Raw genomic sequence first — 72,089 nt, 5'->3', positions numbered from 1 at the left:
TAAGAATTCAAATTCATGTCAACCACCACTCACCCTCCCCTCGACTCACTCCCACGCTCAGCCCTCCACTAGGGTACCCCCCCCCCGCCCACACCGGTGGCAGAGGGCCTTGTTGGACCCAAGACACCTCTCCTTCTTTCCACAAAGCTACAAGACAATCAGAGTCTAGTCGTCCTACACATCGTCAGCAAGACGGATGAGGTGAGCTACGTCTGGCTGTGTGTGGCGCCGAGCGTGAAGATTTTCTTCTCTTCTGCAGCGTGCGTCCACGTCAACTTTCACCATCAAGCGCGCCCAGACTCCTCCACGGCTCCGCTGCCTCTCCTGCCCTCGTCCTCCTGCTTCCGCTCCGTCCGATCGCCCCCCTCTCTTCCCGCCCCTTGCCGTCTCTCTTCACACGCGCACTCCGACCTCCCTCGCCTTCCACGTCAGGAGGGACGCCCGAGATCACTCGTCCTGCCCGCACCAGCGGCTCACCCATCGTCTGACCGCGTCTCCGTTCATGCAGGTAAGGGCACCATCACGGCGTAGCGGTTAGCGGCGCTGCGCCATTCTCGCTCACGGCCAATACCAGCGACAATTAGGGGCCGTCCGTGAATGACGTCACACACCTAGAGGGGGGGGGCGGGGTCAGACATTTGTGACGATGTGTGACAAGGGGGGGGGGGGTTTGAGAAGCGTGACGTGACGTCACATCAAATTGCGCAACTTTAAATAAACAACACGTTCTACTTAATTAGACTTTGTAATGTTTTCTCCTACATCAGAGTGCAGCGCCACATTAACTACGCACTACAATGACAATAGTTTAAAGGGATTTGAAGCATGTTTTTTTTTTGGGGGGGGGAGGGGGGCAGAACTTTGTGACGTCATAATTGAGGGGGAGGGGTCTGACTTTGTGACGTCGTGTGACGATGGGGGGTCAAAAATCCTCTAAAATCGCGTGACGTCATTTAAGGTCGGCCCCTTACCTGAAGCAGTCCTGAGCGTCACTTAGGTGGACTCAGCCATAATTAAGGAGGTGGTGAGGTGGGTGGGGGTGCTAACATCAGAATTTGAGAGACGAGCGGCCAGCTGTGGTTCTGTCCACACCAGCCCCTGGTGTTGTTCCATTGCGACCCTCACCGGTGCTCGCTAACAGCGCACGCCCAGTGGGAGTCGATGAGTCCGTGGGTTTCTGTGCGAGTCCGTGGGTTCACGTGTGGGTCTGTGGATGCGTCAGTCTACATTGGGGAGCCTTTGTCTTTGCATTTTGGGGACTAGTGCAGCACTAGTGTGTAGTAGTGTATAGTGTAGTGTATAGTAGTGTATAGTGTAGTGTATAGTAGTGTATGGTGTAGTGTATAGTGTAGTGTATAGTAGTGTATAGTGTAGTGGATAGTGTAGTGTATAGTAGTGTAGTGTATAGTGTAGTGTATAGTGTAGTGTATAGTGTAGTGTATAGTGTAGTGTATAGTGTAGTGTATAGTGGTGTGTAGTGTATAGTAGTGTATGGTGTAGTGTATAGCTTAGTGTATAGTGTATAGTAGTGTAGTGTATAGTGTAGTGTATAGTGTAGTGTATAGTGTAGTGTATAGTGGTGTGTAGTGTATAGTGTAGTGTATAGTAGTGCATATTGTAGTGTATATTGTAGTGTATAAGTGTATAGTGTAGTGTATAATAGTGTATTGTAGTGTAGTGTATAATAGTGTATAGTGTAGTGTGTAAGTGTATAGTGTAGTGTATAATAGTGTATATTGTAGTGTATAGTGTAGTGTATATTGTAGTGTATAAGTGTATAGTGTAGTGTATAATAGTGTATTGTATAGTAGTGTAGTGTATAGTAGTGTATAGTGTAGTGTATAAGTGTATAGTGTAGTGTATAATAGTGTATTGTATAGTAGTATATAGTGTAGTATATAATAGTGTTTAGTATAGTGTAGTCACTGTAGTGTATAGTAGTGTAGTGTATAGTGTAGTGTATAGTTTAGTATACTAGTTATCACGTGACTAGTGTAGCTAGCCAGGTGGTGACCACACTCGTGCGTGCATCTCCACTCGTCCGTGTTTGCAAGTAAGCGCTCGTGTGCGTATGTGCACCCGCGTGTTTGTTCGTGTCTGTATGTACGCACACTGTTGCACATGGTTCGCTCGTTTGGGTGTGTAGTGGAACGCACTGCTTGTGAAAACGTTGCCTCGTTACGCGGTAAATGATGCGGCACAACAGGAGGGAACTGCAGGGATGAGGCTCTCCACTCTTGGTGCCGTGAATTAAAACAGCGCCAGTGTGGAGAATCCTGTCCCTACAGCTCGTAGCTGTGACGGAGTGAGAGTGATCAGCGGACAGCCACCATGGTTGCCAGGTAAGGGGAGACTTCACCCGGAACTCGCCTCCACACGTGTTCCCTGTGAACATTGTCGCAATAAACGTACGATCAGGAATCTTTAAAATATCCGACCTTTGTTGTTCCGCAACAATATTAACGCTCAAACTCGTATCGAACTCTTCATGAAGTCACTTGGTCAAACAGTTCAGGTACTCGGCAAAGAATTTCACCACCCGGTATGCAACAGTTAAACAATCTACTCCAAATCAACACCGAAATGTCAAATTATCATCCACCATTGACTTCCACATCGATGGAAGCCATTTGCCACGACGTCCAAGCCATTAAACACCGGAACAACGAACGTGCCATTCAAGTACATCTTGAAACCCATTATCTGAAGTAGTTGGTATTAAACAATAACTAAATAATAGAAACACGTTTACAATATTGAGCGAAGTTATAGTCACAGACTTTTTTCAACTTTAGCTCAACAGGACCACAAAAGCTCAGTAATGTGGTGCATAATGAATCAATCTGATTGAAATCATCAACTGGCCAAACACTTTTCGATTTCAACATCACCTTATAAAAGAACAACATTTTAAATATAAGCGCACAACTTTATCTATCTGTGATGAGCGCTGCACTTTCCGTTGTTTTCATGCAGGGGGCGCTGCAAACCTACGCACCCCCTGCATGGACGACGGAGGCGCAGGGACAGACGTTCGATTACGTTGGAATCGATCTGCAGACAGCGGTCTTCTCGCACGGCCAGCTCCGTGTCGCCTTATCTCGATCCCGCAATCCCAAACAGGTGAAAGTCAGCATCGAACCGAACCCCCGGCAAGGCCATCTACTTAACGTTGAGAGAAAATTCACTCGAAATGTCCTTTTCAATGAAGTCTTCCAGGTGTAAATTGATACAAGCTTTTAATGAAGAAATAAAATCATCTAATTCAAAACACAACACAATTCAAAGATGTTTCATTTTAAAACTTCAAAACGGAGAACGGGGTACTTGCGTGAAAGCGTCCTTCGTGTGCAAATGTTGTGACTTTCCTGGCCTGAAGGCCGTCAATGTGTTGGACCATTATTGGTGCACAGCGTCTCAACAACAGCAGTGTGGTTTGCTTCAACCGATAGGTACGAACATCCAGACGTCAATCAGCAAGGAGCACTTCTAGTCCCAGTTAGACAAAATCTACGTCAACACGTAACACAAAACTACAATTCGTGTTGTAGAGAATGTGCCTCCTCCTATACGTGTAACTTTCAAGTGGTATGCCTTGTAACTGATGAATGATCCGAGCGTGCTCCCTATTTCAAAGACGATGAGTTGCTTCAGAGGCAGATGCTTCGTGAAACACAAAAGTACCCTTTGACCTGTATCACAAGAACAACGGGTCTCACCTGAGTTCTCTGTACAGGTTACTTCCAATCACACACACACTTTGTCCTAACATCACTTATTCAATGTTTGACCCTCAGACAAAATGTTACATGTACGCGCACAATCAGACAAGTATTCATTCTAAATCATTGACGGCCATATTAACAACATTGAATTACTGCAGCGAAATTGACTGCATCACGTTACATCGTATTAACAAGAAGTTATTTTACAAATACGCACCGTCTGCTTAACAGTGTATGTACAACGTACTATTGTTGCGTCATTCAAAACGAGTAGGCCGTTGCATGCTGGCGTCTGGGTCAAAATGTATCAAATTCTAAACATTACGCTACAAATAGATCACGGCGTTTCAATGGCAACACAAGCAATCGTCATCAGGTGGGACAAGCACAGCAGCAACAAGAAACTGCTGGAGTAGGCGCCTACTACTTCAGCAGTTTCTCTTGCTGTGGTTGTCCCACCTGATGACGATTGCTTGTGTTGTGATCTAAATGCCGTGATCTGTTATGTTTCTACTACGTGGTGACTTTACTGAAAGAATTCAAGAGTGTGGATTCCTGCAGCCACGAAAGCTTCGAATCAAGATTGCCTACAAACTACACAACTGAGATGACGCATCAATCATCGCCCCCTACTGACAGGCTCTTGTCCACATGCAGGCCGGTGCAGGGCCACCACCTTGTGCCACACAGGGGCAGCTGCTACTTGGGGATGTTTCAGACGAGGTACGACACAAAACTCTTGAGTTGCTGAGGCGGTTAAGAAAGCACCGTGTAAATGCAATTATTATAACATAGTGAATGCTTGGGGGCTTATTGTCTCTCGCTCCTGGTTAAAGATCTACCCAACCCACAGGTCCACAAAGACGGGCCGCTCTTACCCTGCAGGTTGAACCAAGGAACTGATTGTCCAACTTCACGTTCTTGTCATTAAAGGCCTGTGACAAAGGTGCATCTATTGGAGCGACATTGTCTCAAGCTTACACATCTACCGGGTCTCCACTTGACTTTGTATTGTCTCGGAGGAAGTCCACCCACACCTCCACTTCCACAAACTGCTGGGAGTTGCCTCGCTCTGCCTCACAGTCAGAATTCTCCTCCTGCTTCACGTTGCCTCCATCGATGTGAAGGTCCCATTTTGGATTTGAATCTTCATCTTCACATTTCACCTTCACTTCTTCACTCTTCACCATCACTTCTTCACATTTCACCTTCACTTCTTCACATTTCACCATCACCTCTTCATATTTCACCTCGATACCTTTAAAAGTGTCGAAGCTGGGATTTTCCTCCGGTTCGTGTTTCATGAGGGATGGGCTCATTGCGGCACTTTGACTTTCACAAGCTGATTTCAGACTGCACTCCTTGTGGATCTTCTGATGCTTGTGCGTTCTCTGGTGTACTTGAAGATTTGATGAATTTGCAAATGCCTTCCCACACACACTGCACTTGAAGGGTTTCTCTCCCATGTGTGTTCTCTGGTGTTTTTTAAGAGCAGATGACCGTGAAAATGCCTTCCCACAAACAGTGCACTTGAAGGGTTTCTCTCCCGTGTGTGTTTTCTGGTGTCTTTGAAGATTAGATGAATCTGAAAATGCCTTCCCACAAACACTGCACTTGAAGGGTTTCTCTCCCGTGTGCATTCTCTGGTGTTTTTTAAGAGCAAATGAACCTGAAAATGTCTTCCCACACACACTGCACTTGAAGGGTTTCTCTCCCGTGTGTGTTCTCTGGTGTGTTTTAAGAGCAAATGAATCTGAAAATGCCTTCCCACACACACTGCACCTGAAGGGTTTCTCTCCCGTGTGTGTTCTCTGGTGTTTTTTAAGAGTAGATGAATCTGAAAATGTCTTCCCACACACACTGCACCTGAAGGGTTTCTCTCCTGTGTGTGTTCGCTGGTGTGTTTTAAGAGCAGATGACCGTGAAAATGCCTTCACACAGACACTGCACTTGAAGGGGTTCTCTCCCGTGTGTGTTCTCTGGTGTACTTTAAGATGTGGTGACTGTGAAAACGCCTTCCCGCACAGAGTGCACTTGAAGGGTTTCTCTCCCGTGTGTGTTCTCTCGTGTACTTGAAGATTTGATGACTGTGCAAACATCATCCCACACACACTGCACCTGAAGGGTTTCTCTCCTGTGTGAGTTCTCTGGTGGGTCTTAAGAACTGATGGCCATGCAAATGCCTTGTCACACACACTGCACTTGAAGGGTTTCTCTCCCGTGTGTGTTGTCTGGTGTCTTTGAAGATCAGATGAATCTGAAAATGCCTTCCCACACACACTGCACTTGAAGGGTTTCTCTCCCGTGTGTCTTCTCTGGTGTGTTTTAAGAGCAAATGAACCTGAAAATGTCTTCCGACACACACTGCACCTGAAGGGTTTCTCTCCCGTGTGTGTTCTCTGGTGTTTTTTAAGAGTAGATGAATCTGAAAACGTCTTCCCACACACACTGCACTTGAAGGGTTTCTCTCCCGTGTGTGTTCTCTGGTGTGTTTTAAGAGCAGATGACCATGAAAATGTCTTCCCACACACACTGCACCTGAAGGGTTTCTCTCCCGTGTGTGTTCTCTGGTGTGTTTTAAGAGTAGATGAATCTGAAAATGTCTTCCCACACACAGTGCATTTGAAGGGTTTCTTTCCCGTGTGTGTTCTCTGGTGTTTTTTAAGAGCAAATGACTGTGAAAATGCCTTTACACACACAGTGCACTTGAAGGGTTTCTCTCCTGTGTGTGTTCGCTGGTGGGTCTCAAGAACTGATGACCATGCAAATGCCTTGTCACACACAGTGCACTTGAAGGCTTTCTCTCCTGTGCGAGTTCTCTGGTGCTGTGTCAAATTTCCAGTCCGATCCGTGCTGTATGCACGCTGGTCGCATTGTTGACTTGTCGTACCGAGCTGCTGTGCTGACTGCCTTTGCTCCATCAGACCAGCGTCAGCTGCAGACAGAAAATAAGAATATCCACACCATCTACACGTCAGTATCGAGCCATGGAGGAATTAATATATACAGTCACACGTGACTTACACGTCTATATTCATTCATATATTCATGACTAGCTGTACTACCCGGCTTCGCCCGGGACTTGGATCCACCACGTCCGGCCGCCTTTGTCTCCCCAGTGGCGATGTTCACACCACCACAGCAGTTACTCGTTTGAGGCTGAGTCGACCTAGGGGAGGCCCAGAAGCGGTTCAAATAATCATCACCGGTGGTGGCCGTGAGCGGGAATCGAACTCGGGTCGCCGGGTTCATAGCGCGGCGTAGCGCTAACCGCTACACTACAATGCGTGACGCTTCCACACACACACACACACAGATACAAAGATCCCCCGTATAGCCTTAACAGACTGTAGGGACAAGTGCTGTTAGCGAGCACCTATGAAGGCCGGAACGGTACACGAGGGGGTGGGTGGCCAGCACCACGCCCGACCGCCTTTGTCTCCCTAGTGACGATGTTTACACACCACACCAGGTACTCATTTGAGGCTGAGTCGACCTAGATACACAGATACACACACACAGAAACACACACAGACACACACACACAGACAACGCTAACCGCTACACTACAATGCGTGACGCTTCCACATACGAGGGTCACGAGACAGATTTGACGTCACAGCTCACTTGCCGTGCAAAAAATCTATACATTATTGAGCTCCCCCCCCCCCAAAAAAACACAAAAGTGTATTTGTATAATGTTTGCACGGTGTACAGTCTGGAAAGTACCCACATGGCAAATTTCCAGTTTGTTGCATGTCGGGAAGTACGCTAAACATTTTGAACAGACAACACACACAATCACAACTTTGCCTTTTATATATATTTGGAGATGCAGTGAAAAACTTTCCCAAAATTCATCACGCGGTTTCAGTTTTTTGATTTTCAGTTTGATTTATTTTGGTTATAGTCCCGTGAGCCATTCGGCTCTTGAATCGGGTGCAACCACAACAAGCAACAAAACAAAACCACGACCAAGAAAAACATCTTACAGTGACTATGTGTGACTGTGCAAACAGCACTGTCATGGCACGCAATGAGAGGGCAAATGTCATAAATATTCCTGTAAGCCCTCGCATCTTCAACATTAATGTTGCCATAGAAATGTTGTTGGGTGTTTTGCTTCATTTAAAAAAAGAAAAAATATTATGTTATTTTGTTATTTAATTTTCTATCTACATGACTTTACCGAAAGAACCAAGAATATTAATTCCTGCAGTCACCAAAGTTTTAAGTCAAAACATTCACACACGTTGACAAAGCCTCACCTTGTATTGTTGTGGGCAGGTCGCTTCTGATAACAAGAGCGGTATAGCAGCTCAAGCGGGCTTGGCCTGCAAACAAAATAAAATAAAAACTGCGTGAATATTTACAATAAAACAAAGTTACAAAGTGGCGAGCCGGGTGAAGACAAATTAAACTTAAGCGAGATAATTAAAGTGAACGCAATCAGGCGAGGGCAGGAGGCAAGGCCCCGCGTGGCTAGGCCCCGCGTTGTAAAGTTCCAACCTGGACATCGATTCCCATGCTCGCTGCTACTCAACTGACATCCCTACGAGAGAGAGAGGCTCTACCTTGGTAAACAACAACAACCACCACCCCCACCACAACAACCACCACCACCACAACGATGAGAATTTCTCACCTCGGATTTCAGTGCAAGCGCGCACACGGCAGCTTCCTGTTGCCTCGCGACAGCAGGAAGTAGTATGGCGTCACTTCCCTCCCACGAGCGGCTGTGTAACTGAATAAATTATGTTAATGAGGCCGGCCCATATGTCGAGCGATGGGGGCGTGGGCGCTGAACCCGTCGCAATAAACTCGCGACGGCTTTAACAGAAACATTATGTTAATGAGCTACCAGTCACTGGGCGTAGCTTTGCCCAAATAAGGATTGCCACTAGAACGATATTGGCAGTGACACAAACGGAGGTGACGTCACGCTCAAGAGCGCGGTGGACGGGGGAGGGGTGAATACCGTGGTGACATGACGTCACTAGCAAGGTAGACCTCCCCCTGGGGTTTCACGCCGATGAAGTAATGCAGAGTGGTGACGTCACAGAGTTGGAGTTTAAGTTGATTTAGATTCATGTTCCATTGCTCCCTCCCTTGGGTGTGTGAGCTCAGCAACAACGTGGACATTATTGTGTATACACTGTGTGTGTGTACACTGTGTGTGTGTCACTATGTCACTGTGTGTGTGTCACTGTGTGTGTGTACACTGTGTGTGCACACTGTGTGTCACTGTGTGTGTGTACACTATGTGTATACACTGTGTGTGTCACTGTGTGTGTGTACAGTGTGTGTATATATACACTGTGTGTACCCTGTGTGTGTACACTGGGTGTATACACTGTATGTACACCGTGTGTACACTGTGTGTGTGTGTACACTGTGTATATCCTGTGTGTGTACACTGCGTGTGTGTACACTGTGTGTATAAACTGTGCGTGTACACTGTGTGTGTGTACACTGTGTGTGTGTGTACATTGTGTGTGTACACTATGTGTGTGTGTGTGTGTACATTGTGTGTGTGTACACTGTGTGTGTGTACACTGTGTGTGTACATTGTGTGTACACTGTGTGTGTTTACACTGTGTGTGTGTGTACATTGTGTGTGTACACTGTGTGTGTGTACACTGTGTGTGTGTGTGTGTCACTGTGTGCGTCACTGTGTCACTGTGTGTACACTGTGTGTGTACACTGTGTGTGTCACTGTGTCACTGTGTGTGTGTACACTGTGTGTGTACACACACACTGTGTGTGTACACACACACTGTGTGTGTACACTGTGTGTGTACACTGTGTGTGTACATTGTGTGTGTGTGTACATTGTGTGTACACTGCGTGTGTGTGTACATTGTGTGTGTGTACACTGTGTGTGTACACTGTGTATACACTGTGTGTGTGTACACTGTGTGTGTACACTATGTGTGTGTACATTGTGTGTGTGTACACTGTGTGTGTGTACATTGTGTGTGTGTACACTGTGTGTACATTGTGTGTGTGTACACTGTGTGTACACTGTGTGTGTGTACACTGTGTGTGTGTATCACTGTGTGCGTCACTGTGTCACTGTGTGTACACTGTGTGTGTACACTGTGTGTGTCACTGTGTCACTGTGTGTGTGTACATTGTGTGTGTGTGTGTACACTATGTGTATACACTGTGTGTGTACACTGTGTATGTGTACACTGTGTGTGTGTACACTGTGTGTGTACATTGTGTGTGTGTGTACTGTGTGTGTACATTGTGTGTACACTGCGTGTGTGTGTACATTGTGTGTGTGTGTACACTATACTCTTTGGTTCTATTGGGTAAAGTCACGTAGGTGAAAATAAAATAAAAATCACGACGTTTCGGCCACAACACAAGCGGCCTTCATCAGGTGAAGGGACGAGACTGCCTGGAGGACAGCGCTGGAGTGAGAGAAGCCACGCTTAGATCACGACCTTTAAGCTTGTGATCGTGGCATCTTTTGAGGAAGGTCAGCGTCTCGATGAGTTGCGACTTCTTGTCCCGTTGTCTGTTAATAGAATAGAACCAAAGAGTATGGATCCTAGCAGTCACGAAAGCTTTAAATCTAGAATTGTGTATACACTGTTTGTATACAGTGTGTGTGTGTACACCGTTTGTATACACTGTGTGTGTACACTGTGTGTATACACTGTGTGTCACTATGTGTCGCTGTGTGTGTCACTGTGTCACTGTGTGTGTCACTATGTGTGCGTCACTGTGTCAGTGTGTATATACTGCGTGTATATATACTGCGTGTGCACACACTGTGTGTGTACACTATGTATATACACTGTGTGTGTACACTGTGTCACTGTGTGTGTACACTGTGTGTGTGTACACTGTGTACCCTGTGTGTACACTGTGTGTACACTGTATGTGTGTACAGTGTGTACAGTGTGTGTACACTGTGTGTGTGTACACTGTGTGTGTGTGTACACTGTGTGTGTACACTGTGTATACAGTGTGTGTGTACACTGTGTGTGTACCCTGTGTGTGTACACTGTGTGCACTGTGTGTGTGTACACTGTGTGTACACTGTGTATACAGTGTGTGTACACTACGTGTTTACACTGTGTACATACACTGTGTGTGTACACTGTATGTGTTCACTGTGTGTACAGTGTATACACTGTGTGTGTAAACTGTGTGTGTACACTGTGTGTGTACACTGTGTGTGTGTACACTGTGTGTACACTATGTGTGTGTACACTGTGTGTATACACTGTGTGTGTACACTGTGTGTGTGTGTACACTGTGTGTGTGTACACTGTTTGTGTCCGCATTGAACCGAACCCCCGGCAAGGCCATCTACTTAATGATGAGAGAAAATTCACACGAAATGTCCTTTTCAATGAAGTCTTCCAGATGTAAATTGAAACAAGCTTTTAATGAAGAAATACAAATTATCTAATTCAAAACACAACACAAGTCAAAGATGTTTCATTTGAAAACTTCAAAACGGAGCATGGGGTACTTGCGTGAATGCGTCCTTCGTGTGCAAATGTTGTGACTTTCCTGGCCTGAAGGCCGTCAATGTGTTGGATCATTAAATGGTGCACAGCGTCTCAACAACAGCAGTGGGGTTTGCTTCAACCGATAGGTAACGAACATCCAGACGTTAATCAGCAAGGAGCATTTATAGTCCCAGTTAGACAAAATCTACGTCAACACGTAACACAAAACTACAATTCGTGTTGTAGAGAATGTACCTCCTCCTATACGTGTAGCCTTTAAGTGGTATACCTTGTAACTGATAAATGATCCGAGCGTACTACCTATTTCAAAGACAATGAGTTGCTCCAGATGCTTCGTGGAACACAAAAACACCGTTTGACCTGTATCACAAGAACAACGGGTCTCACCTGAGTTCTCTGTACAGGTTACTTCCAAACACACACACACACTTTGTCCTAACATCACTTATTCAATGTTTGACCCTTACAGATCAAATGTTACAAGTATGCACAAAACCAGACAAGTATACATTCTAAATTATTGACAGGCATATTAACAACATTGAATTACTTCAGTGAAATATCCTGCATCACATTACATCGTATTAACAAGCTTTTAAAAAAGAAGTTGCAGTCTGCTTCAGAGTGTATGTAAAACATACTATTGTGTCATTCAAAACGAGGCCATTGCATGCTGGCGTCTGAGTGAAAATGTAGCAAATTCTAAACATTACCTACAAACTACACAACTGAGATGACACATCAATCATCGCCTCCTACTGACAGGCTCTTGTCCACATGCAGGCCGGTGCAGGGCCACCACCTTGTGCCACACAGGGGCAGCTGCTACTTGGGGATGCTCTTCGAGTGTTTCAGACGAGGTACGACACAAAACTCCGAGTTGCTGAGGTGGTTAAGCAAGCACCATGAATGCTTGGGAGCTTATTGGCTCTTGCTCCTGGTTAGAGATCTACCCAACCCACGGGCCCACAAAGACTGGCTGCCCTTACTCTGCAGGATGAACCTAAGAAATGAGTGTTCAACTTCACGTTCTAATCATTAAAGGCCTGTGACAAAGGTGCATCTATTGTAGCGACATCGTCTTAGGCTTACACATCTACCGGGTCTCCACTTGACTTTGTATTGTCTAGGAGCAAGTCCACCCACACCTCCACTTCCACAAACTGCTGGGAGTTGCCTCGCTCTGCCTCAGTCAGAATTCTCCTCCTGCTTCACAATGTGAAGGTCCCATTTTGGAGTTGAATCTTCATCTTCACATTTTACCTTCACTTCTTCGCTCATCACTTCTTCACATTTCACCTTCACCTCTTCATATTTCAGCTTCACCTCTTCATATTTCACCTTTATACCTTAAAAGTGTCTAAGCTGGGATTTTCGTCCAGTTCTTGTTTCATGAGGGATGGGCTCATTGCGGCACTTTGACTTTCACAAGCTGATTTCAGACTCCACTCCTTGTGGATCTTCTGATGCTTCTGTGTTCTCTGGTGTACTTGAAGATTTGATGAATGTGCAAATGCCTTCACGCACACACTGCACTTGAAGGGTTTCTCTCCCGTGTGTGTTCTCTGGTGTCTTTGAAGATGTGGTGACTGTGCAAACGCTTTCCCGCACAGAGTGCACTTGAAGGGTTTCTCTCCCGTGTGTGTTCTCTCGTGTACTTGAAGATTTGATGACTGTGCAAACATCATCCCGCACAAAAAGCACCTGAAGGGTTTCTCTCCTGTGTGTGTTCTCTGGTGTCTTTTAAGAACAGTTGACTGTGAAAATGCCTTCCCACACACACTGCACTTGAATGGTTTCTCTCCTGTGTGTGTTCTCTGGTGTCTTTTAAGAACAGTTGACTGTGAAAATGCCTTCCCACACACACTGCACTTGAAGGGTTTCTCTCCCGTGTGTGTACTCTGGTGTCTTTGCAGACTTGATGAATGTGCAAACGCCTTCCCACACACACTGCACCTGAAGGGTTTCACTCCCGTGTGTGTTCTCTGGTGGGTCTGAAAAACTGATAGCCATGCAAATGCCTTCCCACACACACTGCACTTGAAGGGTTTCTCTCCCGTGTGTGTTCTCTGGTGTAATACGAGATTATATGATTGTGTAAACGCCATCCCGCACATCGTGCACCTGAAGGGTTTCTCTCCCGTGTGTGTTCTCTGGTGTTTTACAAGAGCAGATGAATGTGCAAATGCCTTCACGCACACAGTGCACTTGAAGGGTTTCTCTGCCGTGTGTGTTCTCTGGTGTGTTACAAGATGACATGAATCTGAAAACGCCTTGCCGCACAAAGTACACTTTAAGGGTTTCTCTCCTATGTGTGTTTTCTGGTGTTTTTTAAGAGAAGATGAATGTGCAAATGCCTTCCCACACACACTGCACTTGAAGGGTTTCTCTCCCGTGTGTGTTCTCTGGTGTATTACAAGATTACATGACTGTGCAAACGCCATCCCGCACATCGTGCACCTGAAGGGTTTTTCTCCTGTGTGTGTTCTCTGGTGACGTGTCAAATATCCAGTCCGGTCCGTGCTGTATGCATGCTGGTCACATTGTTGACTTGTCGCACCGAGCTGCGCTGAGTGCCTTTGCTCCATCAGACCAATTCTGCAGAGGAAGCGTCAGCTGCAGACAGAAACAAAGAATATCCACACCATCTACATGTCAGGCACAGAGGAATGCACACGAGACTTACACGTCTATACTTATTAATATATTCATGATGTAATGAAAAGTTTCTCAAATTCATCAGATTTGATGAACGTGCAAACGCCTTCACGTACAGAGTGCACCTGAAGGGTTTCTCTCCACGGGCTGTTAGGGCACACAATGAGAGGGAAAATGTCATTAATATGCCTGGAAGCCTTCATATCTTCCAAGATGAATGTTAACCCAAAACTCTAAGCACACAAATTTGGCTGTCTGACTACAAAAGGAATATTTATGAAAGCTAAATTCAGCTGACATAGCAAAGGGTGTTGAAAACAATACTATTTGTGTTAGGCAGAAATGCATAAATTAATGTTCAATCGCAACTTAGAGGTGTGAATCCAGGCTCAGATGTCCTTGAATGCTGGGATGAACAGTTCCGAATTCAGCTGCATGTGTGTGCTGTGTTCATCTCCTGTTTCCATTCTTAGTAAGAGTTCCAGAGGAATACAAAAATAAACTATTGTTTTGATATAACCTCCGTGTTCAACAGAGTTAATAGACTTTACTGCAAACACAAACTTGACACTGTCACACACTGCCATGGGTAAACAGGTGGCGGTGTGACCAGAACCATGCCTGGCCACCTTCATCTGCTCAGCATTAATTCTTCCTCACTCCACCAAGTAATGAATCGAGGATCATCAACATAGCCGAGGCTATCCGTGTCTCTGTCTCTCTCTCTCCCCGTGGTGAAGTGTTCCCCTCCACACATTCAGAGTCAACAGCGGCACGCGCTTAGCGTCTTTGACCGATAGACACATTGACACACGTATTGTTGTTTCTTTCAGTAAAGTCACATAGATAGAAAATAAAAATAACAGATTAAATTCAATAAGATAAAGACCACTTGTGTTGCGATCGAAACGTCGTGGGTTTTTTGCTTTATTTTCAATTTTTTATTTTATTGTTATTTTAATTTTATTTTCTATCTACGTGACTTTACCGAAAGAACCAAGAATATTAATTCCTGCAGTCACCAAAGTTTTAAGTCAAAACATTCACACACGTTGACAAAGCCTCACCTTGTGTTGTTGTGGGCAGGTCGCTTCTGATAACAAGAGCGGTATAGCAGCTCAAGCGGGCTTGGCCTGGTAACAAAAGAACGAAAATAAAAACTGCGTGAATATTTACAATAAAACAAAGTTACAAAGTGGCGAGCCGGGTGAAGACAAATAGCGAGATAATTAAAGTAAATGCAATCAGGCGAGGGCAGGAGGCAAGGCCCCGCGTGGCTAGGCCCCGCGTTGTAAAGTTCCAACCTGGACATCGATTCCCATGCTCGTTGCTACTCAATTGACATCCCTACGAGAGAGAGGCTCTACCTTGGTAAACAACAACAACAACCACCACCACCACGACCACCACCACAACGATGAGAATTTCTCATCTCGGATTTCAGTGCAAGCGCACAAACGGCAACTTCCTGTTACCTCGCGACAGCAGGAAGTAGTATGACGTCACTTCCCTCCCAAGAGCGAATCTACAACTGAATAAATTATGTTAATGAGGCCGGCCCATATGTGGAGGGACAGGGGCGTGGGCGCTGAACCCGTCGCAATAAACTCGCGACGGCTTTAACGGACACATTATGTTAATGAGCCGCCAGTCACTGGGCGTGATGAGTACTAGGTGCCTCGTTGAATGTATATGCTCTGACTTTAACATAGCTATTTCTGTGACCAGTTACAAGCTAATCACTCAGCTATTTCAATGCTAAATTCGATGCTAATTCCTTTATCAAGGGGTACCTCTGCGGATGTGTATACTTTAACTTAGCTATTTCAATGAGCCATTTCAATGCCAAATTATATGCTAATTCCTTTGTCAAGGCGCTTGGTCTTTTTCTTCTCACACAGCTTAAAGGTCGTGATCTAAGCGTGGCTTCTTCCACTCCAGCGCTGTCCTCCAGACAGTCTCGTCCCTTCACCTGATGAAGGCCGCTTGTGTTGTGGCCGAAACGTCGTGATTTTTTGTTAATTTTTTATTTTATTTTCACCTACGTGACTTTACCCAATAGAACCAAAGAGTATGGATCCTAGCAGTCACGAAAGCTTTAAATCTAGAATTTACCCAATAGAACCAAAGAGTACTGGGCGTAGCTTTGCCCAAATAAGGATTGCCACTGGAACGATATCGACAGTGACCCAAGCGGAGGTGACGTCACGCTCAAGAGCGCGGTGGGCGGGGTTGGGGTGAATACCTTGGTGACATGACGTCACTAGCGAGGTACACCTCCCCCTGGCGTTTCACGCCGATGAGGTAATGCAGAGTGGTGACGTGACAGGGTTGGAGTTTAAGTTGATTTAGATTCATTTTCCATTGCTCCCTCCCTTGGGTGCGTGGGCTCAGCAACGTGGACATTATTGTGTATACACTGTGTGTGTGTACACTATGTGTGTGTACACTGTGTCACTGTGTGTGTCACTGTGTGTCACTGTGTGTGTACACTGTGTGTGTACACTGTGTGTGTACAGTGTGTGTACACTGTGTGTACGTATATACATTGTGTGTGTACACTGTGTGTGTACACTGTGTGTCACTGTGTATACACTGCGTGTGTATACACTGTGTGTACACTGTGTGTGTGTACACTGTGTGTATACACTGTGTGTGTCACTGTGTGTCACTGTGTGCAGCTGTGTGTGTCACTGTCACTGTGTGTGTGTCACTGTGCCTGGCACAAGCATCGTGGTGACGTCACCACCACTTAGTGGCGAATGGCGGTTGTTACGTGACTGTGTCACTGTGTATGTCACTGTGTCACTGTGTGTACACTGTGTGTGTACACTGTGTGTCACTGTGTGTGTGTCACTGTGTGTGCACACTATGTGTGTCACTGTGTCACTGTCACTGTGTGTGTACACTGTGTGTGTACACTGTGTATACACTGTCACTGTGTGTACACTCTGTGTATACACTGTGTCACTGTGTGTCGCTGTGTGTGTCACTGTGTCACTGTGTGTGTGTCACTGTGCCTGGCACAAGCGTCGTGGTGACGTCACCGCCACTTAGTGGCGAATGGCGGTTGTTGTTGTGTCACTGTGTCAGTGTGTGTCACTGAGTGTGTACACTGTGTGTGTGTACACTGTGTCACTGTGTGTCACTGTGTGTGTACACTGTGTGTGTCACTGTGTGTGTACACTGTGTATACACTGTGTGTATACACTGTGTATGTACCCTGTTTGTGTCCACATTGAACCTAACCCCCGGCAAGGCCATTTACTTAATGACGAGAGAAAATTCACACGAAATGTACTTTTCAATGAAGTCTTCCAGATGTAAATTGATACAAGCTTTTAATGAGTAAATAAAATCATCTAATTCAAAACAACACAATTCGAAGATGTTTCATTTTAAAACTTCAAAACGGAGCATGGGGTACTTGCGTGAATGCGTCCTTCGTGTGCAAATGTTGTGACTTTCCTGGCCTGAAGGCCGTCAATGTGTTGGACCATTATTGGTGCACAGCGTCTCAACAATAGCAGTGGGGTTTGCTTCAAACGATAGGTCCGAACATCCAGACGTTAATCAGCAAAGAGCATTTCTAGTCCCAGTTAGACAAAATCTACGTCAACACGTAAGACAAAACTACAATTCGTGTTGTAGGGAATGTACCTCCTCCTATACGTGTAACTTTCAAGTGGTATGCCTTGTAACTGATGAATGATCCGAGCGTGCTCCCTATTTCAAAGACGATGAGTTGCTCGAGAGGCAGACACTTCGTGAAACACAAAAGTACCCTTTGACCTGTATCACAAGAACAATGGGTCTCACCCGAGTGATCTGTACAGGTTACTTCCAAACACACACACACACTTTGTCCTAACATCACTTAATCTAGATTTGAACACTTAATCAATGTTTGACACACATAGAAAAATGTTACATGTACACGCACAATCAGACAAGTATTCATTCTTAATTATTGACAAGCATATTAACAAAATTTAATTACTGCAGTGAAATATCCTGCATCAGGTTACATCGTATGAACAAGAAGCTATTTTTAAAAATGTGCACCGTCTGCTTAACAGTGTATGTACATATTCTTGGTTCTTTCGGTAAAGTCACGTAGAAGGGAAACAATAAAATAATCAAAATATAAAACAATAAAATTCTCACTGCAGTCGAAACGTCGTGAGAATTCTGTTGTTTTATATTTTTATTATTTTATTGTTTCCCTTCTACGTGGCTTTACCAAAAGAACGAAGAATATGAATCCCTGCAGTCACGAAAGCTTTAAATCAAAAGTGTATGTACACCGTACTATTGTTGCGTCATTCAAAATGAGTAGGCCGTTGCATGCTGGCGTCTTGGTCAAAATGTATCAAATTCTAAACATTACGCTACAAATAATAGATCACGGCACTTCGATGGCAACACAAGCAATCATCATCAGGTGGGACAAGCACAGCAGCAATAATAAGAAACTGCTGGAGTAGGCGCCTACTACTTCAGCAGTTTCTCTTGCTGTGGTTGTCCCACCTGATGACGATTGCTTGTGTTGTGATCTAAACGCCGTGATCTGTTATGTTTCTACCCACGTGGTGACTTTACCGAAAGAACTCAAGAGTGTGGATTCCTGCAGCCACGAAAGCTTCGAATCAAGATTACCTACAAACTACACAAACTGAGATGACGCATCAATCATCGCCCCCTACTGATAGGTTCTTGTCGACATGCAGGCTGGTGCAGGGCCACCACCTTGTGCCACACAGGGGCAGCTGCTACTTGGGGATGCTCGAGTGTTTCAAACGAGGTACGACACAAAACTCCGAGTTGCTGAGGCGGTTAAGGAAGCACCGTGTAAATGCAATTATTATTATAACATAGTGAATGCTTGGGAGCTTATTGTCTCTCGCTCCTGGTTACAGATCTACCCAACCCACGGGCCCACAAAGTGTCCAACTTCACGTTCTTGTCATTAAAGGCCTATGACAAAGGTGCATCTATTGGAGCGACATCATCTCAAGCTTACACATCTACCGGGTCTCCACTTGACTTTGTATTGTCTAGGAGCAAGTCCACCCACACCTCCACTTCCACAAACTGCCTCAGTCAGAATTCTCCTCATGCTTCACGTTGCCTCCATCGATGTGAAGGTCCCATTTTGGAGTGGAATCTTCATCTTCACATTTTACCTTCACTTCTTCCCTCTTCACCATCACCTCTTCATATTTCACCTCGATACCTTTAAAAGTGTCCAAGCTGGGATTTTCTTCCGGTTCGTGTTTCATGAGGGATGGGCTCATTGCGGCACTTTGACTTTCACAAACCGATTTCAGACTCCACTCCTTGTGGATCTTCTGATGCTTTTGTGTTCTCTGGTGTACTTTAAGATTTGATGAATTTGCAAATGCCTTCCCAGACACACTGCACTTGAAGGGTTTCTCTCCTGTGTGTGTTCTCTGGTGTGTTTTAAGAGCAGATGAAACTGAAAAAGTCTTCCCACACACACTGCACTTGAAGGGTTTCTCTCCCGTGTGTGTTCTCTGGTGTGTTTTAAGAGCAGATGACCATGAAAATGTCTTCCCACACACAGTGCATTTGAAGGGTTTCTCTCCCGTGTGTGTTCTCTGGTGTCTTTGAAGATGAGACGAATCTGAAAATGCCTTCCCACACACACTGCACTTGAAGGGTTTCTCTCCCGTGTGTGTTCTCTGGTGTGTTTTAAGAGCAAATGAACCTGAAAATGTCTTCCGACACACACTGCACCTGGAGGGTTTCTCTCCCGTGTGTGTTCTCTGGTGTTTTTTAAGAGTAGATGAATCTGAAAATGTCCTCCCACACACACTGCACTTGAAGGGTTTCTCTCCCGTGTGTGTTCTCTGGTGTCTTTGAAGAGTAGATGAATCTGAAAATGTCTTCCCACACACAGTGCACTTGAAGGGTTTCTCTCCCGTGTGTGTTCTCTGGTGTTTTTTAAGAGTAGATGAATCTGAAAATGTCCTCCCACACACACTGCACCTGAAGGGTTTCTCTCCCGTGTGTGTTCTCTGGTGTTTTTTAAGAGTAGATGAATCTGAAAATGTCCTCCCACACACACTGCACCTGAAGGGTTTCTCTCCCATGTGTGTTCTCTGGTGTGTTTTAAGAGTAGATGAATCTGAAAAAGTCTTCCCACACACAGGGCATTTGAAGGGTTTCTCTCCCGTGTGTGTTCTCTGGTGTTTTTTAAGAGCAAATAACTGTGAAAATGCCTTTCCACACACACTGCACTTGAAGGGTTTCTCTCCGGTGTGTGTTCTCTGGTGTGTTTTAAGAGCAAATGAATCTGAAAATGTCTTCCCACACATACTGCACTTGAAGGGTTTCTCTCCGGTGTGTGTTCTCTGGTGTGTTTTAAGAGCAGATGAATCTGAAAATGTCTTCCCACACACACTGCACTTGAAGGGTTTCTCGCCCGTGTGTGTTCTCTGGTGTCTTTGAAGATGAGATGAATCTGAAAATGCCTACCCACACACACTGCACTTGAAGGGTTTCTCTCCCGTGTGTGTTCTCTGGTGTGTTTTAAGAGCAAATGAATCTGAAAATGTCTTCCCACACACACTGCACTTGAAGGGTTTCTCGCCCGTGTGTGTTCTCTGGTGTCTCTGAAGATGAGATGAATCTGAAAATGCCTTCCCACACACACTGCACTTGAAGGGTTTCTCTCCCGTGTGTATTCTCTGGTGTCTTTGAAGAGTAGATGAATCTGAAAATGCCTTCCCACACACACTGCACTTGAAAGGTTTCTCTCCCGTGTGTGTTCTCTGGTGTACTTTAAGAGCAGATGACTGTGAAAATGCCTTCCCACACACAGTGCACCTGAAGGGTTTCTCTCCCGTGTGTGTTCTCTGGTGGGTCTCAAGAACTGATGGCCATGCAAATGCTTTGTCACACACAGTGCACTTAAAGGGTTTCTCTCCTGTGTGAGTTCTCTGGTGCTGTGTCAAATTTCCAGTCCGATCCGTGCTGTATGCACGCCGGTCGCATTGTTGACTTGTCGTACCGAGCTGCTGTGCTGAGGGCCTTTGCTCCATCAGACCAGCCTCAGCTGCAGACAGAAAATAAGAATATCCATACCATCTACACGTCAGTATCGAGCCATGGAGGAATTAATATATACAGTCACACGTGACTTACACGTCTATATTCATTCATATATTCATGACTAGCTGTACTACCCGGCTTCGCCCGGGACTTGGATCCCCACGTCCGGTCGCCTTTGTCTCCCCAGTGGCGATGTTCACACCACAACAGTTACTCGTTTGAGGCTGAGTCGACCTAGGGGAGGCCCAGAAGCGGTTCAAATAATCATCACCGGTGGTGGCCGTGAACGGGAATCAAACTCGGGTCGCCGGGTTCGTAGCGTAGCGCTAACCGATACACTACAATGCATTACGCTTCCACACACACACACACACAGACACACACACAGACACACACAGATACACACACACAGACACACACACAAACAGACACACACACAGACACAGATACACACACACAGACACACACAGACAACAACAACCGCCATTCGCCACTAAGTGGCGGTGACGTCACCACGACGCTTGTGCCAGGCTATGTGCACCCTGAGGCCACGTGAAGTGTCGAACGCCCGCTGGCAGGAGGTCACGGGGCAGACCCAGGTGCCATGGGTCGACTGACTGAGATGACTGGCTGATGCACCACCTGTGCCCCCTACTGTGCCAACCTGCTGTGCTTTCGCCACCCGGCGCTTCGCTCGTTGTTCTGAGCGTCGCTCCTCCGCCTTCCGTTGTTGTTGGAGGGCGACTGCCTCCAACTGCCCAGTAGCATCCTTCACGAGCCTCCTCCACAGAGGCCGATCTTGACACCGCTGGTACCAGTCATCGGCGAGTCCACTCAGCTCCACGTCCTCCTGTACCACATCACTCCATCTCTTCTCTAGCCCGTGCCGCGCCCGCCTAGCCCCCTCAATCCGGCCAAACAAAAGCTGTTTCGGCATGCGGTGGCTGTGCATGCGGGCTACATGACCCAGCCATCGCAGCCTTGCCTGCCGGAGGAGCTCACCGATGGGACCCTGCCCAGATCTTTCAAGGATTTGTGAGCTCCTCACACAATCCAGTCTGGTTAAACCCAGGATGGATCGTAGGCAGGCCAGCCTAAATGTTTCTAACCGGCGAAGATGTTCCATTAGGGGGGTCCACGTTTCGCAAGCGTAGAGAAGGGAGGGAATGACCGTGGCCGAGAAGACCTGAAGCTTAGTGCGGAGCGACAGACCAGGTAGCTTCCACACAGCGTTACGCAACCGATGAAAAGATATTGCCGCTCGACTGATTCGGAGTGAGACCTCTGCTGTTAAACTGGAGCCAGTCATAAGCACACTGCCCAGGTATGGGAAACTCTCCACTCTCTCCACAACTGCCCCATCACCGATTGGGAGTTGTGGGGGTGGAGTGTCCGATGGTACAAAATACCCAGGCAGGTGCTTAGTTTTGGTGGGGCTGATGGTAAGGCCCCACCTCTTAGTGGCACGCTCCAGTCTCAGCAGCAGCGTCTCCAACTCCTCCTCTGACTGAGCAGCTATTACAAAATCATCAGCATACATAACGTGGTTGAGCAACAGGGAGCCATCCCTTGACCGCACCCGGGCATCGATTAGCCTCCCATTATATCTGTACCATATGGAGATTCCCCCGGTACAGCTATTGAAGGCTTCACGAACTACGTGGTCAAAATAGATGTTAAATAATGTGGGAGCTAGAGGACATCCCTGTCGCACCCCAAGGTGTACAGGGAATGGCTCTGACTCCCGGCCACGCAGTTTTACCCGGGCCCGCTCACCATCATGAAGGTCCTTAATGATCGTGAGCAGAGGGTCAGGTACTCCAAAAGCACGAAGAACGACCCAGAGCCCAGGCCTACTGATAGTATCATAGGCCTTGACCAGGTCAATAAAGCAGAGATGTAGGTCTTGTTGGAATTCCCTACACCTCTGCTGTAGCAGACGGACAGAAAATATGGCATCTGTGCAGGACCGCCCTTTCCTGAAACCGCATTGGGGCTCCGCAAGCCTCTCCTCAGCGTGCCTGGCAAGGCGATGCTGAATAATCCTTACCAGGACCTTTCCCAGCACACTGAGGAGTGAGATGCCCCTGTAGTTGTTACAGTCTGTGCGGTCACCCTTCTTAAAAAGGGGGACCACCAGGGCATCCTTCCAATCCTGCGGAACCCGTCCAGTGGTCCAGACTGTTGTTATGCTGTCATAGAGGGCAGTCTGTGCACAAACGCCACCCTCCCTCAGCATTTTGTTTGGGAGATCATCTCTGCCCGCTGCCTTTCCTGGTCTCAGACTCCTGATCGCCTTCAATACTTCCTCAGCAGATGGCACCGCAGCCAGCCACTCACAGGGGGTGACTTCTTCCAATATTTGAGGCACCGCAGCCTCAGCAGGGTCATCCTCACTTTGTGCCACGATGTTTTCCTGGCTGAAGGATTTTCCCTCCCCCAGGACCTCACAGAAATGCTCACCAAATCTGCGAACCTGTTCCTGGGGGTCGGAGATTGGATCACCGTTTTTTCCCCTAATGATGGTAATAGGTGTGGCGCTGCAGGTTACTTTTTTGATGGAGTTAAATAGAGATTTGTGATCACGGGCCACTGAGGCAGACTCCATCTCCTCAGCAACCCGCGACCACCACCCATCCTTGCAGCGCCTCACGGCTCTCCGAAGCTCCGAGCGAAGGCTGCGGTAAGCCTCCTCATTCTCTGACGTGGGATTCTGTAGCCGATGACAGTGGGCCTGTCGCTTTTTCTCAACCATCCTAAACACCTCCTCTGTCAGCCAGGGTCTCTGGGGAGGTCTGGACCGCGTACCCAAAGCAGCCATTGCAGCTGCATGAGTCACAGTCCTAAACCTCGCCCATTTACCCTCGACATCAGGAGGAGTCGGGGACGATGCCAATCCCAGCCACAAGCGATGATTAAATTCTCGCTTGCAACTTTCATCAGATAACTGAGATCAGGCCACTTTAGGTTGGAATGGGGTCCTGGGTGTACACCCACCACCGGAGTAGAAGAATGGCAGGCGCATCTTACAGATGACTAGTCGATGGTCAGAGGGCAGAACAGCTCCACGGTAGGTCCTGGTGTCAAGGACATGGGCTCGCATCCGCTGGTCCGTCACTATGTAGTCCAGCAGATGTTCTTGCTTGGACCCGGCATGCATCCATGATGTTGTGTGAATGCGCCTATGCCGGAACAGCGTGTTGGTAATTACAAGCCCATGGGCTGCACAAAAATCTAGCAGCCTCCTACCGTTGTTATTGAGCTGATCTGGTCCATGCCCTCCAATCACTCCAGACCAGGTGCCAGCATCATGACCAACTCGGGCATTGAAGTCACCCAACATGATGACTCTATCCCGAGGGGCCACTTTAGCCAGCACCTGTGACAGGAGGTCATAGAAGGCATCTGACTCATCGGCTTTGCCTGCATCCCTCCACGGATGTTCATCTTCGGTGGGGGCATAAGTAACCACGACCACCATTCCTCGCCTCCGGTTGATGGGAAGGCGAGCCCAAAGTAGCCTGGGGCTTACAGCTTCCCACACCTCACCGCCACGCTCCCACGCCCTCTTCATTCTTTTGTTCAAAAGAAGACCCACAACCTGTTGTTTGGCAGTCTGCTGCCCCGAGTAGAGGACTGTCCACCCCTCATGGTGGCAGGAGCCAGAGCCGGTCCACCGGACCTCCTGAATGCCGCATAGATCCAGGCGGTACCGGTCCAGCTCCCGACAGAGGAGTGGCAGCCTCTCCTCTGCAGTGAGCGTTCGAACATTCCACGTGGCCACCCGTAGTGGCTTTTCGTTGTTTCTGGAGTAGCCCCGAGGGTAGGTATTCAATCTCCTGGCTCCGCCAATTGGGGTTTGGCCAGGAGACGTCATAGACGCCTGGCCCCCCGGGGCCTCCGGCACAAGCTTATTAGTTACATATTTCAGTTTAATTCGTGGTTTCGTGGTAATTAATTGAAGGTGGAGGGGTTACCAGCCCCTCGCACCCGTCCAGAGCCCCCGTTTAGCCCCTGTGGTGGACACATATGCCATGAGGGGAGGAGCCAATCAAAATTGGATCTCCCCCCACAGCACTGTCCACGACAGAGTTGCCCGTCCGGCACCGCGAGGAGGTAGGGGGTTGTTTTGCCGGACACACACACACAGACACACACACACAGACACACACACAGACAACGCTAACCGCTACACTACAATGCGTGACGCTTCCACATGCGAGGGTCACGTGACAGATTTGACGTCACAGCTCACTTGCCGTGCAAAAAATCTATAAATTATTGAGCTCCCCTCCCCCCCCCAAAAAACACAAAAGTGTATTTGTATAATGTTTGCACGGTGTACAGTCTGGAAAGTACCCACATGGTAAATTTCCAGTTTGTTGCATGTCGGGAAGTACGCTAAACATTTTGAACAGACAACACACACAATCACAACTTTGCCTTTTATATATATTTGGAGATGCAGTGAAAAACTTTCCCAAATTCATCACGCGGTTTCAGTTTTTTGATTTTCAGTTTGATTTATTTTGGTTAGAGTCCCGTGAGCCATTCGGCTCTTGAATCGGGTGCAACCACAACAAGCAAAAAAACAAAAACCCGACCAAGAAAATCATCTTACAGTGACTATGTGTGACTGTGCAAACAGCACTGTCATGGCACGCAATGAGAGGGCAAATGTCATAAATATTCCTGTAAGGCCTCGCATCTTCAACATTAATGTTGCCATAGAAACGTTGTGGGGTGTATTGCTTCATTTAAAAAAAGAAAAATTATTACCTGTTATTTTAATTTAATTTTCTATCTACGTGACTTTACCGAAAGAACCAAGAATATTAATTCCTGCAGTCACCAAAGTTTTAAGTCAAAACATTCACACACGTTGACAAAGCCTCACCTTGTGTTGTTGTGGGCAGGTCGCTTCTGATAACAAGAGCGGTATAGCAGCTCAAGCGGGCTTGGCCTGCTAACAAAAGAAAATAAAAACTGCGTGAATATTTGCAATAAAACAAAGTTACAAAGTGGCGAGCCGGGTGAAGACAAATTAAACTTAAGCGAGATAATTAAAGTGAATGCAATCAGGCGAGGGCAGGAGGCAAGGCCTCGCGTGGCTAGGCCCCGCGTTGTAAAGTTCCAACCTGGACATCGATTCCCATGCTCGCTGCTACTCAACTGACATCCCTACGAGAGAGAGCGAGGCTCTACCTTGGTAAACAACAACAACCACCACCACCACAACGACCAACACCACAACGATGAGAATTTCTCACCTCGGATTTCAGTGCAAGCGCGCACACGGCAGCTTCCTGTTACCTAGCGACAGCAGGAAGTAGTAAGACGTCACTTCCCTCCCACGAGCGGCTTTATAACTGAATAAATTATGTTAATGAGGCCTGCCCATACGTCGAGGGATGGGGGCGTGGGCGCTGAACCTGTCGCAATAAACTCGCGACGGCTTTAACGGATACATTATGTTAATGAGCCACCAGTCACTGGGCGTAGCTTTGCCCATATAAGGATTGCCACTGGAACGATATCGGCAGTGACCCAAGCGGAGGTGACGTCACGCTCAAGAGCGCGGTGGACGGGGGAAGGGTGAATACCTTGGTGACAGAGATGTCACTGGCGAGGTACACCTCCCCCTGGCGTTTCACGCCGATGCTGAGTGGTGACGTCACAGAGTTGGAGTTTAAGTTTATTTAGATTAATTTTCCATTGCTCCCTCCCTTGCGTATGTGAGCTCAGCAACAATGTGGACATACACTGTGTATACACTGTGTGCGTGTGTGTACACTGTGTGTGTACACTGTGTCACTGTGTGTCGCTGTGTCACTGAGTACCTGGTGCGGTGTGTAAATATCGCCACTAGGGAGACAAAGGCGGTCGGGCGTGGTGCTGGCCACCCACCCCCTCGTGTACCGTTCCGGCCTTCATAGGTGCTCGCTAACAGCACTTGCCCCTACAGTCTGTTAAGGCTACACGGGGGATCTTTGTCTTTGTGTGTCACTGTGCCTGGCACAAGCGTCGTGGTGACGTCACCGTCACTTAGTGGCGAATGGCGGTTGTTGTTGTGTCACTGTGTCACTGTGTGTGTGTCACTGTGTGTGTATATACACTGTGTGTGTACAATGTTTGTGTACACTGTGTGTGTACTCTGTGTGTGTGTGCACTGTGTGTGTGCACTGTGTGTGTACCCTGTGTGTGTGTACACTGTGCGTGTGTACACTGTGTATCACTGTGTGTGTGTACATTGTGTATACACTGTGTGTACAGTGTGTCTACACTCTGTGTGCACACAGAGGGTACACTGTGTGTGCACTGTGTGTACATTGTGTACACTGTGTGTGCACACTGTGTGTACACTGTGTGTACACTGTGTGTGTACACTGTGTGTGTGTACACTGTGTGTGTCCGAACCCCCGGCAAGGCCATCTACTTAATGACGAGAGAAAATTCACACGAAATGTCCTTTTCAATGAAGTCTTCCAGATGTAAATTGATACAAGCTTTTAATGAGGAAATAAAATCATCTCATTCAAAACACAACACAATTCAAAGATGTTTCCTTTTAAAACTTCAAAACGGAGCATGGGGTACTTGCGTGAATGCGTCCGTGTGCAAATGTTGTGACTTTCCTGGCCTGAAGGCCGTCACTGTGTTGGACCATTATTGGTGCACAGCGTCTCAACAACAGCAGTGGGGTTTGCTTCAACCGATGGTTACGAACATCCAGACGTGAATCAGCAAGGAGCATTTCTAGTCCCAGTTAGACAAAATCTACGTCAACACGTAAGACAAAACTACAATTCGTGTTGTAGAGAATGTACCTCCTCCTATACGTGTAACTTTCAAGTGGTATGCCTTGTAACTGATGAATGATCTAAGCGTGCTCCCTATGTCAAAGACATTGAGTTGCTCCAGATGCTTCGTGAAACACAAAAGTACCCTTTCACCTGTATCACAAAAACAACGGGTCTCACCTGAGTTCTCTGTACAGGTTACTTTCAAACACACACTTTGTCCTAACATCACTTAATCAATGTTTGACCCTTACAGATCAAATGTTACAAGTATGCACAAAACCAGACAAGTATACATTCTAAATTATTGACAGGCATATTAACAAAATTGGATTACTGCAGTGAAATATACTGCATCACGTTACATCGTATTAACAAGAAGCTTTTAAAAAAAGTTGCAGTCTGCTTCACAGTGTATGTAAAACTATTGTGTCATTCAAAACGAGTAGGCTATTGCATGCTGGCGTCTGAGTGAAAATGTAGCAAATTCTAAACATTACCTACAAACTACACAACTGAGATGACGCATCAATCATCGCCCCCTACTGACAGGCTCTTGTCCACATGCAGGCCGGTGCAGGGCCACCACCTTGTGCCACACAGGGGCAGCTGCTACTTGGGGATGCTCTTCGAGTGTTTCAGACGAGGTACGACACAAAACTCCGAGTTGCTGAGGCGATTAAGCAAGCACCATGTAAAAGCAATCATGATAACATAGTGAATGCTTGGGAGCTTATTGTCTCTTGCTCCTGGTTAGAGATCTACCCAACCCACGGGCCCACAAAGTGTTCAACTTCACATTCTTGTCATTAAAGGCCTGTGACAAAGGTGCATCTATTGGAGCGACATCGTCTCTGGCTTACACATCTACCGGGTCTCCACTTGACTTTGTATTGTCTAGGAGCAAGTCCACCCACACCTCTACTTACACAAACTGCTGGGAGTTGCCTCACTCTGCCTCAGTCAGAATTCTCCTCCTGCTTCACGATGTGAAGGTCCCATTTTGGAGTTGAATCTTCATCTTCACATTTTACCTTCACTTCTTCGCTCATCACCTCTTCACATTTCACCATCACCTCTTCATATTCCACCTTTATACCTTTAAAAGTGTCCAAGCTGAGATTTTCGTCCGATTCTTGTTTCATGAGGGATGGGCTCATTGCGGCACTTTGACTTTCACAAGCTGATTTCAGACTCCGACTCCGCTCCTTGTGATGCTTTTGTGTTCTCTGGTGTCTTCGAAGATTTGATGAATCTGCAAACGGCTTCCTGCACAGAGTACACTTGAAGGGTTTCTCTCCTGTGTGAGTTCTCTGGTGTTTTATAAGACCAGATGACCATGATAATACCTTCACACAAACACTGCACTTGAAGGGTTTCTCTCCCGTGTGTGTTCTCTGGTGTTACAAGATTACATGACTGTGTAAACGCCACCCCGCACATCGTGCACCTGAAGGGTTTCTCTCCCGTGTGTGTTCTCTGGTGTGTTTTAAGAGTCGATGAATCTGAAAATGCCTTGTCACACACACTGCACCTGAAGGGTTTCTCTCCCGTGTGTGTTCTCTGGTGTTTTTTAAGAGTCGATGAATCTGAAAATGCCTTGTCACACACACTGCACTTTAAGGGTTTCTCACCTGTGTGTGTTCTCTGGTGGGTCTCAAGAACTGATGGCCATGAAAATGCCTTGTCACACACACTGCACTTGAAGGGTTTCTCTCCTGTGCGAGTTCTCTGGTGCTGTGTCAAATTTCCCGTCTGATCTGTGCTGTATGCACGCTGGTCGCATTGTTGACTTGTCGTACCGAGCTGCTGTGCTGAGGGCCTTTGCTCCATCAGACCAAAAAGGGTAGTTTGCCATCTTTTTCGACCTCCATGGTAAATCTGATGGCTGGGTGTATGGAATTGATGTGGTCGCGGAATTGGTCTAGAGCAGGCTGGCCATGTGGCCAGATGACAAAGGTGTCATCAACGTACCTCTTCCATAAGGTCGGGCGTAGAGTGGCAGTCTGGATGGCGTCAGTTTCAAATTTTTCCATGAATACGTTGGCTACAACCGGAGATAGGGGGGAGCCCATTGGGGTGCCCTCAGTTTGTTTGTAGAAAGTTCCATTCCAGGTGAAGTATGTGTTGGTTAAGCAATGTCTCACCAGGGGGGGTACATCAGTATGCAGTCCTTGATGAACCAGGTCTTCAATGATAGCGATGGTGTCAGGTACCGGGACTTTGGTGAACAAGGACACCACATCAAAACTGACAAGCAGGTCGTCTGGGGACAGGGAAATGCCTTTGATTGTCGATACCAGGTGAGTAGAATTTAGTACCGCAGAGGTGTTTTTTCCAGTGAAAGGTCGCAGTATATCAGCAAGAAAACGTGCCAGTTTGTAGGTGGGGGAGTTGATAGTAGAGACGATGGGACGAAGGGGTGTATCTTCTTTGTGTATCTTTGGAAGGCCATATAATCTTGGTGGTCTGGCAGCAGAGGGTTTCAACGAGAACTGTTTGATCTCATCAATTAATGCTGTTGAATCAGAAATGATTTTGTTCGTTTTGGTGACCAGGCTGTTGGTGGGATCTCTTTTTATTTTTGTATAGCTGCCATCGTTGAGTAGTTCTTGAATTTTGTTGTTATATTCTGTTTTGTCCATGATGACAGTGGCATTGCCCTTGTCGGCTGAGAGGACGACAATATCATCCCTCTTTTTTAATTGAGATAATTCAAAACGTTCGTCTTTGCTGATGTTGCTGGGTGGCAACTTAGCGTTTTTGAGGGTTGCAGCGATTTCAGATCTTGCTACGTCTGCAGAGATGTGACTCAAGCCCTTGAGTGCAACGTCGACATGGGCAATGATATCATTAACCGGTAAGTGTCTCGGTGTGACAGCAAAGTTTAGACCTTTAGTAAAACGGATTTCAGACCATCAGAAATGGAACTGTTACTGCGATTAATTACGACTTTGTTGACGTCTATCTTTTCGGTGTGTGGATCCGATTTTTTGCTGGAGAGGTGATTGAATTTGGAAATCAAATTGTCCCTACATTTGGTCGACATAGTGGCAGCCGAAGAGGTAGTCATATTGTCTACATGTTCCCAATCCGATGTAGACATTGTTGCTGTCAATTTTAAGCGTGATTTGTAGAGTGTCTTGTCTAACTGATCGAGTTCGGTGCGTGTAAGTCTGATTTTTTCCCGAGATAAGAGCGAAGCTAGTTCTAGCTAGAATTCGTTTTGCATTGAGAGAAGTTGCAACAGCAGAGGTTAGTGTAAATGCGGTTAGTATTACCTTAGAGTCGCGGCATCTCTTCAGAAAGGTGAGAGACTCGATTAGTTGAGCCTTCTTATCCCGGAGTCTGTTGAATGATCTTAAGGATGTGTGGAATCCCTCCCCGTAGAGGCGGTTAAATTTCGATTTAAAGCTTTCGTGACTGCAATGATTCATCTTCTTTGGTTCTTTCGGTAAAGTCACGTAGAATGAGAATAAAATAATAAATTGATAAAATAAAATAACATAACACAATAATATTCTCACGACGTTTCGGCCACAACACAAGCGGCCTTCATCAGGTGAAGGGACGAGACTGTCTGGTAGGACAGCGCTGGAGTGAAAGAGCCACGTTGAGATCACGACCTTTAAGCTGTGTGAGAGGAAACAAAGCGCCTTGACAAAGGAATTAGCATATAATTTAGCATTGAAATGGCTGAGTGATTAGCTTGTGACTGGTCACAGAAATAGCTATGTTAAAAGTTAAAGCATACACATCCGCAGAGGCACCCCTTGATAAAGGAATTAGCATAGAATTTAGCATTGAAATAGCTGAGTGATTATCTTGTAACTGGTCACAGAAATAGCTACGTTAAAGTCAGAGCATACACATTCACCGAGGCACTTAGTACAAATCAAACAGGAGAATTTAGCATTGAAATAACTAGGCGAATTTAGCATTGAAATAACTGAGTGATTAGCTAGTGACTGGTCACAGAAATGACTATGTTAAAGTCAAGGCCTACACATCTGAGCTATTCACAGTACTATATAGTGAACCAATAAAAAACTAAAATATAAATTACCTTAATGTTATCAATAAACTCTATATTCTCCAATCAGCTAAGCTACCAACAATAAGTCGTTATATATCACAATGCTATATGGCGAAAAAATGGGTGGATTCTTACCCTCAACTTTAGCACCACGGATAGCTACGGGCCCCGTTCAGACGGACGAGTTCATCCATGGTCGGAACAGAGGAGGGGGAGAGAGACAGCTGCGAGGCGCTATTATACTCCATGTTGTAAACCATACCAATAACCGTGGTGTGAGAGGTATTAAGAGTCAATGCTGGCGAAAGAGCTGCGGTCTGAAGGTCATCGTAAAAATACAATTAATTAAGAACAGAAATGGGTTAAAACATCTTTCCAGTGGTTACTAAGCCAGAATCCATATTCTCGGTTGAAATTGTCTCTGTGCTTGTATATGTGAATGGCCTCATGAACGAATCTGTCATGGTAGCCGGTTGGTTTGCAAAGAACCTCCGTCTTGGAGAAGTCAATGTCATGTGAGCCCACTGAATTATAACAGTGATCTGCCACGGCAGAGCAGTTCGTCCTACCGTGTTTCAAGTCTGCTTTATGTTCGCGGATGCGGTCCGAGATATGTCGTTTGGTTTCTCCAATGTAGCTACTACCACAGAGGCACTTTAGTTTGTAAACGCCCGGGTACTGTATGTCTGGAACAGCATCTTTTACAGATGGAATTAAATCACGGATTTTATGTACTGTGTTGAATCGGACCTGGATCTTGTGTTTATTCAGGATTTTGGAGATCTTTTTAGTGACCCCTGCAATGTAGGGTAAGGTGATGGTTTTGAGTGGCTCCACAAGAGGATCCTTCTTCATGACTGGAGTGATGGCTTTGCGGATTGTGTAGTCGGAGTAACCATTAGCCCTGAGAGCCTGGTGCACGTGCTTGAGTTCACTGGTAATGTGTTCCTGGTCGGAAATGCATTGGGCTCTATGGTATAGAGTCTTGATGAGGGAGTTCTTCTGGGATGGATGGTGGTGGGAATCCGGTTTCAAGTAAGCATCTGTATGGGTAGCTTTCCTGTAGACAGAGTGGCTCATTGAACCATCATGTCTCCTTTTAATTAAGACATCCAAAAAGGGTAGTTTGCCATCTTTTTCGACCTCCATGGTAAATCTGATGGCTGGGTGTATGGAATTGATGTGGTCGCGGAATTGGTCTAGAGCAGGCTGGCCATGTGGCCAGATGACAAAGGTGTCATCAACGTACCTCTTCCATAAGGTCGGGCGTAGAGTGGCAGTCTGGATGGCGTCAGTTTCAAATTTTTCCATGAATACGTTGGCTACAACCGGAGATAGGGTGAGCCCATTGGGGTGCCCTCAGTTTGTTTGTAGAAAGTTCCATTCCAGGTGAAGTATGTGTTGGTTAAGCAATGTCTCACCAGGGGGGGTACATCAGTATGCAGTCCTTGATGAACCAGGTCTTCAATGATAGCGATGGTGTCAGGTACCGGGACTTTGATGAACAAGGACACCACATCAAAACTGACAAGCAGGTCGTCTGGGGACAGGGAAATGCCTTTGATTGTCGATACCAGGTGAGTAGAATTTAGTACCGCAGAGGTGGTTTTTCCAGTGAAAGGTCGCAGTATATCAGCAAGAAAACGTGCCAGTTTGTAGGTGGGGGAGTTGATAGTAGAGACGATGGGACGAAGGGGTGTATCTTCTTTGTGTATCTTTGGAAGGCCATATAATCTTGGTGGTCTGGCAGCAGAGGGTTTCAACGAGAACTGTTTGATCTCATCAATTAATGCTGTTGAATCAGAAATGATTTTGTTCGTTTTGGTGACCAGGCTGTTGGTGGGATCTCTTTTTATTTTTGTATAGCTGCCATCGTTGAGTAGTTCTTGAATTTTGTTGTTATATTCTGTTTTGTCCATGATGACAGTGGCATTGCCCTTGTCGGCTGAGAGGACGACAATATCATCCCTCTTTTTTAATTAAGATAATTCAAAACGTTCGTCTTTGCTGATGTTGCTGGGTGGCAACTTAGCGTTTTTGAGGGTTGCAGCGATTTCAGATCTTGCTACGTCTGCAGAGATGTGACTCAAGCCCTTGAGTGCAACGTCGACATGGGCAATAATATCATTAACCGGTAAGTGTCTCGGTGTGACAGCAAAGTTTAGACCTTTAGCTAAAACGGATTTCAGACCATCAGAAATGGAACTGTTACTGCGATTAATTACGACTTTGTTGACGTCTATCTTTTCGGTGTGTGGATCCGATTTTTTGCTGGAGAGGTGATTGAATTTGGAAATGAAATTGTCCCTACATTTGGTCGACATAGTGGCAGCCGAAGAGGTAGTCATATTGTCTACATGTTCCCAATCCGATGTAGACATTGTTGCTGTCAATTTTAAGCGTGATTTGTAGAGTGTCTTGTCTAACTGATCGAGTTCGGTGCGTGTAAGTCTGATTTTTTCCGAGATAAGAGCGAAGCTAGTTCTAGCTAGAATTCGTTTTGCATTGAGAGAAGTTGCAACAGCAGAGGTTAGTGTAAATGCGGTTGGTATTACCTTAGAGTCGCGGCATCTTTTCAGAAAGGTGAGAGACTCGATTAGTTGAGCCTTCTTATCCCGGAGTCTGTTGAATGATCTTAAGGATGTGTGGAATCCCTCCCCGTAGAGGCGGTTAAATTTCGATTTAAAGCTTTCGTGACTGCAATGATTCATCTTCTTTGGTTCTTTTGGTAAAGTCACGTAGAATGAGAATAAAATTATAAATTGATAAAATAAAATAACATAACAATAATATTCTCACGACGTTTCGGCCACAACACAAGCGGCCTTCATCAGGTGAAGGGACGAGACTGTCTGGTAGGACAGCGCTGGAGTGAAAGAGCCACGTTCAGATCACAACCTTTAAGCTGTGTGAGAGGAAACAAAGCGCCTTGACAAAGGAATCAGCATATATATTCTTAGTTTTTTCGGTGAAGTCTCTTCAACGTGACTTTACCGAAAAAACTAAGAATATGAATTACTGCAGTCACGAAAGCTTTAAATCAAAATTAAATTAGCATATAATTTAGCATTGAAATGGCTGAGTGATTAGCTTGTGACGTCACAGAAATAGCTATGTTAAAAGTTAAAGCATACACATCCGCAGAGGCACCCCTTGACAAAGGAATTAGCATAGAATTTAGCATTGAAATAGCTGAGTGATTAGCTTGTAACTGGTCACAGAAATAGCTACGTTGAAGTCAGAGCATACACATTCACCGAGGCACTTAGTACAAATATAACAGGAGAATTTAACATTGAAATAACTAGGCAAATTTAGCATTGAAATAACTGAGTGATTAGCTAGTGACTGGTCACAGAAACGACTATGTTGAAGTCAAGGCCTACACATCTGAGCTATTCACAGTACTATATAGTGAACCAATAAAAAACTAAAATATAAATTACCTTAATGTTATCAATAAACTCTATATTCTCCAATCGGCTAAGCTACCAACAATAAGTCGTTATATATCACAATGCTATATGGCGAAAAAATGGGTGGATTCTTACCCTCAACTTTAGCACCACGGATAGCTACGGGCCCCGTTCAGACGGACGAGTTCATCCATGGTCGGAACAGAGGAGGGGGAGAGAGACAGCTGCGAGGCGCTATTATACTCCATGTTGTAAACCATACGAAAGCTTTAAATCAAAATTTCTTTCGGTAAAGTCACGTAGATAGAAAATTAAATAAAAATAACAATAAAAATAATTTAAAACAATTGTAAATAAAGCAAAAAACCTCACGTCGTTTTGATCGCAACACAAGTGGTCTTTATTTAATTCAATTGTATTATCTGTTATTGTTATTTTCTATCTTCGTAACTTTACCAAATGAAACAAGAATACGTGTGTCAATGTCTATCGGTCAAAGACACTAAACGGAGAGACGCGCAAACTCCAAATATACAGCAGGCGTCAGGGTCGGGATCGAACCCACGACTTCCTGTACACCAGGTGAGGTAGTTAACATCTCACCACGGAGAGAGACACGCAAACTCCAGTTAGCCTCGGCTATGTTCGTTGATCCTCAATTAATTACTTGGTGGAGTGAGAAAGCAATCATGCCGAGCAGATGAAGGTGGCCAGGCGTGATTCTAGACACGCCACGGCCTGTTTATCCAGTGACAGTGTACAGTTTGTGTTTGCAGTAACGTCTATTAACTCTGTTGAACACGGAGGTTATAGCATAATAGTTTACTTTTGTTTTCCTCTGGAACTCTTTATAAGAATGGAAACAGGAAGTTAACACAGCACGCACATGCAGCTGAAATCGGAACTGTTCATCCCAGCATTTAAGGACATGTGAGCCTGCATTCATTGATTTAGTATTGTTTTCAACACCCTTTGCTATGTCAGCTGAATTTAGCTCTCATAAATATTCCTTTTGCAGCCAGACAGCTGCAATTGTGTGCTCGGAGTTTTTGGTGAACATTCATTTTGAAGATGCGAGGGCTTCCAGGCATGTTTATGACCATTTGCCCTCTAATTGTGTGCCATAACAGCCCTGTGATGAATTTGGGAAACGTTTTTACTACATCCTGAATATATGAATAAGTATAGACGTGTAAGTCACATGTGACTATATATTCATTCCTCTGTGCCTCGATACTGACGTGTAGATGGTGTGGATATAATTTTTTTCTGTCTGCAGCTGACGCTTCCTCTGACGCTTCCTCCGCAGAATTGGTCTCATGGAGCAAATGCGCTCAGCGCAGCTCGGTAGGACAAGGCTCCAATGCGACCGGTGTGCATACAGCACAGATCGTACTGGATATTTCACACAGCACGAGAGAACTCACACAGGAGAGAAACCCTTCAAGTGCAGTGTGTGTGGGAAGGCATTTGCACGTTCATTTGCTCTTGTAGAAGACCAGAGAACACACACGGGAGAGAAACCCTTCAAGTGCAGTGTGTGTGGGAAGACGTTTGCACATTCATCTACTCTTGTAATACACCAGAGAACACACACGGGAGAGAAACCCTTCAGGTCCAGTGTGTGTGTGAAGGCGTTTGCACGTTCATCTCTTCTTGTAGAACACCAGAGAACTCACACAGGAGAGAAACCCTTCAAGTGCAGTGTGTGTGGAAAGGTGTTTGCATATTCATCTGCTCTTGTAATACACCAGAGAACACACACGGGAGAGAAACCCTTCAAGTGCAGTGTGTGCGTGAAGGCGTTTGCACGTTCATCTCTTCTTGTAGAACACCAGAGAACACACACGGGAGAGAAACCCTTCAAATGCAGTGTTTGTGGAAAGGTGTTTGCATATTCATCTGCTCTTGTAATACACCAGAGAACACACACGGGAGAGAAACCCTTCAAGTGCAGTGTGTGCATGAAGGCGTTTGCACGTTCATCTCTTCTTGTAGAACACCAGAGAACTCACACAGGAGAGAAACCCTTCAAGTGCAGTGTGTGTGGGAAGGGGTTTGCACAGTCATCTACTCTTGTAGCACACAAGAGAACACACACGGGAGAGAAACCCTTCAAGTGCAGTGTGTGTGGAAAGGTGTTTGCACATTCATCTGCTCTTGTAATACACCAGAGAACACACACGGGAGAGAAACCCTTCAAGTGCAGTGTGTGCGTGAAGGCGTTTGCACGTTCATCTCTTCTTGTAGAACACCAGAGAACTCACACAGGAGAGAAACCCTTCAAGTGCAGTGTGTGTGGGAAGGCGTTTGCAGATTCATCACATCTTCAAGTACACCAGAGAACACACACGGGAGAGAAACCCTTCAGGTGCACTCCGTGCGGGATAGCGTTTGCACAGCAACAACATCTTCAAGTACACCAGAAAACACAAAAGCATCAGAAGATCCACAAGGAGTGGAGTCTGAAATCAGCTTGTGAAAGTCAAAGTGCCACAATAAGCCCATCCCTCATGAAGCACGAACCGGAAGAAAATAACAGCTTGGACACTTTTAAAGGTATCGAGGTGAAATATGAAGAGGTGATGGTGAAGAGGGAAGAAGTGAATTTGAAATGTGAAGAAGTGATGGTGAAGAGCGAAGAAGTGAAGGTGAAATGTGAAGATGAAGATTCAACTCCAAAATGGGACCTTCACATCGATGGAGGCAACGTGAAGCAGGAGGAGAATTCTGACTGTGAGGCAGAGTGAGGCAACTTCCAGCAGTTTGTGGAAGTGGAGGTGTGGTTGGACTTCCTAGTCAATCCAAAGTCAAGTGGAGAGCCGGTAGATGTGTAAGCCAGAGACGATGTCGCTCCAATAGATGCACCTTTGTCACAGGCCTTTAATGACAATAATGTGAAGTTGAACACTCAGTCCCTAGGTTAAACCTGCAGAGTAAGAGCGGCCAGTCTTTGTGGACCTGTGGGTTGGGTTGATCTCTAACCAGGAGCGAGAGCCATTAAGCTCCCAAGCATTCACTGTTTTATCAATTGCATTTATATGGTGCTTGCTTAATCGCCCCCACGTGACTTTACCGAAAGAACCAAGGAGTATGGATCCCTGCAGTAACAAACTTCAAATCAAGATTGCCTCAGCAACTCGGAATTTTGTATCCCGTTTCAAACACTCGAAGAGCATCCCCAAGTAGCAGCTGCCCCTGTGTGGCACAAGGTGGTGGCCCTGCACCGGCCTGCATGTGGACAAGAGTCTGTCAGTAGGGGGCGATGGTTGATGTGGCATCTTAGCTGTGTAGTTTGTTGGTCATTTTTCGATTTGAAGCTTTCGTGACTGCAGGGATTCATCTTCTTGGTTCTTTCGGTAAAGTCACGTAGAAGGGAAATAATAAGATAATGAAAATAAAACATAAAATAAAATTCTCACAACGTTTCGGCTGCTTGCGAACGTCGTGAGAATTTTATTTGATTATTTTATTATCTTATTATTTCCCTTCTACGTGACTTTGTAGGTAATGTTTAGAATGTTATCAATTTTGACCGAGACGCCAGCGTGCAAATGGCAATAGTACGTTGTACATACACTGTTAAGCAGACGGCGCATATTTTTTTTAAAACAGCTTCTTGTTAATGCGATGTAACCTGATGCAGTCTATTTCACTGCAGTAATTCAATTTTGTTAATATGCCCGTCAATGATTTAGAATTAATACTTGCGTGATTGTGCGTGTGCATGTAACATTTTGTCTGAGGGTCAAACATTGAATAAGTGATGTTAGGACAAAGTGTGTGTGTGTGTGTTTGGAAGTAACCTGTACAGAGAACTCAGGTGAGACCCGTTGTTCTTGTGATGCAGGTCAAAGGTACTTTTGTGTTTCACGAAGCGTCTGCCTCTGGAGCAACACATTGTCTTTGAAATAGGTAGCACGCTCGGATCATTCATCAGTTACAAGGCATACCACTTAAAAGTTACACGTATAGGAGGAGGTACATTCTCTACAACACGAATTGTAGTTTTGTCTTACGTGTTGACGTAGATTTTGTCTAACTAGGGCTAGAAATGCCCTTTGCTGATTCATGTCTGGATGTTCGTTATCTATCGGTTGAAGCAAACCCCACTGCTGTTGTTGAGACGCTGTGCACCAATAAGGGTCCAAGCATTTTAGGGCCTTCGGCCAGGAAAGTCACAACATTTGCACACGAAGGACGCATTCACGCAAGCGCCCCGTGCTCCATTTTGAAGTTTTAAAATGAAACATCTTTGAATCGTGTTGTGTTTTGAATTAGATGATTGTTATTTCTTCATTAAAAACTTATTTCATATTACATCCGGAAGACTTCGTTGAGAAGGACATTTCGTGTGAATTTTCTCTCGTCGTTAAGTAGACGATGGCCTTGCCGGGGGTTCGGTTCGATGCGGACTTTCACCTGTTTGGGATTGCGGGATCGAGATAAGGCGACACGGAGCTGCTGGCCGTCTGCAGATCGATTCCAACGTAATCGAACTTCTGTCCCTGCGCCTCCGTCGTTGGTACAGGGGGTGCGTGTCTCCATTGTGGAGTTTCTGGATAGTGTCTGGAATTGCCACAATTTTGACCGTGACACCAACATGCAATGTGCGTTGTGAGTGACACAGTGGTTTGTTTGACATTCGCTGTTAAGCAGACTGCGCATATTTTGGTGAATGTTACTGGGGTAGCCAGATATGCCTGTCGGATTTAAACCTTGAACCTCGGCAACAAATATAGAATGCGGTACCATATTCCTGGTTCTTTCGGTAAAGTCAGGTAGATAGAAAAATAAAAGATACAAATAATAAATTAACATTTTAATAATAAAAATAGTAACAAATACAAAATAAATTGAAAATAAATTGATGAAAAGATGCCATGTGTCGACTGAGATGACTGGCCAATGCACCACCTGTGCCCCCCACTACACACACAGTGTACACACACAGCGTACACACAGTGTACACAGACACATTGTACACACACAGTGTACACACACACAGTGTACACACACACAGTGTACACACACAGTGTACACACACATTGTGTACACACACAGTGTACACACACACAGTGTACACACACAGTGTACACACACACAGTATGCACACAGTATACACACAGTGTACACACACACTGTACACACACACATTGTGTACACACACACACATTGTGTACACGCAGTGTACACACACATTGTGTACAGACAGTGTACAGTGTATACACACACACACATAGAGTGTACACACACACACACTGTACACACACATTGTGTACACACACAGTGTACACACAGTGTACACACCCACAGTATATACACACAGTGTACACACAGTGTACACACACAGAGTGTATACACACACAGTGTACACACACAGTGTATACACACAGTGTATATACGTACACAGTGTACACACACACACAGTATACACACACACAGTGTACACACACAGTGTATACACAATAATGTCCACGTTGTTGTTGTTGCTGAGCTCACGCACCCAAGGGAGGGAGCAATGGAAAATTAATCTAAATCAACTTCAACTCCAACCCCGCTCTGTGACGTCACCACTCAGTATTACTTCATCGGCGTGAAACTCCAGGGTGAGGTGTACCTCGCTAGGGACGTCATGTCACCAAGGTATTCACCCCTCACCCGTCCACCGGGCTCTTGAGCGTGACGTCACCTCCGCTTGGGTCACTGCCGATATAGTTCCAGTGGCAATCCTTATTTGGGCAAAGCTACGCCCAGTAACTGGTGGCTCATTAACATAATGTGTTCGTTAAAGCCGTCGCGAGTTTATTGCGACGGGTTCAGCGCCCACGCCCCCATACCTCGACATATGGCCCAGACTCATTAACATAATTTATTCAGTTACAGAGCCGCTCGTGGGAGGGAAGCGACGTCATACTACTTCCTGCTGTCGCCAGGCAACAGGAAGCTGCCGTGTGCGCGCTTGCACTGAAATCCGAGGTGAGAAATTCTCATCGTTGTGGTGGTGGTTGTTGTTGTGGTGGTGGTTGTTGTTGTTTACCAAGGTAGAGCCTCGCTCTCTCTCGTAGGGATGTCAGTTGAGTAGCAGCGAGCATGGGAATCGATGTCCAGGTTGGAACTTTACAACGCGGGGCCTAGCCACGCGGGGCCTTGCCTCCTACCCTCGCCTGATTGCATTCACTTTAATTATCTCGCTTAAGTTTAATTTGTCTTCACCCGGCTCGCCACTTTGTAACTTTGTTTTATTGTAAATATTCACGCAGTTTTTATTTTCTTTTTTCACCAGGCCAAGCCCGCTTGAGCTGCTATACCGCTCTTGTTATCAGAAGCGACCTGCCCACAACAACACAAGGTGAGGCTTTGTCAACGTGTGTGAATGTTTTGACTTAAAACTTTGGTGACTGCAGGAATTAATATTCTTGGTTCTTTCGGTAAAGTCACGTAAATAGAAAATAAAATTAAAATAACATAAAAATAATTAATAATTGTAAATAAAGCAAAAAAAACACGTTTCGATCACAACACAAGTGGTCTTTATTTAATTTAATTGTATTATCTGTTATAGTTATTTTCCATCTGTATTTGCAGTAAAGTCTATTAACTCTATTGAACACGGAGGTTATATCAAAACAATAGTTTATTTTTGTTTTCCTCTGGAACTCTTTATAAGAATGGAAACAGGAAGTTAACACAGCACACACATGCAGCTGAAGTCGGAACTGTTCATCCCAGCATTCAAGGACATCTGAGCCTGGATTCACACCTCTAAGTTGCGATTGAACATTAATTCATGCATTTATGCATAACATTAATGGTATTGTTTTCAACACCCTTTGCTATGTCCGCTGAATTTAGCTCTTTTAAATATTCCTTTTGTAGCCAGACAGCCGAAATTGTGTACTTAGAGTTTTGGGTGAACATTCATCTTGAAGATACGAGGGCTTCCAGGCATATTAATGACATTTTCACTCTCATTGTGTGCCATGACAGCCGTGTGATGCATTTGGGACACCTTTTCACTACATCATGAATATATGAATAAGTATAGACGTGTAAGTCACATGTTACTATATATGCATTTCTCTGTGCATCGATACTGACGTGTAGATGGTGTGGATATTATTTTTTTCAGTCTGCAGCTGACGCTGGTCTGATGGAGCAAAGGCAGTCAGCACAGCTCGGTATGACAAGTCAACAATGCGACCAGCGTGCATACAGCACGGATCGGACTGGAAATTTGACACAGCACCAGAGAACTCGCACGGGAGAGAAACACTTCAAGTGCAGTGTGTGTAACAAGGCATTTGCATGGCCATCAGTTCTTAAAATACACCAGAGAACACACACAGGAGAGAAACCCTTCAAGTGCACTGTGTGTGTGAAGGCATTTTCACAGTCATCTGCTCTTGTAACACACCAGAGAACACACACGGGAGAGAAACCCTTCAAGTGCACTCTGTGCAGGCAGATGTTTGCAAATTCATCAAATCTTCAAGTACACTAGAGAACACAGAAGCATCAGAAGATCCACAAGGAGTGGAGTCTGAAATCAGCTTGTGAAAGTCAAAGTGCCGCAATGAGCCCATCCCTCATGAAACACGAACCAGAAGAAAATCCCAGCTTGGACACTTTTAAAGGTATCGAGGTGAAATATGAAGAGGTGATGGTTAAGAGGGAAGAAGTGATGGTGAAGAGGGAAGAAGTGAAGGTGAAATGTGAAGAAGTGAAGAGCGAAGAAGTGAAGGTGAAATGTGAAGATGAAGATTCATCTCCAGAATGGGACCTTTACATTGATGAAGGCAACGTGATGCAGGAGGAGAATTCTGACTGAGGCAGAGAGAGGCAATTCCCAGCAGTTTGTGGAAGTGGAGGTGTGGGTGGACTTCCTCCGAGACAATACAAAGTCAAGTGGAGACCCGGTAGATGTGTAAGCCAGAGACGATGTCGCTCCAATAGATGCATCTTTGTCACAGGCCTTTAATGACAAGAACGTGAAGTTGAACACTTTGTGGGCCCATGGGTTGGGTAGATCTGTAACCAGGAGCGAGAGACAATAAGCTCCCAAGCATTCACTATGTTATAACAATTGCATTTACACGGTGCTTGCTTTATCGCCTCAGCAACTCAAAGTTTCGTGTCGTACCTCGTCTGAAACACTCGAAGAGCATCCCCAAGTAGCAGCTGCCCCTGTGTGGCACAAGGTGGTGGCCCTGCACCAGCCTGCATGTGGACAAGAGCCTGTCAGTAGGGGGCGATGATTGATGCGTCATCTCAGTTGTGTAGTTTGTAGGTAATCTTGATTCGAAGCTGTCGTGACTGCAGGAATCCACACTCTTGAGTTCTTTCGGTAAAATCATCACGTGGGTAGAAACATAACAGATCATGGCGTTTAGATCACAACACGAGCAATCGGCATCAGGTGGGACAACCACAGCAAGAGAAACTGCTGAAATAGTAGGCGCCTACTCCAGCAGTTTCTTCTTCTTGCTGCTGTGCTTGTCCCACCTGATGGCGATTGCTTGTGTTGCCATCAAAACGCCCTCATCTATTATTTGTAGCGTAATGTTTAGAATTTGCTACATTTTGACCCAGACGCCAGCATGCAACGGCCTACTCGTTTTGAATGACGCAACAATAGTACGGTGTACATACACTGTTAAGCAGACGGTGCGTATTTGTAAAATAACTTCTTGTTAATACGATGTAACGTGATGCAGTCAATTTCGCTGCAGTAATTCAATGTTGTTAATATGCCCGTCAATGATTTAGAATGAATACTTGTCTGATTGTGCGCGTGCATGTCACATTTTGTCTGAGGGTCAAACATTGAATAAGTGATGTTAGGACAAAGTGTGTGTGTTTTGGAAGTAACCTGTACAGAGAACTCAGGTGAGACCCGTTGTTCTTGTGATACAGGTCAAAGGGTACTTTTGTGTTTCACGAAGCGTCTGCCTCTGGAGCAACTCATCGTCTTTGACATAGGAAGCACACTCGGATCATTCATCAGTTACAAGGCATACCACTTAAAAGTTACACGTATAGGAGGAGGTACATTCTCTACAACACGAATTGTAGTTTTGTATTACGTGTTGACGTAGATTTTGTCTAACTGGGACTGGAAATGCACCTTGCTGATTCACGTCTGGATGTTCGTAACCATCGGTTGAAGCAAGCTCCACTGCTGTTGTTGAGACGCTGTGCACCAATAATGGTCCAACACATTGACGGCCTTCAGGCCAGGAAAGTCACAACATTTGCACTTGAAGGACGCATTCACGCAAGTACCCCGTGCTCCGTTTTGAAGTTTTAAAATGAAACATCTTTTAATAGTGTTGTGTTTTGAATTAGATGATTTTATTTCCTCATTAAAAGCTTGTATCAATTTACATCTGGAAGACTTCATTGAAAAGTACATTTCGTGTGAATTTTCTCTCGTCATTAAGTAGATGGCCTTGCCGGGGGTTCGGACACAAACAGTGTACACGCAGTGTACACACACACACAGTGCACACACACAGTGTACACACAATGTACACACAGTGCGCACACACTGTACACACAGTGTGTACAGTGTGTGTGCACACTGTACACACAGTGTACACACAAACAGTGTACACACACAGTGTAAACACACAATGTATACACATAGTGTACACACACAATGTACACACACACAGTGTACACACACAGTAACACTACAACCGCCATTCGCCACTAAGTGGCGGTGACGTCACCACGACGCTTGTGCCAGGCACAGTGACACACAAAGACAAAGATCCCCTGTATAGCCTTAACAGACTGTAGGGGCAAGTGCTGTTAGCGAGCACCTATGAAGGCCGGAACGGTACACGAGGGGGTGGGTGGCCAGCACCACGCCCGACCGCCTTTGTCTCCCTAGTGGCGATGTTTACACCACACCAGGTACTCAGTGAAACAGCGACACAGTGACACACAGTGACACATGGTGTACACACACACAGTGTACACACACACGGTGTATACACAATAATGTCCACGTTGTTGCTGAGCTCACACACCCAAGGGAGGGAGCAATGGAGAATGAATCGAAATCAACTTAAACTCCCACTCTGTGACGTCACCACTCTGCATTACCTCATCGGCGTGAAACGAGAGTGGGAGGTGTACCTCGCTAGTGACGTCGTGTCACCAAGGTATTCACCCCTCCCCCGTCCACCGCGCCCTTGAGCGTGACGTCACCTCCGCCTGGGTCACTGCCGATATCGTTCCAGTGGCAATCCTTATTTGGGCAAAGCTACGCCCAGTGACTGGCGGCTCATTAGCATAATGTCTCCGTTAAAGCCGTCGCGAGTTGCGACGGGTTCAGCGCCGACGCCCCCATCCCTCGACGTGTGGGCCGGCGTCATTAACATAATTTATTCAGTTGGAGAGCCGCTCGTGGGAGGGAAGTGACGTCATACTAGTTCCTGCTGTCGCGAGGTAACAGGAAGCTGCCGTGTGCGCGCTTGCACTGAAATCCGAGGTGAGAAATTCTCATCGTTGTGGTGGTGGTGGTGGTTGTTGTTGTTGTTTACCAAGGTAGAGCCTCTCTCTCTCGTAGGGATGTCAGTTGAGTAGCAGCGAGCATCGGAATCGATGTCCAGGTTGGAACTTTACAATGCGGGGCCTAGCCACGCGAGGCCTTGCCTCCTGCCCTCGCCTGATTGCATTCACTTTAATTATCTCGCTTAAGTTTAATTTGTCTTCACCCGGCTCGCCACTTTGTAACTTTGATTTATTGTAAATATTCACGCAGTTTTTATTTTCTTTTGTTACCAGGCCAAGCCCGCTTGAGCTGCTATACCGCTCTTGTTGTCAGAAGCGACCTGCCCACAACAACACAAGGTGAGGCTTTGTCAACGTGTGTGAATGTTTTGACTTAAAACTTTGGTGACTGCAGGAATTAATATTCTTGTTTCTTTCGTTGAAGTCACGTAGATAGAAAATAAAATTAAAATAACAGATAATAATTTTTCTTTTTTTACAATGAAGCAAAAAACCCCACAACGTTTCTATGGCAACATTAATGTTGAAGATGCGAGGGCTTACAGGAATATTTATGACATTTGCCCTCTCATTGCGTGCCATGACAGTGCTGTTTGCACAGTCACACATAGTCACTGTGAGATGATTTTCTTGGTCGTGTTTTTGTTTTGTTGCTTGTTGTGGTTGCACCCGATTCAAGAGCCGAATGGCTCATGGGACTATAACCAAAATAAATAAAACTGAAAATCAAAAAGCTGAAACCGCGTGATGAATTTTGAGAAAGTTTTTCACTGCATCTCCAAATATATATAAAAGGCAAAGTTGTGATTGTGTGTGTTGTCTGTTCAAAATGTTTAGCGTACTTCCCGACATGCAACAAACTGGAAATTTGCCATGTGGGTACTTTCCAGACTGTACACCGTGCAAACATTATACAAATACACTTTTGTGTTTTTGTTGGGGGGGGGAGGGGAGCTCAATAATGTATAGATTTTTTGGACGGCAAGTGAGCTGTGACGTCAAATCTGTCACGTGACCCTCGCATGTGGAAGCGTCACGCATTGTAGTGTAGCGGTTAGCGTTGTCTGTGTGTGTGTCTGTGTGTGTCTGTCTGTGTGTGTGTGTCTGTGTGTGTGTCTGTGTGTGTGTGTGGAAGAGTAACTCATTGTAGTGTAGCGGTTAGCGCTACACCACGCTACGAACCCGGCGACCCGAGTTCGATTCCCGCTCACGGCCACCACCGGTGACGATTATTTGAACCGCTTCTGGGCCTCCCCTAGGTTGACTCAGCCTTAAACGAGTAACTGTTGTGGTGTAAACATCGCCACTGGGGAGACAAAGGCGACCGGACGTGGGGATCCAAGTCCCGGGCGAAGCCGGGTAGTGCAGCTAGTCATGAATATATGAATGAATATAGACGTGTAAGTCACGTGTGACTGTATATATTAATTCCTCCATGGCTCGATACTGACGTGTCGATGGTGTGGATATTCTTATTTTCTGTCTGCAGCTGACACTGGTCTGATGGAGCAAATGCACTCAGCACAGCAGCTCGGTACGACAAGTCAACAATGCGACCAGCGTGCATACGGCACGGATCGGACTGGAAATTTGACACAGCACCAGAGAACTCGCACAGGAGAGAAACCCTTCAAGTGCACTGTGTGTGACAAGGCATTTTCAGATTCATCGACTCTTAAGAAACACCAGAGAACACACACGGGAGAGAAACCCTTCAAGTGCACTGTGTGTGGGAAGGCATTTTCACAGTCATCTGCTCTTAAAATTCACCAGAGAACACACACGGGAGAGAAACCCTTCAAGTGCAGTGTGTGTGGGAAGGCATTTCCAGATTCATCTAATATTAAAAAACACCAGAGAACACACACGGGAGAGAAACCCTTCAAGTGCAGTGTGTGTGGGACGGCATTTTCACGGTCATCTGCTCTTAAAACACACCAGAGAACACACACGGGAGAGAAACCCTTCAGGTGCACGATGTGCGGGGTGGCGTTTACACAGTCATATAATCTTGTAATACACCAGAGAACACACACAGGAGAGAAACCCTTCAAGTGCAGTGTTTGTGGGAAGGCATTTTCACAGTCATCTGCTCTTAAAATTCACCAGACAACACACACGGGAGAGAAACCCTTCAAGTGCAGTGTGTGTGGGAAGGCATTTCCAGATTCATCTAATATTAAAAAACACCAGAGAACACACACGGGAGAGAAACCCTTCAAGTGCAGTGTGTGTGGGACGGCATTTTCACGGTCATCTGCTCTTAAAACACACCAGAGAACACACACGGGAGAGAAACCCTTCAGGTGCACGATGTGCGGGGTGGCGTTTACACAGTCATATAATCTTGTAATACACCAGAGAACACACACAGGAGATAAACCCTTCAAGTGCAGTGTTTGTGGGAAGACATTTTCAGGTTCATTTGTTCTTAAAACACACCAGAGAACACACACGGGAGAGAAACCGTTCAAGTGCAGTGTTTGTGGGAAGGCATTTTCATGGTCATCTGGTCTTGTAAAACACCAGAGAACACACACGGGAGAGAAACCTTTCAGGTGCACTCTGTGCGGGAAGGCATTTGCACGTTCATCAAATCTTGAAGTACACCAGAGAACACACACGATAGAGAAACCCTTCAAGTGCAGTGAGTGCGTGCAGGCGTTTGCACAGTCATCTGCTCTTGTAAAACACCAGAGAACACATACGGGAGAGAAACCCTTCAAGTGTACTCTGTGCGGGAAGCCGTTTGCAGATTCATCAAATCTTCGAAGACACCAGAGAACACAAAAGCATCACAAGGAGCGGAGTCGGAGTCTGAAATCAGCTTGTGAAAGTCAAAGTGCCGCAATGAGCCCATCCCTCATGAAACAAGAACCGGACGAAAATCCCAGCTTGGACACTTTTAAAGGTATAAAGGTGGAATATGAAGAGGTGATGGTGAAATGTGAAGAGGTGATGAGCGAAGAAGTGAAGATAAAATGTGAAGATGAAGATTCAACTCCAAAATGGGACCTTCACATCGTGAAGCAGGAGGAGAATTCTGACTGAGGCAGAGCGAGGCAACCCCCAGCAGTTTGTGGAAGTGGAGGTGTGGGTGGACTTGCTCCTAGACAATACAAAGTCAAGTGGAGACCCGGTAGATGTGTAAGCTTGAGACGATGTCGCTACAATGGATGCACCTTTGTCACAGGCCTTTAATGACAAGAATGTGAAGTTGGACACTCAGTTCCTAGTTCAACCTGCAGAGTAAGGGCGGCCAGTCTTTGTGGACCTGTGGGTTGGGTAGATCTCTAACCAGGAGCGAGAGACAATAAGCTCCCAAGCATTCACTATGTTATAATAATTGCATTTACTCGGCGCTTGCTTAACCGCCTCGGCATCTCCGAGTTTTGTATTGTACCTCGTCTGAAACACTCGAAGAGCATCCCCAAGTAGCAGCTGCCCCTGTGTGGCACAGGGTGGTGGCCCTGCACCGGCCTGCATTTATTATTTTTTCCGCCTCAGGACGACCGCTTGTGTTACGATCGAAACGTCGTGATCTATTATTATTTTTTCTGCCTACGTGACTTCACTGAAAGAACCAAAGAGTATGTGAACAAGAGGCTGTCAGTAGGGGGCGATGATTGATGTTTCATCTCAGTTGTGTAATTTGTCACTAATGTTTAGAATTCGCCAGCATGCAATGGCCTACTCGTTTTGAATGACACAATAGTATGTTTTACATCCACTGTTAAGCAGACGGTGCATATTTTTTTTCAAGTAGCTTCTTAATCAGATGTTATCTGATGCAGTATATTTCACTGCAGTAATTTAATTTTGTTAAAATTCCTGTGTGTACATGCAACATTTTATTTATAAAGGTCAAACATTGAATAAGTGATGTTAGGACAAAGTGCGTGTGTGTGTGTTTTGTAAGTAACCTGTACAGAGAACTCAGGTGAGACCCGTTGTTCTTGTGATACAGGTCAAACGGTGTTTTTGTGTTCCACGAAGCATCTGGAGCAACTCATTGTCTTTGAAATAGGAAGCACACTCGGACCATTCATCAGTTACAAGGCATACCACCTTAAAGTTACACGTAGCGGAGATACATTCTCTACAACACGAATTATAATTTTGTCTTACGTGTTGACGTAGATTTTGTCGAACTTGGACTAGAAATGCTCCTTGCTGATTAACGTCTGGATGTTCACAACCATGGCTTGAAGCAAGCCCCACTGCTGTTGAGACATTGTCCACCAAAACCGGTCCACAGTTGGCTTCCACACACAGTGTACACATAGTGTACAAACACAGTGTACACACACACACATAGTGTACACACACAGTGTACACACTGTTGTATATATAGGTGTTATGAAAATTGATGAAAATAATGAAAATTAAATGAAATTTGCATAATTTATCCGAAATTATGTTAATTTGTGTAATTATGCACATAAATTATGCTGATTCGAGAGATAATCGTATTAATGTATGCGAGTGGGCGTGGTTATGATAATGCAGGTCGTTATGATAATAAGTCGAGCCTCGGTGACGAGGATTGTGTTATGAATTGGAACAACGCGATTAATCGTATGCAGTGACGCAGGCTTTGTGAGCGTGAATGAGAGAGAGTCGATTCGACTCTGCTCTTTAATTCCGTATTATCGATAAGGATATGATTACTCTCGATTGAACATTATGAATTATGTGTGTTTTGGATTATGTGTGGTGATAGTGTGCTTATGATAGGTCCCCAGGATTCAGATCTCATACGCAGAACAATATGCAGAATTTCAGGAAGAATCACACACAAACCTGCTTTAATCAATTTTATTTTCTAGCTAACTTTAATTTTTGGATAATATGAAAACTCAATCTCGGGATGTTTGAATTTCAACACAGCGTTAACATGATACCATCACGATTGCGTTGTTTCACCTCGATAGCGGCACCTGTGGTTAATTCCCGACGCGTAACACAATCAATCGGTTGTTCAGAGAGAGATTAAAACATGCAACTATTCTATCAAAACCTTAACCTTATAATTTGTAAATTCGTGTTTAAACATTGCCCACACAGTACCACATCCATTCATAGACCTTCAAGTCAATTATCACGTTGTTAACAGTAGGACGATTGGTTATTATGCAACTCATCAATGACAGCAGTATTTTTCTTTATGAATTGATTTTTAATGCACCACCTTGGAGTGGCACCCTTCTTGATTATCCCGATATGCGTATCGTGTGTCTTCTTTATCAATGGTTCAATTCCTTGCGTAAAGCAGACGCCGAGGTTAGCATCTCTTGTGTTCAAAATGTGTTTCCTGTGTGTTGCGGCGCGGTGGGGGAGTGAGGAGGGAGTGTGGAGGAGGGGTTGCATACGAACGGCTGCCAGTTTCTGTCCACTGCTGGCTGGATGAGTCAGCACGACGCTCGCCGTCGTCGCGCCGATGGGTGTTGAGTGCGGGGCCGCTGCCCTCTCAGCCCTGGTGATGCAAAGTTGCGCGCTGTGGCACGCTGGTGGTTAATGTTGGCACGCGCTGGTGCTGATGCTGGTGCTGATGGCACGCTGGTGGCGCGCGCTCCCTCTCCTTGAAGATGCGCGAACGCGCCCGTGCTGGTTCGCTGACAGCAGTTTCTCTCCACTGCTGGTTGAGCTGCTGCACGCTCTTGCTTGGCGTTGCTGGCCGCGCTCTTTCCGCTGCTGTAGTATCTGACGCTGCGCTCGCGGGCGACAGGTCAAGTTTTCTTCTGCTGAGTGAGCCGAGTTGCACGTGCTCTCTTTGTTGAGGTTGTTGGCGGCTCTCTGGCAGCAGGTTTCCTCCACTGCTGTATGACTCAAGTCGCACGCGCTTGGTCGCTGGTTTGCTGAATTTGTTGGCGGCTGTCCAAGCTTTTCCGCTGCTGGTTCAGCTACGTTGCATGTGCTTTCTCTGTGGAGATGCTCGAGCGCTCTCAGCGCTGATTCGCTGATAGCAGTTTCTCTCCACTGCTGTATGACTCACTTTCGTTGATACATGGCGACTCATGCGATCCTCACTACTCAGCGAGGCTCGGAGCCAGCCGCTCCATGAGACTGCTCGTCCTGTGGACGTCTTGACTCGCTGATCTGTCTTGACTCGCTGCTTCACTCTTGACTGACTTTTGAAAATGCGGCTGACCGTTATATTCAAAGACAATTCTCTTCGCGCAGTGGAAAAGGGGGGGGGGGGGGGGGGGGCGTGGTCTGTGTGTGTGTGTGCGTTCGTGTGTGTGTTTGTGTCCTGGTTTTGTTCGGGTCTTCCTCAAGCCATAAACCATCAAGGAAACAGACGCTTCGATTCATCTCGAAGGCGTCTGTCTGTCGACGCTGTTCGTCCAGAGAGAGGGGCGGGTTCCCCCCCCTTTTTCGTACACGTTTCCGAAGCACAAAAAAATAGTTAAGATTTTTAAAGTTTAACATTTCACAACAATGCATTGCGTTGTGACCAAAACGTCGTGAGAATTTTATTGTGTTATTTTATTATTTTATTCTCATTCTACGTGACTTTACCGAAAGAACCAAAGAAGATTACTTAGAACTGTTTTTGTCCTTCCCCCCCCCCCGCTCCCGCATCTCCGACTCACACGCACCTACGTGTACGCACCTGGCCGAGTCGGCGGGACACCCTTCACCAAACACACACACCCCGCGCTGTCACGCGCCACGCGGGGAGGAGCCGCATGCCGCGGCGGTCTCCGCCAGCACGGCCTGCAGCAGGCCGACGTAGCGAACCGTCGCACGCAGCGTCGCCACCCGCGACGGCCGGAGGCGGTCCAGCGGCAGCAGGCGACGCAGCAGCAGGAACGCGCGGTTCAGGTATCGCACCTGAGGGCACGGACACGCAGACGGACGGACGCGCGCGGACACGCCGTCAGCGCCGGGGATGGACGCCGCTTGGCCCTTGAGCGACGGCGCTCGAGGGCCAAGCGGCGTCGAAGGCGATCGACGATCCGGTGAATCGCCGATCGGCTTCCGGTCGCTCGCTGGCGGTCAGTCGCCCTCCCTATCGCTCTTCTCTCGCCACCAGCACGGGATTTTTGTTCCCATGAATTTAACTCGTTCCGCCACCCGTGGGCGAGGACTCGGTTCGACCAGACTTAAACCGTCTCGCATCACCCCGTGCCGCGTTGCACGATAACGCGAAGTCACTCAAAAGCACGGGGAGAGAAACGGGCACGCGGGAGGATGGACACACGGACGGACGGATGGTTCCGAGTTTTAAGTTAAATAATTATTTGTTTCTATTCTTAGCTCTTTCGGTAAAGTCACGTTGAAGGGAAACAATAAAATAATAAAATATATATAAAACAATAAAAATTATCACGACGTTTCGACCATAACACAAACAGTCGTCATCAGAATTTTTATTGTTTTATATATTTTATTATTTTATTGTTTCCCTTGAACGTGACTTTACCGAAAGAGCTAAGAATATGAATTACTGCAGTCGCGAAAGCTTTAAATCAGACGTTTGAAAGGGCACCCGCCAGCTCTCCCAGTGGCAGCTGTCCTCGTGCTGCACCACGTGACGCCCGGCCTGCAAGTGGGGGCCAGTCGGGAGGAGACTGTCGCTGCTACGTGCGGTCCCAACTGATGTAGGCGCAGTGTCAATGTTTAAAACATCACTCACATGGACCACGATGGGCTACTCTTTTCACGTAATCGCTGGGGTGGCCTGCGAGATCCGAACCGAATCTCGAACATGCCACCGCCGGGCCATATCACCCCCCCTCCCCTCCCCCCCCTACCCCCCCAAGTTTTATTTTAGTCTGAGTCAACCTAAGGGGATCGTGGCCTCTCACCCGGAGCCTTTCGCGCGCGTTCGCTTTGCTCTTCCGAGCTAACGCGGCAGCAGCCGCTGTCCTCGGGGAGGCGGAGGAGCACCAGCGGGAGGAGCGCGAGGAGGTGGAGCAGACGGCGGTGGAGGAGGTGGAGCAGACGGCGGTGGAGGTGGTGGAGCAGACGGCGGTGGAGGTGCTGGAGCAGATGGCGGTGGAGGTGCTGGAGCAGACGGCGGTGGAGGTGGTGGAGCAGACGGCGGTGGAGGTGCTGGAGCATACGGCGGTGGAGGTGCTGGAGCAGACGGCGGTGGAGGTGGTGGAGGTGCTGGAGTTGACGGAGGGACCCGTGAGAGTCCTGCAGAGCCCAGCTGGAATCTGAGACCCCTTGAGAACCACGCAGGACGACCCCGCTTGCAGCACCCGCTGCTGTTGCTGCTGCTGCTGCTGCTGGTGGTGGAGGTGGTGGACCTGCTGCTGGTGGTGGTGGTAGTGGACCTGCTGCTGCTGCTGTGGCTGCTGCTGGTGGAGGTGGTAGACCTGCTGGTGGTGGTGGTGGACCTGCTGCTGGAGGAGGACCTGCTGCTGCTGGTGGTGCTGGTGGTGCTGCAGGAGGACGATATCGACGAGACTTGGCTGGGAGTCGTCTCGCAGCTCGCCACGCTGCACGGCAGAGAAGAGCTCCGGTGCCGGGGTGCGGAACAACCGGGGGGGCGGCACCGGGGTACGGAGGTACCGGGCCACCGGGCCGCCGCCCCCCCGGTGGCCCGGCGCTCGGCGCTGCGGAAGGAGAAGCACAGGGCAAGAGCGAGCGACCCCCTCTCGATGGGGGGGGGGGGGTAAATGTGTCGGCCTGCTCTTCCACGCTGGCCAAGACGACTCGGGGAGAGGCGGCGGCCACCCCCACGCCTCGGCCCGCCGCACGCGACCTGCCCCGTTGGGCTTCGACTGCCGCGCCACATAGATCGCCACAGAGACCGCGAGTCACTGACAACACACCGCGGTCGCCCTCGTGGGAAACACCAAACAGCGAACAGCGAACACAACACAGCGAACACAACACAGCGAACACAGCACAGCGAATACAGCGAACACAACACAGTGAACACAACACAGCGAACACAGCACAGCCAACACAGCACAGCCAACACAGCGAACACAGCACAGCCAACACAGCGAACACAGCACAGCCAATACAACACAGCGAACACAACACATCCAACACAGCGAACACAACACAGCCAACAGTGAACACAACACAGCCAACACAGCACAGCCAACACAGCGAACACAGCACAGCTAACACAGCGAACACAACACAGTGAACACAGCACAGCCAACACAACACAGCGAACACAACACAGCGAACACAGCACAGCCAACACAACACAGCCAACACAGCAAACACAACACAGCGAACACAGCGAACACAGCACAGCGAACACAACACAGCCAACACAGCAAACACAGCGAACACAACACAGCGAACACAGCGAACACAGCACAGCGAACACAGCACAGCCAACACAGCAAACACAGCGAACACAGCGAACACAACACAGCCAACACAGCCAACACAGCACAACACAGCCAACACAGCAAACACAACACAGCCAACACAGCACAGCGAACACAGCGAACACAACACAGCCAAAACAGCACAACACAGCGAACACAGCCAACACAACACAGCGAACACAGCACAGCCAACACAACACAGCCAACACAGCACAGCGAACACAGCGAACACAACACAACACAGCCAACACAGCGAACACAACACAACACAGCCAACACAGCGAACACAACACAACACAGCCAACACAGCGAACACAACACAGCGAACACAACACAGCGAACACAGCACAGCGAACAGCACAGCAAACACAACACAGCAAACACAACACAGCGAACACAGTGAACACAGCACAGCGAAGACAGCACAGCGAACACAACACAGCCAGCACAGCACAGCCAACACAACACAGCGAACACAGCACAGCCAACACAACACAGCCAACACAACACAGTGAACACAACACAGCCATCACCGCCCCTCACCGGCTGGCCAGGCCAGGGGTGCCCCGGGGGTCGACCCGGCTCCGAAGGCCCCGCGGGTCCCGGAGGCCGCTGCCGGAGTCTCGCCGGGTCCGTGGAGGCCACGGGTCCCGGAGCGGTCACGGAGCCCCACGGGTCACGTGACCCCCGGGAGCCGGCGTGCAGCCGCTCCGTGGCGCAGGGGATGACGCGGCTCTGTGGTGCATCAGAGGCGTTCACAAGGCACGTCACGTGCATCAGAGGCGTTCACAAGGCTCTGTGGTGCATCAGAGGCGTTCACAAGGCACGTGGTGCATCAGAGGCGTTCAAAAGGCACTGTGGTGCATCAGAGGCATTCACAAGGCACCGTGGTGCATCAGAGGCGTTCACAAGGCACGTCACGTGCATCAGAGGCGTTCACAAGGCACTGTGGTAGATCAGAGGCATTCACAAGGCACCGTGGTGCATCAGAGGCGTTCACAAGGCACGTCACGTGCATCAGAGGCGTTCACAAGGCACGTCACGTGCATCAGAGGCGTTCACAAGGCACTGTGGTACATCACAGGCGTTCACAAGGCACCGTGGTGCATCAGAGGCGTTCACAAGGCACGTCACGTGCATCAGAGGCGTTCACAAGGCATGTCACGTGCATCAGAGGCGTTCACAAGGCACTGTGGTGCATCAGAGGCGTTCACAAGGCACCGTGGTGCATCAGAGGCGTTCACAAGGCACTGTGGTGCATCAGAGGCGTTCACAAGGCACCGTGGTGCATCAGAGGTGTTCACAGGGCACGTCACGTGCATCAGAGGTGTTCTACCAGGACTTTTGCGTGCTGAATGCTGGAATCTGATCCCGCGTCTCCTCCCTCTCCTCCGGCCCTCCCCGCTCACCAGCGGCCTCCCAGACAGCCTCCCCCGGCCCCGGCCCCGACCCCGACCACGACCACTGCCGCCCCCTCCGCGAGGGCTCGCTCCTCCTGGCCCATCCGGGTGCTCAAGCACTCCGCGGACGACGCCGGAGGAGGAGGAGCCGAGTCCCACGCGGAGCCCTCCAAGGTCGCTCGCCCGCTCCACGACGACGACGCCGGGGGGCCGGGGCCCGCGCCGGGGCCTCCCCGCCGCGGCCGTCGTCTTCGTCGCCCCGTGACGCTCCGGGCTCTCGAGGGGGGGGGCGCCGCCAGGAGACTCCGGCGGCGGCGGCGCCCGGCCGACACCGACGCCGGGAATCGGCCCGAGGGTCGCCCCGGAGCGCGGAGACGGCGGCGGAGAGTCGGGGCCGGCGCTCGGCGCTGACGAGGCGGCAGGCGAGGAGGAGGAGGAGGAGAGACGCAGGGAGGCCGCGGTTGGACCGCGTGCGGCGTGGAAGAGACACTTCGACTTTTGGTGGCAGGGCATGGGCAGGAGGGGGAGCAGCAGGAGGGGCGGAGGAGGAGGCGGAGCGAGAGGAGGAGGAGGGGAAGAGGAGGCCGAGGCGGCGATGAAGGCGGAGGAGGAAGAGGAGGAGGAGGAGGTTTTGACCGGGTGGTCGCCGCTAAGCAAGCGGCGGGAGGCTGTGGCGGCGGATTACCCGGCGGGACCGAATCCCGATCCCTGCCCGGGCTCTTCTACCTGCCGCGCTCCTCCGCCTCCTCCGCCTCCTCCGCCGCCGCTGCCGGTGGCGGCAGTCGCGGGCAAGCGGCGCTCGGCCCCGCGTGGGGCGACGTTCCACTTCTTCTCGCTGATGCCGCGGCCGCTGGCTGAGCCGCCACCACCGCCCGCCGGGAGGCGCCGGGGTCGCGCCCTGGAGAAGCAGCGGCAGCGACGGAGACAAATTCAGCAACAATACCGGCAGCAGAGAGCGTCGTCATCGTCGCCCAGCTGTTGGTCGTTCTCGGACGCATCGTCGTCGTCTTCTTCATCGCCGGAGGAGGTGGTGGAGGGTGACGAGGCGAAGGAGCGGAGGGGCGAGGAGGAGGTGGTGGAGGGTAACGAGGTGAAGGAGCGGAGGGACGAGGAGGAGGAGGTGGTGGAGGGTGACGAGGTGAAGGTGCGGTGGGACGAGGAGGAGGTGGTGGAGGGTGACGAGGTGATGGAGCGGAGGGACGAGGAGGAGGTGGTGGAGGGGGACGAGGTGAAGGAGCGGGGGAACGAGGAGGAGGAGGTGGTGGAGTCTACGGGGGGCGTCCGCAGGCTGCTGCTGAAGTTTTGCGCCAGCCGCCTGCAGCCGAGCGTCGACAGAGCACGAGACGATGGGGAGGTGGCGGACAACGAGGAGGAGGAGAACGAGGAGGAGGAGGAGAGGAAGACGAGGAGGAGGAGGAAGAAGAAGAAGAGGAGGAGGAGGAGACTACGGAGATCACGCAGTGCAGCCGATGATGGCGACTGCAAGTCGGGCGACGAGGCGGAGGAGGAGGAGGAGGAGGAGAGGGTGGCGAGTCTCAAGAGGGTGGAGGAGTGCCGGATTCTCAAGCAGATAGACGACATAATGGCTGAGATACCCCAGCTGGAGGGGAGATGCAGGGTGAGGAGGAGCAGATGAGGTGTAGGGTGGTGAGGAGGGGCTGGGTGGTGAGGTGTAGGGTGGTGAGGAGGGGCTGGGTGGTGAGGTGTAGGGTGGTGAGGAGGTGTAGGGTGGTGAGGTGTAGGGTGGTGAGGAGGGGCTGGGTGGTGAGGTGTAGGGTGGTGAGGAGGAGGGTGAGGAGACTCCAGGGCAGCGGGTGAGGGCGTTGGGAGTGGCTCACTCAGTCACTCACTCAGTCACACACTCAGTCACTCACTCAGTCACTCACTCAGACACTCACTCACTCAGACACTCACTCAGTCACTCACTCGCTCACTCAGTCACTCACTCACTCAAACACTCACTCAGTCACTCGCTCAGTCACTCAGTCACTCACTTACTCACTCAGTCACTCACTCAGACACTCACTCAGTCACTCACTCAGTCACTCACTCAGACACTTACTTAGACACTCACTCAGACAGTCACTCACTCAGTCACTCACTCAGACACTCACTCAGACACTCAGTCACTCACTCAGTCACTCAGTCACTCACTCAAACACTCAGTCACTCACTCAGACACTCAGTCACTCACTCAGACACTCAGTCACTCACTCAGACACTCAGACAGTCACTCACTCAGTCACTCACTCAGACACTCAGTCACTCACTTAGTCACTCAGTCACTCACTCAGACACTCAGTCACTCACTCACTCAGACAGTCACTCACTCAGTCACTCACTCAGACACTCACTCAGTCACTCACTCAGTCACTCACTCAGACACTTACTTAGACACTCACTCAGACAGTCAGTCACTCAGTCACTCACTCAGACACTCACTCAGACACTCAGTCACTCACTCAGTCACTCAGTCACTCACTCAGACACTCAGTCACTCACTCAGACACTCAGTCACTCACTCAGACACTCATTCACTCAGACACTCACTCAGACAGTCACTCACTCAGTCACTCACTCAGACACTCACTCAGACACTCAGTCACTCACTTAGTCACTCAGTCACTCACTCAGACACTCAGTCACTCACTCAGACACTCAGTCACTCACTTAGTCACTCAGTCACTCACTCAGTCACTCACTCAGACACTCAGTCACTCACTTAGTCACTCAGTCACTCACTCAGACACTCAGTCACTCACTCAGACACTTACTCAGACACTCAGACAGTCACTCATTCAGTCACTCAGACACTCACTCAGACACTCACTCAGACACTCAGTCACTTAGACACGTACTCAGACACTCAGTCACTCACTCAGTCACTCACTCAGACACTCAGTCACTCAGACACGTACTCAGACACTCAGTCACTCACTCAGACAGTCACTCAGTCACTCACTCAGACACTCAGTCACTCAGACACACACTGACACACACACACTGACACACACACACTCAGACACACACTGACACACACACACTGACAAAGCAAAAAACAAAGATCCCCCGTATAGCCTTAACAGACTGTAGGGGCAAGTGCTGTTAGCGAGCACCTATACACACTGACAAAAACCGCCATTCGCCACTAAGTGGCGGTGACGTCACCACGACGCTTGTGCCAGGCTATGTGCACCGTGAGGCCACGTGAAGTGTCGAACGCCCGCTGGCAGGAGGTCACTGGGCAGACCCAGGTGCCACGGGTCGACTGACTGAGATGACTGGCTGATGCACCACCTGTGCCCCCTACTGTGCCAACCTGCTGTGCTTTAGCCACCCGGCGTTCCGCTCGTTGTTGTGAGCGTCGCTCCTCCGCCCTCCGTTGTTGTTGGAGGGCGACTGCCTCCAACTGCCCAGTAGCATCCTTCACGAGCCTCCTCCACAGAGGCCGATCTTGACACCGCTGGTACCAGTCATCGGCAAGTCCACTCAGCTCCACGTCCTCCTGTACCACATCACTCCATCTCTTCTCTAGCCCGTGCCGTGCCCGCTTAGCCCCCTCAATCCGGCCAAACAAAAGCTGTTTCGGCATGCGGTGGCTGGGCATGCGGGCTACATGACCCAGCCATCGCAGCCTTGCCTGCCGGAGGAGCTCACCGATGGGACCCTGCCCAGATCTTTCAAGGATTTGTGAGCTCCTCACACAATCCAGTCTGGTTAAACCCAGGATGGATCGTAGGCAGGCCAGCCTAAATGTTTCTAACCGGCGAAGATGTTCCACCAGGGGGGTCCACGTTTCGCAAGCGTAGAGAAGGGAGGGAATGACCGTGGCCGAGAAGACCTGAAGCTTAGTGCGGAGCGACAGACCAGGTAGCTTCCACACAGCGTTACGCAACCGATGAAAAGATATTGCCGCTCGACTGATTCGGAGTGAGACCTCTGCTGTTAAACTGGAGCCAGTCATAAGCACACTGCCCAGGTATGGGAAACTCTCCACTCTCTCCACAACTGCCCCATCACCGATTGGGAGTTGTGGGGGTGGAGTGTCCGATGGTACAAAATACCCAGGCAGGTGCTTAGTTTTGGTGGGGCTGATGGTAAGGCCCCACCTCTTAGTGGCACGCTCCAGTCTCAGCAGCAGCGTCTCCAACTCCTCCTCTGACTGAGCAGCTATTACCAAATCATCAGCATACATAACGTGGTTGAGCAATAGGGAGCCATCCCTTGACCGCACCCGGGCATCGATTAGCCTCCCATTATATCTGTACCATATGGAGATTCCCCCGGTACAGCTATTGAAGGCTTCACGAACTACGTGGTCAAAATAGATGTTAAATAATGTGGGAGCCAGAGGACATCCCTGTCGCACCCCAAGGTGTACAGGGAATGGCTCTGACTCCCGGCCACGTAGTTTTACCCGGGCCCGCTCACCATCATGAAGGTCCTTAATGATCGTGAGCAGAGGGTCAGGTACTCCAAAAGCACGAAGAACGACCCAGAGCCCAGGCCTACTGATGGTATCATAGGCCTTGACCAGGTCAATAAAGCAGAGATGTAGGTCTTGTTGGAATTCCCTACACCTCTGCTGTAGCAGACGGACAGAAAATATGGCATCTGTGCAGGACCACCCTTTCCTGAAACCGCATTGGGGCTCCGCAAGCCTCTCCTCAGCGTGCCTGGCAAGGCGATGCTGAATAATCCTTGCCAGGACCTTTCCCGGCACACTGAGGAGTGAGATGCCCCTGTAGTTGTTACAGTCTGTGCGGTCCCCCTTCTTAAAAAGGGGGACCACCAGGGCATCCTTCCAATCCTGCGGAACCCGTCCAGTGGTCCAGACTGTTGTTATGATGTCATATAGGGCAGTGTGTGCACAAACGCCACCCTTCCTCAGCATTTCGCTTGGGAGATCATCTCTGCCCGCTGCCTTTCCCGGTCTCAGACTCCGGATCGCCTTCAATACTTCCTCAGCAGATGGAACCTCAGCCAGCCACTCACAGGGGGTGACTTCATCCAATATTTGAGGCACCGCAGCCTCAGCAGGGTCATCCTCACTTTGTGCCACGATGTTTTCCTGGCTGAGGGATTTTCCCTCCCCCAGGACCTCACAGAAATGCTCAGCAAATCTGCGAACCTGTTCCTGGGGGTCGGAAATTGGATCACCGTTTTTCCCCTAATGATGGTAATAGGTGTGGCGCTGCAGGTTACTTTTTTGATGGAGTTAAATAGAGATTTGTGATCACGGGCCACTGAGGCAGACTCCATCTCCTCAGCAACCCGCGACCACCACCCATCCTTGCAGCGCCTCACGGCTCTCCGAACCTCCGAGCGAAGGCTGCGGTAAGCCTCCTCATTCTCTGACGTGGGATTCTGTAGCCGATGACAGTGGGCCTGTCGCTTTTTCTCAACCATCCTGAACAACTCCTCTGTCAGCCAGGGTGTCTGGGGAGGTCTGGACTGCGTACCCAAAGCAGCCATTGCAGCTGCATGAGTCACAGTCCTAAACCTCGCCCATTTACCCTCGACATCAGGAGGAGTCGGGGACGATGCCAATCCCAGCCGCAAGCGATGATGAAATTCTCACTTGCAACTTTCATCAGATAACTGAGACCAGGCCACTTTAGGTTGGAATGGGGTCCTGGGTGTACACCCACCACCGGAGTGGAAGAATGGCAGGCGCATCTTACAGATGACTAGTCGATGGTCAGAGGGCAGATCAGCTCCACGGTAGGTCCTGGTGTCAAGGACATGGGCTCGCATTCGCTGGTCCATCACTATGTAGTCCAGCAGATGTTCTTGCTTGGACCCGGCATGCATCCATGATGTTGTGTGGATGCGCCGATGCCGGAACAGCGTGTTGGTAATTACAAGCCCATGGGCTGCACAAAAATCTAGCAGCCTCCTACCGTTGTTATTGAGCTGATCTGGCCCATGTCCTCCAATCACTCCAGACCAGGTGCCAGTATCATGACCAACTCGGGCATTGAAGTCACCCAACATGATGACTCTATCCCGAGGGGCCACTTTAGCCAGCACCTGTGACAGGAGGTCATAGAAGGCATCTGACTCATCGGCTTTGCCTGCATCCCTCCACGGATGTTCATCTTCGGTGGGGGCATAAGTAACCACGACCACCATTCCTCGCCTCCGGTTGATGGGAAGGCGAGCCCAAAGTAGCCTGGGGCTTACAGCTTCCCACACCTCACCGCCACGCTCCCACGCCCCCTTCATTCTTTTGTTCAAAAGAAGACCCACACCCTGTTGTTTGGCAGTCTGCTGCCCCGAGTAGAGGACTGTCCACCCCTCATGGTGGCAGGAGCCAGAGCCGGTCCACCGGACCTCCTGAATGCCGCATAGATCCAGGCGGTACCGGTCCAGCTCCTGACAGAGGAGTGGCAGCCTCTCCTCTGCAGTGAGCGTTCGAACATTCCACGTGGCCACCCGTAGTGGCTTTTCGTTGTTTCTGGAGTAGCCCCGAGGGTAGGTATTCAATCTCCTGGCTCCGCCAATTGGGGTTTGGCCAGGAGACGTCATAGACGCCTGGCCCCCCGGGGCCTCCGGCACAAGCTTAGTTGTTACATATTTCAGTTTAATTCGTGGTTTCGTGGTAATTAATTGAAGGTGAAGGGGTTACCAGCCCCTCGCACCCGCCCAGAGCCCCCGTTTAGCCCCTGTGGTGGACACATATGCCATGAGGGGAGGAGCCAATCAAAATTGGATCTCCCCCCACAGCGCTGTCCACGACAGAGTTGCCCGTCCGGCACCGCGAGGAGGTAGGGGGTTGTTTTGCCGGACACACACACTGACACACACACACCATGATACACACACTAACTGGAGGAGGTGGAGCGTGGTCAACACATCTACGCCTGAAACATTTTAGAAAGAAGCGGAGAATACGGAACAACCCACCTGTTGTCCATTTCGATTTCTGCGTTGCCTCTAATCTTCAGTCTTGCTGTGTATCCACCGTCTGCTGGAGCTCGCCTTCTATAGCGAGGATATCCATCATCTCCAGTTTGTGTGTCTTTAATAAATTGTCTCGGATATTTCTTGCTGCTCTCTATGTCCCCTTCATACATGCTTCTGCATTGACATTAAGGTTTCCGCATGGCCCATGAATCATATTTTCGGTCACTACTGCAAACAGATTTTGGGTCTTCCTCTGGATTTGGAAACTTGACAGATATAACATCGATTTGGATTAGATTATTTTTTTTCTTTCAGCCAGATTAAAATATGAGCGTGGGGAAGTCATCTACAGCATTAGACGTCCTTTGCTGGTGCCAAAATATAATAATAATAGGGTTTTTCCCCTTTTTTCTGGCAACACAACTGAAACCTTTTTACAAGGATTCATGTTACAGCATTAACCACAATACCTGCAGTCAAAATGCAAACAAAACACGCCGCATTATGATAATATATGTGGCATTGTCTTTGAAACCGATTGGTCCACACCAAGGGACGGCTTTCTTGAGAGCCTCGACCCAATTGGTGCTCGACCAGAGGACGCCAAAAGGTTTCAGTTTTGTTTCCAGACAAAAAGGGGAAACCCCTATGATGTGGAAGTCCTCGCTTCTGCCACTCAGTTGAGTACATCCAGCATCTTGATTCTCCAAAAAACACGACTCTCAGTGAATGCTCTCGATGAATTTAACTTGCTTTTGTCTGAACACCCTGGCTGTGAAGTCGTATCGACGGCTGGGTGTCTGGCCGAATGAAAGTTTTTATTATTTTTGTTTTATCTCAGGCCAAGTTGGATTACATGTAAAGGTAATAAATAAGTCGGGGACATCCATACGCTCGAACGTATGACATGGCACCTTGAGCATATTCGTGCATGCGTCTAGGGCTTCCTGTGAACGTAGCAGACGCCTAGATGTTACAAGGGGGGGGGGGATGATGTAGCGCCATTGTTGGGCTGTATGCGTATTACCACGGGAGCTGACCTGTAATAGCGGACATGCGTCAGCAGGGGGTGGTGTACAGACCAGGTGGGACGAACAGGGCCCCCAGACCCCAAGAGGGGGGGGGGGGGCTGGGGGATGTTCCAGGGCCCCCTAGAGAGTCCCAGAAGGCTTGGCCAGGGGCGGAGAGACCCTGGAACGGGGATAAAAGCCGGACCCCTGAACGGGTTTGGCGGTCCTCGTCCACCTGAAGCTCTGAAGAAAACTCTGAGCGCTACCCTGAAGACCCTGAAGCGAAGAGCCCAGTGACCCTGGCTAGGGTCGGGTTCAGACATAACCAGTGTAGGGTTAGCGCTAGAACCAGGGTTAGCGCTAGAACCAGAGTAAGGGCACCTTAGTGTGGAGGGACTACCTCCTGAGGTTATCGGCTGTGAGGGGTCGTCACCCCTCTGTGTTGTGGTTCCCTTGTTGAATAAACGTGTTGCCTCCAGCGAACCGTCTCGCCTCATCTTGGACCCACTGCACGTGTAACCTGTGGTAATCAAACCTCTTGTCGCAAAAAATTAGCGGCGTGCGAACATGAAAGGTGTTAACGAAGTAAAAATAAATTTTGATTTTAAGCTTTCGTGACTGCTAGGAATTCATGTTCTTGGTTCTTTCGGTAAAGTCACCACGTAGAAGGGAAACAATAAAATAATAAAAACATAAAACAATACAATTCTCACGACGTTTCAACTGCAACACAAGCAATCGTCGTCAGGTGTGAAAACCACAAGAAAAATAATAAAAATATAAAATAAAAATTCTCACGTTTCGACTGCAACACAAGCAATCATCATCAGGTGTGAAAACCACAGCAAGAAAATTTGAAAAAAGTGGCGTTTTTTAACGTTAGCACCACGGAGAGCGATTTGACAGTCATTCAGATGGACGAGCCCATCTATGTTCGGGATAGAGGAGGGGGGAGACGAAAATAATGGATGCGGTCTGAAAGCCACCATAAGTGTGAACAATCATTTAAGACCCGAAATGGTTCATCAAATCCTTCCAACGATTGCTAAGCCAGAATTCCTTCCTCTCGGTTGAAATTGTCTCTGTGTATGTGGATAGCCTCATGAACGAATCTCTCATGGTAGCCAGATGGATTGCAAAGAACCTCCGTCTTGGAGAAGTCAATGTCATGTGAGCCTACTGAATTATAACAGTGATCTGCCACGGCCGAGGTGTTGGTCCTACCGTTTTTTAGGTCTGCATTCTGTTCACGAATGAGGTCCGAGACATGTTGTTTGGTTTCTCCAATGTAACTACTACCACAGAGGCAACTTATTTTGTAGACGCCAGGGTACTGTATGTCCGGAATCACATCTTTTACAGATGGAACCAGATCACGGATTTTATGTAATGTGTTGAAACGGACCTGGATCTTGTCTTTAAAGATTTTGGAGATCTTTTTTGTGATCCCCGCAATGTAGGGTAAAGTGATGGTTTTGAAAGTCTCCTCAAGAGGGTCCTTCTTCATGGTTGGAGTGATAGCTTTGCGGATTGTGTAGTCGGAGTAACCATTAGCCTTAAGAGCTTGGTGTACGTGCTTGAGTTCACTGGCTATGTGTTCCTGGTCGGATATGCATTGGGCTCTATGGTGCAGAGTCTTGATGAGGGAATTCTTCTGGGATGGATGGTGGTGGGAATCCGGTTTCAGGAAAGCATCCGTATGGGTAGCTTTCCCATAGACAGAGTGGCTCATTGAACCATCAATTTTTTTTCCAATTCCCCTTTACAGTAAAATTGTAGACACGGCATAATATATACTTCTGAATCTTTATTTTTACCAACATTTAAAAAAAAATTCTCCGTTAAGGCAAAATTCTGAAATATTGGATTTTTTACAAAGCCTTGTGAATTCACCTTGTATCTGAACAAGTTAAATTTGTGCAAATATTTGTTTTCAAACGTAAAAATAACAAAGACATTGCTTACAAATATCAGCTCTATGTTTTCAAGTAAATACATTTTGGGTAGTGAATAAATTATAGTCTAAATAAGCTACACATGACGAATTGTAGGCAATTATAGTTATAATCAAATACATTTTTAAACAATCACGTGGTCCCTGTAGTCGCCGTTAGAGACAATCAGCTTGAAACAGTTTATCAACATATATACGAATACATTGATTCGAATAAGCAGAGTTAATTTCCTATTTATGGCATGCCAGTTATGTGTCAGTTTTCGATATAAACATCACCTTATAAAAGAATAACATTTAAAATACGCACAGACAAGTATTCATTCGTAATTATTGACAGGCACATTAACAAAATTGAATTACTGCAGTGAAATTGACTGCATCAGGTTACATCGTATTAACAAGAAGCTATTTTAAGAATACGCACCGCCTGCTTAACTGTATGTACAACAAACTATTGTAGTGTCATTCAAAACGAGTAGGCCATTGCATGCTTGCATCTGGGTCAAAATGTAGCAAATTCTAAACATTGCCAACAAATAATAGATCACGGAGTTTAAATCGCAACACAAACAATCGTCATCAGGTGGGACAACCACAGCAGCAAGAAGACAAAACTGCTGAAGTAGGCGCCTACTTCAGCGTCTTCTTCTTGCTGTGGTTGTCCCACCTGATGACGATTGCTTGTGTTGTGATCTAAACGCCGTGATCTGTTATGTTTCTACCCACGTGGTGACTTTACCGAAATAACTAGAGAGTGTGGATTCCTGCAGTCACAAAAGCTTCGAATCAAGATTGCCGACAAACTACACAACTGAGATGATGCATCAATCATCGCCCCCTACTGACAGGCTCTTGTCCACATGCAGGCCGGTGCAGGGCCACCACCTTGTGCCACACAGGGGCAGCTGCTACTTGGGGATGCTCTTCGAGCATCTCAGACGAGATACGAAACTCCGAGTTGCCGAGGCGATTAAGCAAGCACCATGTAAAAGCAATTATCATTAGAACATCGTGAATGCTTGGGAGCTTATTGGCTCTCGCTCTTGGTCAGAGATTGACCCAACCCACAGGTCCACAAAGACTGGCCGCTCGCTCTTACTCTGCAGGTTGAACCTAGAAATTGAGTGTTCAACTTCACATTCTTGTCATTAAAGGCCTGTGACAAAGGTGCATATATTGTAGCCACATCGTCTCTGGCTTACACATCTACCGGGTCTCCACTTGACTTTGGATTGTCTTGGAAGTCCACCCACACCTCCACTTCCACAAACTGCTGGGAGTTGCCTCACTCTGCCTCACAGTCAGAATTCTTCTCCTGCTTCACGTTGCCTCCATCGATGTGAAGGTCCCATTTTGGAGTTGAATCTTCATCTTCACATTTCACCATCACTTCTTCCCTCTTCACCATCACTTCTTCCCTCTTCACCATCACCTCTTCATATTTCACCTCGATACCTTTAAAAGTGTCCAAGCTAGGATTTTCTTCCGGTTCGTGTTTCATGAGGGATGGGCTCATGGTGGCACTTTGACTTTCACAAGCTGATTTCAGACTCCACTCCTTGTGGATCTTCTGATGCTTCTGTGTTCTCTGGTGTACTTGAAGATGTGATGACTGTGAAAACGCCTTCCCACACAGAGTGCACTTGAAGGGTTTCTCTCCTGTGTGTATTCTCAGGTGTTTTTTAAGAACAGATGACAGTGAAAATGCCTTCCCACACACAGTGCACTTGAAGGGTTTCTCTCCCGTGTGTGTACTCTGGTGTCGTTGCAGATTTGATGAATGTGCAAACGCCTTCCCACACACAGTGCACCTGAAGGGTTTCACTCCCGTGTGTGTTCTCTGGTGTCTTTGCAGATTTGATGAATGTGCAAACGCCTTCCCACACACAGTGCACTTGCAGGGTTTCTCTCCTGTGTGTGTTCTCTGGTGATTTTTAAGAACAGATGACTGTGAAAATGCCTTCCCACACAAAGTGCATTTGAATGGTTTCTCTCCCGTGTGTGTACTCTGGTGTACTTTAAGATGTGATGAATGTGCAAACATCATCCTGCACAAAATGCACCTGAAGGGTTTCTCTCCTGTGTGTATTCTCTGGTGTGTTTTAAGAACAGATGACAGTGAAAATGCCTTCCCACACACAGTGCACTTGAAGGGTTTCTCTCCCGTTTGTGTTCTCTGGTGTCTTCGCAGATTTGAGGAATGTGCAAACGACTTCCCACACACAGTGCACCTGAAGGGTTTCTCTCCTGTGTGTGTTCTCTGGTGTTTTTTAAGAACTGATCGCCATGCAAATGCCTTCCCACACACAGTGCACTTGAAGGGTTTCTCTCCTGTGTGAGTTCTCTGGTGCTGTGTCAAATTTCCAGTCCGATCCGTGCTGTATGCACGCTGGTCGCATTGTTGACTTGTCATACCGAGCTGCGCTGAGTGCATTTGCTCCATCAGACCAATTCTGCAGAGGAAGCGTCAGAGGAAGTGTCAGCTGCAGATAGAAAAAAATAATATCCACACCATCTAGTATCGAGGCACAGAGGAATGCATATATAGTCACATGTGACTTACACGTCTATACTTATTCATATATTCATGATGTTGTAAAAAGTTTCCCAAATTCATCACAGGGCTGTTATGGCACACAATGAGAGGGCAAATGGTTATAAACATGCCTGGAAGCCCTCGTATCTTCAAAATGAATGTTCACCAAAAACTCCGAGCATACGATTTCGGCTGTCTGGCTACAAAAGGAATATTTATGAAAGCTAAATTCAGCTGACATAGCAAAGGGTGTTGAAAACAATACTATTTGTGTTATGCAGAAATTCATAAATTAATGTTCAATTGCAACTTAGAGGTGTGAATCCAGGCTCAGATGTCCTTGAATGCTGGGATGAACAGTTCCGACTTCAGCTGCATGTGTGTGCTGTGTTAACTTCCTGTTTCCATTCTTACAAAAAGGTCCAGAGGAAAACAAAAGTAAACTATTGTTATGCTATAACCTCCGTGTTCAACAGAGTTAATAGACGTTACTGCAAACAGTCACACTGTCACTGGGTAAACAGGCGGTGACGTGTCTAGAATCACGCCTGGCCACCTTCATCTGCTTGGCATGAATGCTTCCTCACTCCACCAAGTAATTAATTGAGGATCAACGAACATAGCCGAGGCTAACTAGAGTTTGCGTGTCTCTCTCCGTGGTGAGATGTTAACTACCTCACCTGGTATACAGGAAGTCGTGGGTTCGATCCCGACCCTGATGCCTGCTGTATATTTGGAGTTTGCGAGTCTCTCCGCTGAGTGTCTTTGACCGATAGACATTGACACACGTATTCTTGTTGATTTCGGTAAAATTACGTAGATAGTAAATAACAATAACAGATAATACAATTACATTAAATAAAGACCACTTGTGTTGCGATCAAAACGACGTGAGTTTTTTTGCTTTATTTGGAATTATTAATTTATTTTATTGTTATTTTTATTTAACTTTATATCTACGTGACTTTACCGAAAGAACCAAGAATATTAATTCCTGCAGTCACCAAAGTTTTAAGTCAAAACATTCACACACGTTGACAAAGCCTCACCTTGTGTTGTTGTGGGCAGGTCGCTTCTGATGACAAGAGCGGTATAGCAGCTCAAGCGGGCTTGGCCTGGTGAAAAAGAAAATAAAAACTGCGTGAATATTTACAATAAAACAAAGTTTCAAAGTAGCGAGCCGGGTGATGACAAATTAAACTTAAGCGAGATAATTAAAGTGAACGCAATCAGGCGAGGGCAGGAGGCAAGGCCCCGCGTGGCTAGGCCCCGCGTTGTAAAGTTCCAACCTGGACATCGATTCCCATGCTCGCTGCTACTCAACTGACATCCCTACGAGAGAGCGAGGCTCTACCTTGGTAAACAACAACAACCACCACAATGAGAATTTCTCACCTCGGATTTCAGTTATCGCTTCCTGTTACCTCGTGACGTCACGCGGTAGCAGGTGACGTGACGTCACTTCCGGGGTACGAGACACGCTCCTCCCACAATAGTGACTGTGCGCGTACATGTAATATTTTGTCTGAGGGTCACACATTGAATAAGTGATGTTAGGACAAAGTGTGTGTGTGTTTGGAAGTAACCTGTACAGAGAACTCAGGTGAGAGCCGTTGTTCCTGTGATACAGGTCAAAGGGTACTTTTGTGTTTCACGAAGCGTCTGCCTCTGGAGCAACTCATCGTCTTTGAAATAGGGAGCACGCTCGGATCATTCATCAGTTACAAGGCATACCACTTGAAAGTTACACGTATAGGAGGAGGTACATTCTCTACAACACGAATTGTAGTTTTGTCTTACGTGTTGACGTATATTTTGTCTAACTGGGACTAGAAATGCACCTTGCTGATTCACGTCTGGATGTTCACAACCATCGGTTGAAGCAAACCCCACTGCTGTTGTTGAGACGCTGTGCACCAATAATGGTCCAACACATTGACGGCCTTCAGGCCAGGAAAGTCACAATATTTGCACATGAAGGACGAATTCACGCAAGCACCCGGTGCTCCGTTTTGAAGTTTTAAAATGAAACATCTTTGAATTGTGTTGTGTTTTGAATTAGATGATTTTATTTCTTCATTAAAAGCTTGTATCAATTTACATGTGGAAGACTTCATTGAAAAGGACATTTCGTTTGAATTTTCTCTCGTCATTAAGTAGATGGCCTTGCCGGGGGTTCGGTTCAATGTGGACACACACAGTGTACACACACAGTGTACACACACAGTACACACAGTGTATACAGTGTACACACACAGTGTACATACACACCGTATACACAGTGTACACACACAGTGGACACAGTGTATACACAGTGTACACACACAGTGGAAAATGAATCTAAATCAACTTAAACTCCAACTCTGTGACGTCACCACTCTTAATTACCTCATCGGCGTGAATCGCCAGGGTGAGGTGTACCTCGCTAGTGACGTTATGTCACCAAGGTATTCATCCCTCCCCTGTCCACCGCGCTCTTGAGCGTGACGTCACCTCCGCTTGGGTCACTGCCGATATCGCTCCAGTGGCAATCCTTATTTGGGCAAAGCTAAGCCCAGTGACTGGTGGCTCATTAACATAATGTATCCGTTAAAGCCGTCGCAAGTTTATTGCGACGGGTTCAGCGCCCACGCCCCCACCCCTCGACATATTGGCCGGCCTCATTAACATAATTTATTCAGTTAGAGAGCCGCTCGTGGGAGGGAAGTGACCTCATACTACTTCCTGCTGTCGCGAGGTAACAGGAAGCTGCCGTGTGCGCGCTTGCACTGAAATCCGAGGTGAGAAATTCTCATCGTTGTGGTGGTGGTCGTTGTTGTTGTTTACCAAGGTAGAGCCTCTCTCTCGTAGGGATGTCAGTTGAGTAGCAGCGAGCATGGGAATCGATGTCCAGGTTGGAACTTTACAACGCGGGGCCTAGCCACGCGGGGCCTTGCCTCCTGCCCTCGCCTGATTGCATTCACTTTAATTGTCTCGCTTAAGTTTAATTTGTCTTCACCCGGCTCGCCACTTTGAAACTTTGTTTTATTGTAAATATTCACGCAGTTTTTATTTTCTTTTTCACCAGGCCAAGCCCGCTTGAGCTGCTATACCGCTCTTGTTATCAGAAGCGACCTGCCCACAACAACACAAGGTGAGGCTTTGTCAACGTGTGTGAATGTTTTGACTTAAAACTTTGGTGACTGTAGGAATTAATATTCTTGGTTCTTTCGGTAAAGTCACGTAGATAGGAAATAAAAA

Source organism: Petromyzon marinus, unplaced genomic scaffold (assembly GCF_048934315.1).
Source record: "Petromyzon marinus isolate PM22_M1 ecotype Great Lakes invasive population unplaced genomic scaffold, UKy_Petmar_22M1.pri1.0 PM_G_Scaffold_1, whole genome shotgun sequence".
Taxonomy (NCBI): Eukaryota; Metazoa; Chordata; class Hyperoartia; order Petromyzontiformes; family Petromyzontidae; genus Petromyzon; species Petromyzon marinus.
Note: the sequence above shows the minus strand (reverse complement) of the source record.